General features: G+C 37.6%; 6 protein-coding genes across 12 annotated transcripts in view; 4 read left to right on the top strand and 2 right to left on the bottom strand.

Annotated features, from left to right (window-relative positions):
• Nucleotides 1–3768, top strand: part of LOC133874001 (PRA1 family protein A1-like) — a 4948-nt gene extending 1180 nt beyond the window's left edge. Inside the window, exons 4-9 of one of the 2 annotated variants that reach the window (XM_062311819.1) lie at nt 1244–1330; nt 1406–1494; nt 1615–1686; nt 1767–1891; nt 3402–3426; nt 3529–3768. In XM_062311819.1, coding sequence (XP_062167803.1) covers nt 1244–1330; nt 1406–1494; nt 1615–1686; nt 1767–1870 — 352 coding nt within the window. In that variant the 3' untranslated portion in view covers nt 1871–1891; nt 3402–3426; nt 3529–3768. Of the gene's footprint in view, nt 1–1243; nt 1331–1405; nt 1495–1614; nt 1687–1766; nt 1892–3401 lie in introns of both variants that reach the window. The other variant, XM_062311818.1, reaches the window with a different exon arrangement.
• A 20906-nt stretch (nt 3769–24674) lies between these two features.
• LOC133873376 (uncharacterized) lies at nt 24675–30768 on the bottom strand. The gene is made up of 2 exons (XM_062311089.1): nt 30738–30768; nt 24675–25456 (listed from the first exon to the last, which is right to left on the bottom strand). Exons 1-2 carry the CDS (start codon nt 30766–30768, stop codon nt 24675–24677), a joined length of 813 nt encoding a protein of 270 aa, XP_062167073.1.
• An 18351-nt stretch (nt 30769–49119) lies between these two features.
• On the top strand, nt 49120–49467 carry LOC133873374 (glycine-rich protein DOT1-like). Its single transcript, XM_062311088.1, has one exon. It carries the CDS (start codon nt 49120–49122, stop codon nt 49465–49467), a length of 348 nt encoding a protein of 115 aa, XP_062167072.1.
• Nucleotides 49468–51795: 2328 nt separating this feature from the next.
• Nucleotides 51796–52176, top strand: LOC133873373 (glycine-rich protein 23-like). The gene has a single exon (XM_062311087.1). It carries the CDS (start codon nt 51796–51798, stop codon nt 52174–52176), a length of 381 nt encoding a protein of 126 aa, XP_062167071.1.
• Nucleotides 52177–57921: 5745 nt separating this feature from the next.
• On the top strand, nt 57922–60311 carry LOC133872437 (uncharacterized). Of its 5 annotated transcripts, none has more exons than XR_009901028.1 (4): nt 57922–58355; nt 58526–58640; nt 59208–59315; nt 59851–60311. XR_009901028.1 is itself a non-coding variant. In XM_062309944.1 (4 exons), exons 1-4 carry the CDS (start codon nt 58385–58387, stop codon nt 59885–59887), a joined length of 228 nt encoding a protein of 75 aa, XP_062165928.1. In that variant the 5' UTR covers nt 57922–58384; the 3' UTR covers nt 59888–60311. The 5 variants fall into 5 exon arrangements, 2 of the variants coding, with proteins under 2 accessions (XP_062165928.1, XP_062165927.1); XR_009901026.1 differs by having other exon boundaries at nt 58866–59315; XM_062309944.1 differs by having other exon boundaries at nt 57922–58395; nt 59251–59315.
• A 2433-nt stretch (nt 60312–62744) lies between these two features.
• LOC133873943 (uracil phosphoribosyltransferase) lies at nt 62745–67952 on the bottom strand. 2 transcript variants are annotated; one of them, XM_062311749.1, is made up of 12 exons: nt 67722–67952; nt 67529–67621; nt 67227–67305; nt 66183–66241; nt 65401–65478; nt 65095–65176; nt 64789–64837; nt 64427–64488; nt 63973–64040; nt 63499–63554; nt 63368–63415; nt 62745–63097 (listed from the first exon to the last, which is right to left on the bottom strand). In XM_062311749.1, the coding sequence occupies exons 1-12, from the start codon at nt 67920–67922 to the stop codon at nt 63046–63048; spliced, it is 927 nt and encodes a 308-aa protein (XP_062167733.1). In that variant the 5' UTR covers nt 67923–67952; the 3' UTR covers nt 62745–63045. The 2 variants fall into 2 exon arrangements, 1 of the variants encoding a protein (XP_062167733.1); XR_009901187.1 differs by lacking the exon at nt 63973–64040.
• Between the last annotated feature and the right edge of the window lie 3349 nt (nt 67953–71301).

Below are 71301 nucleotides of genomic sequence, written 5' to 3'. Positions count from 1 at the left end.
TTGGCGGTGAAATTCGTTTAATATTTTGAATTTTTAGTTCATGGGTCACTTAAGCTAGGATTTACAAGTGTGAGTTTGAGCAAGTTAGTGAGTCTTGGCTTGATGATTTATGGCTTTTTCTTTGCCCAAATAGAGTCTGGGGCAGTCGATTTGTCCTTTTAGGAAACCAACTCATGAAAAGTATGTTATACGTCGCTCATTCATCTGAATTAGGTATTGGGAGTATACTTTATGCCTATGCACCCAGAATAAGTCGAAAAGTTTCTTCCCTATGGTTTTATAATGGTCAATATTACAACCACACACATGCAGGCACATACAGTTTTTAATAAGTAGGCTTAGAGTTGTACTTGGGTTTTAGATTGGGTAACTGTCCACCCATAATTGGAACGTGGTGGTAGTGGAAGTGTCTGTCATGGTATATGGTTCAGTAATGGGGTAATGCTACGGGTGATGTCATGGAGAAAACTAGACGGGTGGTGCATGGCCTTGTTGACCCTCTGTTCATGAGTACAGTTTTTTTTCTTCCTCCCATCTGATTTCTCAAAAAGCAGAAAGATGTGGATAGGGAGAAACTGACTGGGACTTTCAGAAAGCAATTATTAAGTATTGATTTTTGTTGAGTTCCTATATAAGTACTTCTGACAAGTGGGAAGTTATCGGCATGATATATAGTCCCATGTTACCAATCCAGTGAAATTTTTTTGTTGTGTTTGCATATGCATATATGTGTGGAGAGTATTAAAGATATAAAAAGATCTTAGTTATAAATTATGGAAATTCATTAGTTCAAGCTTGCACAGTGTGTACTTCAGAATATCACATGAGAAATTAGCTTGACTTGGTTGCGCCCATTGTCAACAGGACTCTTGACTGTCCCTAATCTATATTTTCTATTGTTGTTTCTGCCATTTGCTCTGTGTCTCTTTTCCTGAGGGTGGGGATCTGTTGCCAGTGATTCTGTGGGATCCGTCGTTATCTTTTGACTAGAAGAGAGGTTTATTCCTATGCATAAAATGATTCAAAATGCAGGGATGGGGTGAGGCTATATTATTGTTTTCTTCTTTACATTGGCTGCAATGACAGTAAAAATAAAAGGGCCATTTAGGAAGAGGAAAAAAAAGTCATACCAGGCAACTTTTTTCTCTTTATACAGTGGTATTGGTATGCAATAATATAATTCCTTATCAGTAACCATCATTTAGTTTGCATATCTGTTTTTTTAAAAGGATTATTGCTACAGCTTTGCAGGTACTTTTAATGAGAAGGTAACGAGAACAGTGAGGCAATTCTCTCCACACTTAGCTGCAAAGATGAGGCCTCCTCTTACGTAAGTGTCTTTGCTTATTATGTGCCTGCAAGTTGTCCAGTTATGTTGCTTTAATAATTATTTTGTTATTTACAGGCCCGTTATTCGTGGACGTCCATCAGCTAAAAGAGCAATATATATTTGTGGCAGGCCTCGTTGGGTGTTTGTTTTGATATTCTCTGCTGGTATTTGAATTCTGAAAGAAACGTTTTCTTTTCTGCATATGCTGAGAGTCGATAAACCATATCACTTTATGACTTTTATTAGTTATTTAAATGCTTACCCAATGTCCTCTTTTTCTGTAGGGAGTTTTATCCTGTGGTTTATTTCTTCTGGTCTCTTAACTGTCCTATGGGCTCTTGCCATTGGACTTCTTGGTATGTAATGTGCTGTAAATCTCTCGTATTTTTCCTTAGCATTTTGTGTATTTTGAGTTAATTCTCTCTCTCTCTCTCAGCCACTATCCTGCATGCAAGTCTTAGAACGCCTAATTTGAAAGCACGTTTGAACACATTCCGTGAAGAATTTCGTTCGGTTTGGCGCAATTATAGTGAGCTGTAGCTTACATGGAGTTTGCAGGACGTGAGTAAATGTTTCCATGAGCTTTACGTAGTTTCAATTTCTACCATTTACTGTGTTTTCAAATAATGAGGTTTGCTTTGTAAATTTTTGTTATGCCTATATGGTTTTCAGCTATGGCTGTCATTAAATTCAATATTTGGATTTTTTTGAAATCTAAATAATTTCTCCATTTACAAGTTATTCAGGAATTGACATATAGCATAAAAGATGTTAGGGCCCAATATTTTCTGAGGCACTATTGCAATCTCATTAGTAAAACCAGGGGTTGAATTTTGTATTACTGATAAGATTTTCTGTGTCTTTAATATTGAAAAAATTGGTCTTTTAATATTGAAAAAATTGGTCTTGCTTCTTGATTAAAAAAAAAGGGCATTAATTTGCCTCTATTGTTGCGATTAAGTCCTAAAAAGTTGCATTGCAATTTCCCTCTTTTACTTGTGTAGCGCATACTAATGCACAATTTTGGGTGTGCTCTTCTTTTCTTGGGGAAAGAAAGGGATGGGTGCTTCGGTTTTTGGTTTGGTTTAGTTTGATTGTGCATGCATGATTTTATGAGTGCAGGCGGAAGTGCTGGTGTTTTCTTCTTTCCTGAAGTATAGTCACTTTAAGCGGTCAAAGATGATTTAACCCTTAGTTAAAACATGGCATAATCCTGATGTAAAGTTAAATTTAATCTTGAGTAATCTCGGCAATGATTTCAGATCCCAGCAGTCACAGAAAATTGAGAACTAAAGGTACTGGCACCTGTAAGCAAGCAATGACCCAACAAAAGGGGAAAAGTGAAAAAGGAAATAGTAGTATGATTCTGCGAATATCTTTAAGAGCACATGATGATATTTATAGTTCATTCCACTTTTTCCTTGATTATGACTTGAATCACAACTAATTGGAAGAATTAGTTGTAACGTGTCTTAGCACTTTTTAGTGCTTCTAAATTGAAGTACTGTAATATGCATTTCATTGAATAATTATCTGTGTTTACATTTGAGAAAATATTGGGATTTAGTCCTTAGATGGAGACTTATGTTGCTTGTTATGGAAATGATTTCAGATTAGGAGTGTTAAGTCTGTTTTTGCTAAATTTGATTAAACAAACACAGTTTCTGGTTTGTCTTAGTTCCTAGCTATATGCAAGACCATCAGAGGTGTGAAATTGAATGGGATTATCTCCGTTTAAGACATTGTCTTACGGCTGATTGGATAAGACATCAATTGTCTGGGTGTTGCAATAGCATGCTTACATCACAATTACTACGTCACATTTTCCGGTATACATGGTACTTCCTTATCGTGATTGTGACACAATATAGGTTGTGGGATGGAGTGAATACAATCCCAACATAAGTTTATGCTTATGATTCCAATTTTTTTTTTCCCTTCTGTTATAATTTTTTTCTAACTTTACAATCTTCTACTGATAAAATTGGTCACCCATAAAATTGGTCACACAATTTAGGCATCTTTTGCCAGAAAATTTGGGTTTTAACACATTCTTTGCTATTCTTTTCAGGGATTGATCACTGAAGCTCATACAGGTTGTCATTCTAAATTTGGGATTAACTGATGCTACTTTTGGTATAAAATAATTTCTTTTGGCTGGACTGGAATTCTGAGGTGAAAGCTGCTAATCTATGCAGATCACCAAGTTGTAAATTTTCTGGGGCTCTTATCCGTGTAAAGCAAACTGTTACCATTTGTTATCCTCTGTAGAAGAAACGAAACCTTGGAGCATTTGTATCCAGTAAGCACAAACGTTCTCAGAGTATCTGGGCAAGCTTTAAATGCCCATTCTAGTTGTCATAGACTTCTACATTGCTTAACAGAAGTTGTTGAGTTTTATTTATTGGGTACAATGAATAGGTGTTGAATTGCCTGTATGGGATAGTCTGATCTTTTTTATTTTTATCTTTTCCAGTTTTCTTGATCGTTTTGTGAGATGGTTCACACTCCGTTAGATTTGGTTTCCATTTCATTATGAGCTCTGTTGATAGGTTGAGTTCTTTAGATCACAAAAGCTTCTCGTTTGATGTTTTTGGCCACGCATTTTTGTGGGGATTTTAATTCCTCGGTGGGTTGCAAAATTTTCGGTCTTCCAATTTCACTTTGTTATTTGTTAAATGTCCTCTGTTGAGCAGGTGCTGTTTAGCGGGTGTGGTGTAAATGAATGGGAATGTTTGGTGAGAATATAAGTTTGGTGAGATAACCTGGTCTCTCAACAGTAGGTCATTGAAGATGCATTCCCCTTAAAGTGGAGTCAAGATAGAATTGGGGTGATGGGAAGCGGCGACAGATTCCGTAGAAGCTTTTAGGGGTGGGGATTCCTCCTAAAGAGCTTTTGAGATTTTGTTGACGTGCAGGGAATAGAGGAATTCGCCTTTACACCAGCGCTTACGTAGAGCTATCCGCAAAGTATGTTGAGAAGATTTCGTGCCACCTTTAACAACCCAAGGGGATTTACTTCAAGACCCGGGAATCCCCCTCTGTGAAACTGTGTCGAGGGCGTTGACCTGATTATGGAAAAGCGAACACAAATGACTGAAAAATATCAGAACGTTATACCTCATGATCTATGATGATACGTGAGCTCAAGTGAAGAATTGCCACGTGCGAATCATTTGGTCTGGAATAAGCTACGTCAGCCAAATGATTTTAACTGAAAATATTTTTATTCATGCGTTTGGCTCATGTTAACCCATAAAGAAAAATCTGCTGCTATTAATCACTAAATCCAAGTAATGAGACAAGTGGTTTCATCCATTAATTTCAGAAAAAAAAAAAAAAAATTCCTAAAAAAGTGGTCAAAAGATCTTTCAAATTCATTAATTTTCCCTACAAAAAATCCTACACCCAGATTACATACAAATGAAAAAGAAGCAACTTGATTGACTAGAGGAAGCTAAGCCTTCTTTGGAGACTTGGGCTCCTTGGCAGCCTTGTTCGCCGTCTTCCTGAGCAAGAGGACATGGTTGATGTTGGGAAAGACACCACCATGAGCAATGGTAACACCTTCAAGTAACTTCCCAAGCTCTTCATCGTTCCTCCCAGCCAGCAAAACATCCCTGGGAATGATCCAATTCTTCTTGTTGTCATGAGCTGGAAATAACATTTTAAATAAGATTAAGGTCCTATAGTCTTATTACATAGGTATTTATGTAATAAAAGAATAAAGAGTTGAATAGGATAGTTTAAGATGAGAATGCCATAGAATTGTAAATAGCTCCAAATAACCTTAAGTCAATAAACATAAATAGACTTTGAATCCATTTGGAATACTAATTAAATAATGAATTCATTTATCCATACACAATAAAAGTAGCTAAGTGTGTTATTGAATTAGGCTTAGTTTAATAAGCATTGCATATATATATATATGGACCAAAGTATATATATATGGACCAAATATACTTTGTTAACTTAAGTAGATCAAGCTTACTTGTTAACTTAATTTGATGAAGCAATAAGTTGGGACCTTTATACACATTTATGCCCCCTTTTATGGGATAATACCTCTAAAATCAATTTTTTATCCCCCTTTTTTTTGCCCATCTCCCCTTGCCTAAAAGTGTAGTTCCGCACCTAGTTTTGACGATTGTATTTGTGTCGTTTATTTTAGCGAAAGGCAATTATCCTAAGACTCATTCTTCACTTCAACAGTACCACCTCTATTGACTATTGTCCACCGCACGAGGACACTACCAATTGGTCCAAAATTGGGGAAAAAATGGAAAAGAGCGAAAGTGTTTGTGAGAAAAGATGCACAAAAGGATAAGGCACTCTCGCCCTTAGACAAACGTACACCCATTTGCATGGTGGATTGCGTGATATAAAAGATGAGACATGATATTTTGTCACTTCATGATATAATTATTGACATTATTATTTTTTTTTTTTAATAAACAAAAATCCACAAAATCATGTAAATGGGTTGGAGTCTAATTTTGTGTTTTTCTTTAGAAAATAAATAAAAAAGTTCATAGTTATGTAAATATATAGTTGTATCTTTGAGTTGTAAAATATCATTTTTCAATCAAAGATAATACCTCTTTCTCACCATGATTGAATTCATGGTTGTTCAAAGTTGATTGACGAGCAATATTCACACTAATAGTCTTTAAATCAGCCTTTGTTAATATATATATATATATATAATAACTATTTGACTCCGTCACATTAACATAATAATCAGATAAAAGTGAAATATTAGTACAATGATTACTCTTTTGATTTTGGTATAATGTTAGTAAAGCAGTTGGACACTATATAGTACTGTGTTATGCCAATGTGGAAGCAAGCAAGGCCTTGTTTTTTACTTTTACTCTATTTTTTTTATTTAATATTTTAAGTATTTTCTTATTATATAGGGTTAAATATACCACATGCATTAAGCCACTTGATATATATATATCAAATTGCATTAGCAGATTGATATGTTTAAGCCTATAAGAGAGCATCCTAGTATTCTTATTTATGTTGGTAGGTTTTATTGTTCTCTTTTTAAATTTCTTCATTGGGTTATATAGTAATAGAAAGCTCAATGCTCAGGCTTTTATTCCTAAATTTTAGTAATTATTTAAAATGGTGGCATCATGGAATTCAATGTAATTGCGAAAATAGTGATATATATAGGATTAATTAATTATATAATTTCACAAAATGTCGCATTTTCAAATTTAATCATCATGAAAACAAAATTCTTTTTCCTTGGGTTGGAGGAAGGGGGAGCCCAATTGAGTGGCTACCACTACCACCCACCAGTTTTGAGAGAGACCCACACTGACACAGCGCCACTGAAGGATCGCTTTTGGTTTATTCATATTCATATCATGTGAGACTGAGTGGGTATATGGGTATCACAGGCTAACAATAGTGCAAGGGGTGCCATAATTATTCTTTGGAATTCTTTTGATGCTTTGTTTGGTGAATAAACATTTCTATGAGGAGAAATATTCGGAATTTCAAGACACATAGTTCAGTCCTGATATTTTTAATTGAAACTATGGCTCCGTTTATTTTGATACGACTAAAAATCATAGTTTAACAGAAAACTTTTTTTTGTTTTTCCATAAAATAATTTTTCTTTTTTAAAACTGTATACAATCTTTTAATTATTAAGCAAAGCAAGTTTAGAGAATTTAACCTCATTAATGTCTTTTTTTTTTTTTTTTACCTCGATCTTATTGTGAAGATAAATTGGCAGTAAAAAAAGAAAAAAAAAGGGGTTAAATATCTAATTGCTCCATATGGTTTCAAAACTTTACTTTTTGTCTTCTCATTTTTCATTTTTTTTTTCATATATAGTACATGTGCTATGCGAAAAGATGGAGACGAAACCTCCGTCAATTGTTTTGTTCAAAACTAACAGATTTCCACGTCAGCGACGTGGCACCATTGAAATTGCGACACGTGACTACCCAAATTTTTTCATTTTTTTTTTTAAATTAAGCCATTTTTCTTAAAAGTAAAAAAAAAAAAAAAAAAATTAGGGGTGGCTTTTTGGGCCACGTGGGGGTGGTTCAACCAACCCTATGGGCCAAAACCTATTTTATTTTATTTTTTATTTATTACTTTAGCCCTGGGTGGCCGAACCACCCCCGAGCCCACGGGGTCATGGAGATATTTATATGCATTAAGGAAAGGCATCATTAAACAACGGGTGAAGATCTTTTACAAATCCCGACAGTTATTCTGTTATCAAACTAAATGGTTGATATTTTTTGTCATATAATCAATATTTATTACTTTTCAAATGAAAAAAAAAAATTATAAATACTAATTTAATAAATATTTAATTGATCGTAGGATAAAAATTCAAGTGCAAGCATGATTGGGGCTATTTATATGCATTAAGGAAAGGCATCACGGATCAAGATCTTTTAAAAATCCCACCAGTTGTTATCAAACGAAATGGTTGATATTTTAGGTCATATAAACAATATTTATTACTTTTCAAATGAAGAAAATATAATAAATACTAATTAATTTAATAAATATCTAATTGATAGTAGGATAAAAATTCAAGTGCAAGCATGTAGGGGTGTAAATTTGGTTCCAATTCTCGGTTATTAGCTAAAATTGAAAACTGGAACCGGGGTCCCGGTTATTGAATTTCAATAACCTGGTCCGGAGCCGGGTACCCTGAGTAATCGAGAATTATCCGGTTGAAACCAATTATCCGGACCTGTTCATCAAGCATTTTCCAACAACCGAACGAAATCAAAAAGAAAAAATACAATCAGATTGAATCAAGCATGCAAACATATATTTGGATCTATAGAAAACACAAAAAAGAAAAAAAAGCATTAAAATATTTGTTGCCAATTACTGATTTTATCGATCGACTTTCTGAATACATTTGAAGATTTGTTGCCAGTTCCTGCTCAATCTACGACCATGTTCAATCTTTATAAATGGAATTATAGTTCAGAAACCCTAAGTACCAAATCAAGACGAACAGAAGAAAATCCGAGCAAAACAAATCAGACATACGAAAACTTGTTTAAATAGGCAAAAAAAAAGCAAAAAAAAAAAAAACTAATAGACCATTTTTTTTTTTTTTTTTAAATGCCTAATCGAAATGAGAGAACAATTTGGAAGCTCTAACCATAAAGCAATCTAATCTGCCATTAGATCTCCGTAATTTTACAAAAATACTAAGAGAGAAAAAAGTTAAGATCTAATTAAAGAAAGCAACACTTTATATCCAGATCTTCAACAATAAGTCGAACCAGGGAACCAAGAACGAATGAAGACGACGAGGAGAAGCGAGGCTTGTAGTTAGGGTTTCGAAATGAAACCCCCTGGCTCCAGCTCGCTGTCTGCAAGACACAAAGGAGGAGAAGAAGACCGTGTGGCCTACAAATTGTCTTCAGAAACCCTAGCTCGAGCTCATGTAATTTTTTCCTCAGATTAAGGCTTCCTCTGCTTCAGAAATCAGGGCGTGGGCGTGATTCGTTTGAAGAAGAAGGTTCAAGAAGAAGAAGGCAGGGCGTGAGCGTGAAGGCAGGTGGCGTATTTCTGAAAGAAAAGGGCTTTAGGGCAAAACTCAAAAGGTAGAAAATGGAAAGGACCGAAAGGTCCCCGTGTAGGCTGATGCTATTAAGGTGTAAAAGGGTAGGAGGTTTTTTTTTTTAATAAACTAATGGACCCGGTCCGGGTATAACTAGGTTTTTTGAAAACCAGTACCCGGGACCGGGTACCCTGGGTACTCGGTTTTAAATAACTGGGTATCTACCCAATTCCTGATTTCTTGGTTTTCAGAAGTCGGTTAGTACTCAGATCTGGTTCCGGTCTGGTTATAATCGGTTCGGATTTACACCCCTACAAGCATGATTGGGGCTATTTGCCTATTTATATGCATTAAAGAAGTGTTATAGGCTTAATTTCTCAAGTACATAACAGTTGAGTAACGATAATTTTTTACAAGACCCACGAATCTGACATGAACACGATACTAAGTTATATGGATTGGGTTTAGGATAAACGGGTTGACCCATCAATCCGTATAAAAAACACACACACACACACACACAAAATAAGGGAGAATTGCATCATTGGTCCCTAAGGTTTGCCTAAATTACGAATCACTATTTACTGTACAAAAAGTTCGTAAATGGTCATTGTGGTAAACTATAATTACGAATCACTCCCTAAACCCATTTTCTATCCACTAAGTTTATAGATTCCGTTAGTCAGTCACGGCATACCTAATAATAGATCGACAAGTGTAATTTTTTTTAAAAAATTATTTGAAGACATTTTTTTTGCTTTTCCATGTTGTTTTGGGGTTGGCCACATAGGACACACATGGCAGGGAGTAAACCACGTCAGTTGGGTAGAATAATTATTTAGGGTTAACTTTTTCCCCAACTTTTACCCCGAATTTTCTACATCATCCACCTCTCATCCATTCTCCCATACCTTCGTGGGTTCCTCAAACTCATCTTCTTCCTTAGCTCATCGCCATGAACTCAGCTTTGGGTTCTTGAAACTCATCTTGTTCGTAAAGTAACATATTCATAAAATGATTCCAGCTCTTTAATTGAATACAAATCAAAGAAAATTTCCTCTAGTATGAACAACTCTTCCAGTAATTTCACATCTTCAATATCCAATCTCTCCCTCAACAGTAGGTCATAGTAAAAGTTTCACAATATCCTTCGAACCTTGTTTAAAATTCTCTCGCATGATTCATCTTTATTTGGATAGACAACCTCATGCTTCTTAGCACATTTATCATCATTGCAGTTAACCGTGGTGATGACTTGATATGCTTTGCCCTGCCCCCAATATCCATTTCCATAAACATAACAATGATCATAAAATTCAACCAAAGAATGTCCATCTCCAAAACCCAAAGCTGAGTTCTTAGCAAAGATGATGAGCTAAGGAAGAAGATGAGTTTCAGGAACTCAGGAAGGTGTGTGAGAATGTATGAGATCGAGGCGGAAAATGTAGAAAAATCGGGGTAAAAGTTGAGGAAAAAATAAACCCTAGATAAATATTACTATACCCAACTGACGTGGATTACTCCCTACCATGTGTGTCCTACATGGCCAACCCCAAAACGACATGGAAAAGCAAAAAATTGTCTTCAAATAATTTTTTTTAAAAATTACATGTGTCAATATCGTATTGGGGAAGACGTGGTTGACTAACAAAATTTGTTAACTTGATGAATAGAAAACGGGTTCAGAGTGTGATTTATAATTATAATTTATTATAAGGACCCTCCATGAAATTTTTGTACCATAAGGAGTGATTCATAATTTAGGCAAACTCCAGGAACTAATGGTGTAATTATCCAAAAAAAAAAAAAAAAAATGAATGTGAAAAAATTGTAGCTGTTATAAACTCATTTTCACATTTCTTAGTTTTCTTTCACTCTAGGCGCTGCTCGACTCTCCACTCTCCTCTCCAACACCGCTCGCCACTTCTAACACGTTGTTGTGGTCACTCTTTCCCCCAATCTCTTCAACTCTCCACGACTGTTGTCTGTGGCTCCTCTTGACAAAGTTTGTATTCTCAGTTGTGGAATCTCCATAGGTAAGAACCATGAGAGACTTGTATATTTTCTGTTAATAAATAATTTGATAGAACTGATTTTGAGTTATTTGTTCTTGGAAATTTTGTGATACACATGTCATTTCTTTCCGGCGTTTGGTGAGTGATTATTTAAATATTTGAAAGGGGTAATTACCTTTTCCCCTACGAACTACCAACTTTTACACAAATTCCCCATGAACTACTAACTTGACCAAAATAGAACATTCAACTATCAAAGTTACCATTTTCTCCCCTTCCGTCAGTCAGAAGTGTTAAATTCGACGGTCAACCCATCATGTGACCAACACATGTGTTTTTATTATAATTTTTTCCAATTTTGCCTCAAATGAATGAGGGTCTTAAACTGTCCCCACATGGCCAGTTTCTCTTTCTCTCTCTCCTTCTCTTTATCTCTCTGTCTCTCCAGAATACTATCATCTTCTTCATCATTGGTCCTATTTCAAGCACACTTCTTCCTTCTTTAATGGCGTCAGAATCCAACCCAGCAAGTTCCTCACACAATCTAAGAATTTCCGTCGAAAGAAACCCAGTATACAGACACGTCATCACATACGTGCTTTTTTACCCTCTGTTTTTTTTTTTTTTTTTTTTTTTTTGGTGCCACAAACTCACGTTTCAATAATTAGGTCAAAAAAAATTACAGAGTTGAAGGTTGAAGACGAAGAGGGTTTTTTGTGTTTTTTTGTTTTGTCTTCAAAACGCACCATTTAACCAAGCAAATTAAGAAGAATATGTAGTAGGTAGGTGCGAGGAAAACGAATTGGCTCCCCCGGGCCCAGCTGGGAAGACATATTGCTGAAAGGGCTGTTTAACATGAACCATTATGATCGTGCCCACCTCTTCTGGCCGGTTCGTTTCTGGCGCTACACCAATAGACCCAAAGAGGTGATCAAGTACCCACTTCAGCACGTACAAACTCCCATCGCTCTCGTCATTCACAATAAAAACACGTCATGGAAGAGCCATAAAAACATGGCTCTTACCAGTAATCTCCACAAGAACATTTCCCATTTTTAAAATGGTGAAATCTACTAGTATCATGTACAATAATGTATCGGTTTATGATCTCTGATATGTACTTTATGGCAACATGGCCATCAATGCATACACGCAAGTTCTTCATCACCCTTATTGGCACACCTGCAGGAGTGTTCAGTAAAGCAAAAGCAATTGCCAACTTTTCACTATGGTACTATATTTAGCTCCATTTTCACTTTTAGGTACTATATTTAGCCTTCAAGTTGTAGTGCCATTGTTCCATTTGTTATCTCCTTTACTCTTTGTCTCAGCATCAAGATCCTGAACTGCATCGTACAGCTCCTGATGATTTTGTCAATGACTTCACAAATCTGGCGTCTACAACTTGGGAATCTTTTTGACACTTATAGTGTGACTTGCCCCTCTAGCACTTGTTTGATCGAAAGAAGCTCCATTTTTGCCAAACCATCCTCAGAATAATTTCCAGGAGCTTGTTTTTCTATAGCAAGTTATCGAAGCTTCCATACCATTCTAAAACCTTCCCTTGTCTCGCCATAAAAACACGTCGCCTCTGCAACTTTTCTCATATCAATATTCTCGTTTTACTTGTCTCCATGCCCATCCTCTTCTTTAACAATGGATGCAAGACGTGCAGAATTTGTTTGGTATGGTCTATCATTTTCTTCATGCTCTGTTTCTGTCATTTTTTTCATGAAGTTTTATGCTCTGTTATGCTATGTTTATCGAGCCTAAAACAGAGGAGGATAACAGTTCACTACCCTACCATGTCTCTCGTTTAACAATGTACAGAAGGGCTCTGTACATCAGCACTGACATTATAGGAGCATCTATCGGAGCAATTACTTCTGTTGCTGTGACCATCACCAAAGAGTTGTTTGGGACAAAGGGATTTTCTATGAATTATAATCTGTTAACTGCCAATATTCCACTTGGATCCTTCACTTTTGGTTATAGGGCTGCTAGTCTTTACCGCAAGGAAGGAAGGGGTGCATGCATGGGAATGGAGTGCCACAGAACCAGTTTCATCATTTGGGGTTCTCTTTGTGCCGTAGGAAAGTTGCTTTAATCCTTTTTGCTCAAACAAGAGAGTTTTATTTCAAGAAGTTGCAGAATGTAAATTTTGAGTAGCCAAATGGCCCGTTTGTCAAGTCCTTTTATTCATATTTGAGGTGATTTTTTATTTTTTATTCATAGACCTCACGCTGCAACACATCGTTGAGAAGACTTTCGAGCAATTTGCAGTCGTCGTCATTGCCTCACAAACAGACCAAGCAAGCAAGAGATAGTCACGAGTGCGTGAAGAATGAGAATCAGGTTGGGTGGGATCGCGTGAGTGGACTCGGGCATCGGTGGGTCGCCGGTGTACAATCTCTTTGTCTAGCCGGTGTCCTGTGGGTCGGAGCTGATGGTGGAGGAGGTGAAGACAGGGACTTATCTTCTTTGTTTCCTTTTTTTTTTTTTTTTTTTTTTTTTTTCAGAATCCTTTAACAAATGATGCTGAGGGCAAAAGTGGAAGAAAAATCATTAAAATGGCACGTGAGGCGCATGTGAGATGTTGACTGTCCAAAATAACATCTCTGACTAACGGAAGGGGGAAAAATGTGTAACGTTGATAGTTGGATGCTTTATTTTGGTCAAGTTGGTAGTTTATGGGGAATTTGTGCAAAAGTTGATAGTTCATGGGGAAAAAGTAATTACCCCTATTTAAAAATATGTGAAAATTTAATGGAAAGAGTTATGTGATTCAACATTGGGTTTTAAGTTATGAGCTCTTTTTTGGATTTTCGGATTAAGTTGAAATGCTGGGTTATTGTTTAGGTTGCATTTATTGATTAAAATTTGGGCTTATTTGGGTTACTTTTGAGTTATAATTTTTAGGATTCAACTTTTATAAAATTTGTTTAATGGAACCTAAATGAGGGATTTTGATTGGTGGGCATTTTGTTTGTAGAAGATCAGACATAGTTGAAGCAATTGCCCATGTTTGTAGTAATTCTAGATCAAAGAGAATGCACTACACACACACACACAAAAAAAAAAAAAAGGTTTTATGGTGTGTCTACAACAATATGCTTTTTGACACGTCATTAATTAGTGACGTGTCAAAAGTGACACGTCAAAATAATAGCAACGTGTCAAAATTTGCCATGTTGCTAAATTTAAATTCAATATAATTTTTTAAAAAATATATTGAAATTTAAATGGTTTGTGACATGGCGAAATTTAACACGTCAATAATTTCACGTCAATAATTATTGACGTGTTGTTTTGGCACGTAAATAATTTATTGACGTGTTAAATTTAGCCACATCATTAATTATTGACAGGTTATTATTTCACACGTCAAAAAGTAATTAATTAATAATACTAATTATGTGTTAAAAAAAATATTATGTAACAAAATTTAATTGGTATACCCTATATATATAGTGTATAATGCGGAGTGCCCCACATTGCTCTTATTTTTCTTTTCTTTCTTAATAGCACTAGTAGCAGATATTAAATTACCACTTATCCTAAAAGCTTAAGCTGATAGGAATAGGTAAATTCAGGGACGGAGGGAGGGGGGTCGAGAGTGGTCAAATGCCCCCCTTCAACGTCCATTTTTTTTTTTTTTTACTGCACTAGAAAATCTTTGGATGCCCTGGTTGCCCACCCTCAATTGCGAATCAAAGGCAAACGACCCACACTCATCAGACACCAGTTAAACTACTTAAGCAGCACCGAGGCGTCTGGTTTTTTGTTTTCTACAACATTTCAAGCTTTAGGTTTAGTTTAGATGAAAAGGGGAAGAAGACGATGACCCCTTTCGCTTTATTAAACACACCGTTTAAGTAAATTTTCTTTGTTTGACTTTTTGTGTTTGTGGACCACAAGCAGTGACACGCAGGAAGTAAGACTACAAAATCCTTCTTTCTTTTAACGTGTCAGTGGTGAGTGGGCCTAGAAAAAAGGTGTCAGTGGGTCAACGTTAAAAACAAAAGCCTATATATTGCTTTTGTCCAAACATTTTTTTTTAAAAAAAAAAAAAGAAAAAGAAAAAGGAAAAAAAAAAGATTAAAAAAAAAAGCAAGTATATAAAGTCTCAATTTAGAAGGAAAGGGCATTAACAGTGGAAAGTAAAATTACTTATAAATAAAACAATGGAAAGCAAAATTGATAGTTATTTTCATGTTGGAAATTTCTTTGTTGCCCTTGGGGAGTTTGCACATTTTGAGTGTTACTCCGTGAAAAATTGGGGTGGGTTCGCCACCCTGCATTGTAGGTGTTGGAGTATGGACTGTTCTTTGGAGGGTAATTATTCTGGTTCACATAATTTGCTTGCTCCTAATCTGTAAACGAAAACATGGGGCAAGTCTCAGTGGTGTGGTCAAAATAAGAACATATGGCACATACCTCCACTTGAGCAATTTGTTGAATGAGAGAGATGTTATGAGTAGTCATGACTTTCACTAGCATATCCAGTTTCCTCTCCATGGTAGCCATCTGAGTTTTAACTCCATTATTGCCATTCACTTCATAGACGCCTTTTTCTTTGAGTCTCTACCTCGAGAAATTAGATTGTTGGCTCCATGCCGGGTTATAGGGATCAGAGTAGAAATCATTACCCGGTCTAAAGAACGGTGTGTTCATATCCTCATAATGATAGTTAGAAAATTGTCTCATTTCAAGACAATCTCTAACATGATGATAAGGATTAAAGTAATATGAACATAGTCCATGGGGTATAGGAATATCTCCCCACATGAATAAAATAACAAAAAGAAATTAATAACAAAAGGAACACAAAAAAAAAATTAAAATTAAAGGAAAAAAAATCTTTTTTTTTTTTTTTAGATTATCATAAATAGAAATAACTAAAACAAAAGGAAAAACTTTAAAAACACAATTTAACACAATCCCCGGCAACGGCGCTAAAAATTTGTTGTGCAAATATCTACCTAAATAAATAGATAAATATTTGTACGTTTTACTCGCAAGTGCACAAGATCAAAACGATAGTATAGTAGGCAAATACGAGATCATTCCCACGAAGATTGGTAAATTATGCTTAAAAGATTTCCTAAATAATTAAGATGAATAAAAAGAAATAAAAATATTAATAAGATCTAATAAAAGAAAAGAGACAAAAATATTGAAGAAATATAATAGGAGATAAGGTAGGGCTTCAATATCCACCGCTAATCATACTCAAATAAGATTCACAATGCCAATACTACCATTATAACTTGATACTTAATGCTTACCAGCCACAAGGGAATGGTATATTCTCCTAAAGCTATTGATTTCCCTAAGCAACGAGTTAAGCATGATATCTACTCTAACTCTTTTCTTCATTGAATGATTTAGCATGGTATCTACTAAGTTGTTCTTCAAGAAAGCATAAATTTATGGAAATCGGTAAACACACTCAGATTGGAACATGGTATCTATTCCAGTTATCTTTATGTTGATTAATCCAAGAACCTGTGATGGGGTTCTTTTGTTACTTTATTATGCCCAGGACTCGGTCATCCAAATTGACATAAATAACAAATCCATACCACATGCATATGATGATCAAGCATAAACATGAGAGGAATTCAAGAAAATAGGAAATAATCAAGTTAAGCATCAATATATGAATTGTAGCAAAGGCGCCAATTGTAATAGTTTTTATGTTTTCAATTCAAATTAGTATGTTGAATTTAGTCATGAAAGGCTAAATATGAAACCTCGCCATTGATTACACTCACACTCACACTCACATTCTTGTTATTTTATTTTATACAATTCCGAAATTTACCAAAATCTTGTTCAAGTCCAATTCAATTAATTGATTTATTTCTTTTGATTGAATGTTGTAATGATTATTTGTTAAAAGTTGTATATTCAATGTGTTTCAACCGATGGATACATAGAATCATTCAACTGAAAGAGGATATCCATTGTGATTTGTTTATCAAATGGATACAGTCGATGATTTGATTTCAATTGGATATTTATTGTGATTTGTTACGGAGTTGGATTCATTGAATGATTTAATATGCATTTTTATGGAACTTTGAACAATGTATAAGGCTTATTTGTTTATCGGTTGTATGAGTAAATACAAGAATGTGTTGCTTGATTTGGCGAGGTGGATTCTAAAAACCTTAGTACTTTTTATCAATTGTTCTTAATCAGTTTAATTTAGTTTATTATGTTGTAAGAAAAAAATCCCAAAAATTCGAAACTAGGTTAAAATAATATTAGCTTAAATAGAAATTAATTTTTACAACACAATTTCTTGTGGATTCGACCTCGCACTTTCACACACACACTATATTGCATACGATTCGTGTGCTTGCGAGTACTTTAAAATTCACAACAAGTTTTTGGCGTCGTTGCAAGGGAGTTTGTTGATTGTGAAAATTGATTTTTGTTTAAATTGATTTTATTTTTCTACTAGTTTAGGTAGATTTTTGTTTTTTTTTTTTCTTCCAATTTTTGTTTATTTTGTTTTTATCTGTTTTTGTTTTATTGTCTAACAAAAAAAAATTATTTTACAATTTCTTTTTGGTTTATTTTTGTTAGTGTTTTTTCTGCTTTTATATTATCTTTTGTTTGTTTTTCTTTTTTCTTTTTAATATTTTTATTTTTGTTTAGTTATTTTATTTGAGTATTTGTTATTTGGTGTATGCTTGGTCAGAGATCCCTGAACTTAGAGTTGATACCTTTAGACCTCGAATTAGAAAGAACTCTTAGGAGAAATCAGAGAGCACCTATTGAGAGAGAGACTGTTGAGATGGGAGATAACATAGCCAAAAATCCATATCAACTTAAGAATGTGGGGTAGCCTAGGGGTGAGAATGAGCAGCCGAGAGCTGAAAACGTGGATTATACTAGATCACTTAGGGATTTGTTTGCACCCGTTGCGACGAACTCTCCTTCGTGTATAGTATTGCCACCTACCAATGTCACCCACTTTGATTTAAAACCTCATTTCATCCAACTCCTACCCTCATTTCATGGCTTAGATCTTGAAAATCCTTACAGCCATGCAAAGAAGTTCAAGGATATCTGTGCCACATTCAAGTTTCAGAACTTCTCTGAGGAGTCGATCCACCTTAGACTTTTCCCTTTTTCTCTTCATAATAGAGCCAAGGCATGGTTAGGTCTATTACATCTTAGGAAAGCTTGTTGAGTAAGTTCTATAATAAATTTTTTCCGATGTTTAAAGTGAATGAGTGCCGAAAGGATATTAATTCTTTTATTTAGGAGGAGGATGAGAAGTTTTCAGAAAGTTGGGAGAGATAAGATGCTCTCCACATGGATATGAGAAATGGAGATTCGTTCAGTTCTTCTACCAAGGATTGGCTAAATCCAACCATAGTATGATCGAGTCAATGAATTGGGAGAGCATTCTTGAGTTTGACGGGGGATGAAGCTTACAAGACTTTGGATAAGTTGTCCGACAACTTGCAACAATGGGATTTTTTGAATTGTCAGGATAAATCTGTCGGTATCCCAAAGAAAGGAGGCATCTATGAGGTTAAGGGAGACACTGATTTGAGGATGAAGATAGATGCCCTCACAAGGAAGGTTGATGCTCTCGCGTAGGCCAATCCATCAATTCTGCCAACACATTCCATGGTGATAGTTATTCCTTCTGTGCTAGTCCTATGCACTTAGCACAAAATAGTGCATCTTTACAGACTTTTGTCAAGTGCCTAATGGAACAAGTGAACGCTTTCAATAATTATAGGAAGCAAGCAAATGGATCATTCTTTGAGATCGTGTAGATGTTAATGCTTTGGTTGCAAGTACCACTGATGTCGACGACGACCTAGTGGCTAGGTATGACAGTCCATTTTTGTAGTTATTTTATATATGGCTTGAGTCGCATGTGACACGTATTTTGTTAGCCATTCTTTTGTCATATACATAACTTTGTGATTAACCTTTAAATAGATAGACAGTTTTATGGCTCTGATTGTTGTAATTAACAGTTGATGGTATATAGATATAATTTTTGCTGCATATATGTTTTATGTTGCATAGATGTATTATTCTAATATACCAGTTATATATTATGGGATGTGTACCATATGTTAGCTTTGTGACAAATCATCATGCCACGGTGATGATCAATTGTGTGTGTGTGTGTGTGTGTGTGTGTGTGTGTGTGTCTATATATATATATATATATAGATGTTAATGCTTTGGTTGCAGGTACCACTAATGTCGACAACGACCCAGTTGCTAGGTATGACAGTCCATTTTTGTAGTTATTTTATATATGGCTTGAGTCGCATGTGACACGTATTTTGTTAGCCATTCTTTTGTCATATACATAACTTTGTGATTAACCTTTAAATAGATAGACAGTTTTACGGCTCTGATTGTTGTAATTAACAGTTGATGGTATATAGATATAATTTTTGCTGCATATATGTTTTATGTTGCATAGATGTATTACTCTAATATACCAGGTATATATTATGGGATGTGTACCATATGTTAGCTTTGTGACAAATCGTTATTTTGTGACAAATCGTTATGCCACGGTGATGATCAATTTTGTGTGTGTGTGTGTGTGTCCATATATATATATATATATATATATTATTTATTTTTCACTTTTTCCATCAAATTATGGTATCAAAATCATATGATTCAAGAGAAGGGTAACACCGTGGCTTAGAACATTCACAACAGCTTCCTTATAAGGGGCTATGTTTCCTAAATTTAGGAAAAATCTAAAAACAAATCACAAAAACTCACCTAGAGCGACTTCTCTATATTATTCTATTCCTTGGGAATGTTACAGTGCACTGTAGCATTCCAAGATTTATTATAATCATAAAAAAAGTTCTCTCTCCTCTCACACTTCTAGAAAAAATGCAATCCCTTTATGTTGCTTCTTCTTTTTTTTCTACTTCTTTTTCATATGAGATTCCCGTTCGGCAACTCTGATAGGAATTACTCCTAAGCTCCAGAATCAAATAGGTGCAGTGAAGGAGGGAGGGAACTCTTAAGAAGAAGAAAAAAAATTATAAGGTTTTTTTGCCTATTGGCCCATAGCAAGAAATTTTTTTGGCTATTTCCCTTGTCCGTCTGAGAAGGGTAACAAGTTGAGAAATATATGATGTACCTTGAGTATCAAAATTTTTAATTTGCTTGGACAAACAGTTAAAGACACCCACGGTCCAACAGAAGTACTGAGTCACGGTGAGAAAGAGGGAGAGTTTCCTTGCGAGTTGCAATCAACTTTTCCCAGCTTACAGTAAAGGCAAAACTTTGTTTTTTTTTTTTTTTTTTTGGATGCTGAATTTTCAGTTTTGCTGCATTTGCATTATGCAAGAAGAAACTAAGAAAGAACAAAGACGAAGACTTGAAATGAAAGTGTAAAGGAGAAGACTGAAGAGTCAGAAACTAAGAAAGAACAAACACAAAGGATTGAAATGAAAGTCTAAAGGATAAGAGTCTTGGCTAGGCCGGAGACTGTGTAGTGACGTGCGTGAAACAAAGCTTGAGGTATCAGAGTTTCAGACTCATTGATATTTGATAGGCGTTATTGTGCGACGTCAACATGTGCGTAGCAAGCTCTAGCAACAGGCTACAGCCAAGTAGCCAATAGGTTCAGCCGTTATGAGCGTAAGCATAATATATAAAATAAAATGCTATAAAATAATAAGCAGCGGAATTATAAATACCTCCAGCCATATTTTGTTCAAGCTTGATGAAGAACGAAGAACGAATAAATTTTTTGCAATACTAAGTATTCTAAAAAAACAAAAATATTTAGATAGTTCTTGTGGCCTGTGCCTATAAGTGTGCCAATAGATAGATACACATGGCTCTTTATATAGGTAGGCTAGGGACCCTAGTCATCAATTAGATAACTGATTATTCTCCTCCCATCAAGGAGAATAAATCAGAAAATTTAATAAAAAAAACCGTTTTAAACTGTTATGATTTCATATAACTTAATGTGGAATAAATCATATTTAATCTTTATATTAAATAATTACCGTTATGATAATTATTTAAATTCCACCCGTTACAATAAATTAAATAATTATCGTTATGATAATTATTTAAATTCCAATCGTTACAACGAATTAAATGTGTCTGAGGGACACATATGTAATTTCTTACATTCTCCCACTTGGCCCTTATGACACATATAATTCCCTAGATGTCCGGTTCTTCAATATGATTATCACTTTATTTATTCCAACCATTTATGAAATCCTCCCACTCATATAAGGAATACTACACATGAATCATGGCGGTAAAACTTTATATAATAAGTCGTCCCTTCCATGTATTACATATAAAATATTCCTTAAATGAGCATTATATGGGCAATCAAACTTTATGAATAAACTTCCTATAAGTTATTCGGGTCCAACTTTAATTTTATCCCTATGGATAATATAACAAATGTGCACAAACTTTATTAAAAAATAACTTGGTGTCTATAGACAAATTAGAAAGAACAAGGTACAAAATGAATCAATGAGTCCCACATGCTCCACATGACTTTTAAACAGCTTTACCGGTAAACCTTTAGTCATAGGATCCGCAATCATCAATTCAGTACTGATATGCTCAATTAGCACTTCATTCCTTTTGATGTTCTCTCTCACACGAAGATACTTGATGTCGATATGCTTACTTCTGCTTCCACTTTTATTATTCTTAGAAAAGAATATGGCAGCACGATTATCGCAGAAGATCTTGATTGGTCTCGCTATAGAATCGACAATTTTGAGACCACCAACCAAATTTCTTAACCATAGCGCCTGTGTAGTGGCTTCATAGCACGCAATAAATTCTGCTTCTATTGTAGATGTAGCAAATATAGTTTGATTGTTACTTCTCCAGGATATAGCCCCTCCAGCCAAAAGAAAGATATACCCTGAAGTAGATTTTCTACTATCTACACATCCAGCAAAATCTGAATCTGAATACCCAACCACCTCCAAATGGTCAGTGTGTCTGAATGTCAAACCGTAGTCCTTTGTTCCTTGCAAATACCGCATGACTTTCTTTGCAGCTTTCCAATGTTCCATTCCTGGGTTACTTTGATATCGACCCAACATTCCAACTGCCATCGCAATGTCAGGTCTAGTGCAAACTTGTGCATACAATAGACTGCCAATTGCAGATGCATATGGAATGTTCTTCATCTGCTCCTGTTCCAATGCATTTCGGGGACATTGATCATTACTGAATTTGTCTCCTTTAATGATAGGTACTACAGAAGCCGAACAGTTCTTCATTCTGAATCTTTCCAAAACTTTTTCAATGTAGGCCTTTTGAGACAGTTTTAATATTTTCTGTTTTCTGTCTCTGTGAATCTCTATGCCAATGACATAAGAGGCTTCACCCAAATCCTTCATTTCAAAATTTTGAGAAAGAAACTGTTTGGTTTCATGCAGCAAACCTAAATCATTACTTGCAAGTAAAATATCATCTACATATAGGACTAAAAATATGACTTTACTCCCACTAACCTTAAGGTATATACATTGATCAACAAAGTTCTCAATAAAACCAAATGAGGTAATAACTTTGTGAAATTTAATATACCATTGACGGGAGGCTTGTTTTAGTCCATAAATAGATTTATTTAGTTTGCAAGCTTTCTGAGTGTTATCATCAAAACGTTCAGGTTGTTTCATGTAAACCTCTTCTTCAAGATCCCCATTCAAAAAAGCTGTTTTCACATCCATTTGATGTAGCTCTAAATCAAAATGAGCTACTAATGCCATGATTATCCTAAATGAATCCTTCTTGGATACTAGAGAGAAGGTTTCATGATAATCAATACCTTCCTTTTGTGTGAAACCCTTGGCCACAAGTCTAGCTTTATATCGTTCAACATTACCAGAAGCATCCCTTTTGGTTTTGTAAACCCATTTACAGCCTATGGCTACAACCTTCTCTGGTAAGTCAACAAGATCCCAGACTTGATTTTTAGCCATGGATTCCATTTCTTCCTTCATGGCATTTAACCATAATGTGGAGTGTTCCCCACTCATGGCTTGTGAAAATGAATTTGGATCATCCTTAGGCCCAACATCAAAATCGGACTCTTAGAGGTATACAATATAATCACTAGAGATTGCTGGTCTAATTATTCTAGAAGATCTTCTTAATCCTACTTCCTCCTCATTTTGAGGGGGTTGAGTAGGTTCAATATGAACTTGTTCCTCATGAGTTGACTGTTCTAAAATTGATTGTGGTTCAAGGCAATCTGTTTGGATTTCCTTAAACATAATCAAACGTCCTTTAGATAAAGGAGCATCAGTCAACTCTTGTACTTCCTCTAATTCAATCCTTTAAGGATAAGCACTCCCACTATGTTCAAGATCTTCTAAGAATTTTGTATTCATAGACTCAACAATTCTAGTATTATTAGAAGGACAATAAAACCTAAATCCTTTGGAGTTGACTGCATAGCCGATAAAACGACCGCCGGTTGTCCTTGGGTCTAATTTCTTTATATTTGGATTGTAAATCCTCACTTCAGCAGGACAACCCCATATGTGTAAGTGATTTAAACTTGGTTTCCATCCATTCCATAATTCAAAAGGTGTCTTAGGGATAGCCTTGGATGGTACCCGGTTTAATACATACACAACAGTTTTTAAGGCTTCACTCCATAGAAATAAAGGTAACTCAAAATTACTGAGCATGCTCCTTACCAAGTCCATAAGTGTGCGATTTCTTCTTTCTGCAACACCATTTTGTTGTAGTGTGCCAGACATTGTGTATTGAGCAACAATGCCTTCTTCTTCAAGAAATTGCGCAAATGGACCTATCATTTGTCTCTTTTCTGTGTACCTTCCATAGTACTCTCCGCCTCTATCAGATCTTACGATCTTGATTTTCTTTTCCTTTTGTTTCTCTACTTCTACCTTATAGGTCTTGAAAGCATTGAGTGCTTCAGCCTTATCATTTAGAAAGTAGAGATACATATACCGTGTATGGTCATCAATAAAAGATATAATATATCTTTGACCATTTAGGCAGGGAGTAGGAAAAGGTCCACAGATATCTGTATGTATGATTTCAAGAATCTCAGAACTCCTTCTGGCACCTTTAGTGGTCTTGTTGGTTTGCTTTCCCTTTATGCAATCCACACAAGTACCAAAATCAGTAAAATCAAGAGTTTTTAAGACTCCATCATTTACTAATCTTTTGATTCTCTCTATGGAGATATGTCCCAATCTCCTGTGCCATAACAAAGCGGAGTTTTCATTCACAAGGCTCCTTTTTATGCCAACACTAGAATGCAATGATAAATGATTGTTTTCAAAGTCGGGATCTAGATCAATTTTGAATAAACCATCAATTTTGGTTCCACCACCGATAAAATTTTCACCTTTAAAAATACTAAAGGTAGAGTTTATAAACCAAAAACTAAAATGAATAACATCCAGTTTAGAAACCGAAATTAAGTTTCTAGATAAACATGGAATAAAAAATACATTTTCCAAATCTAAAATATAACCAGTTTTCAAAATTAATCTAAAGGTCCTAACCGCTTCCACATGAGAAAACAACTTATTTCCGGATAGACCCGTTGCTCATTGCTTGCTGGTTTCCTTGTGTTGAGAAAACCCTGCATTATATTAACAATATGGATTGTAGAACCAGAATCAATCCACCATGTATTACAAGGAGCCTCAACAAAAAAAGATTCATAACATACTAGAGATATGATATTACCTTTCTTTTCAAGTTATCTCTTGTACTTTTGGCAATCCTTCTTCATATGCCTCCCTTTCTTGCAGAAGAAACAAGTATCCTTATTGTCATTTTTCTTGATTGACAGCTTGTTATCTTTCTTGAGATGCGGGGCACTTTTGCCTCTTTTACTCTTTCCCTTATCATGAGTAGCTACAAAGTGAACACTCTGTGGTTTCTCCTGCTTTAGCCTTTCCTCCTCCTGAACACAAATGGTCAGAAGTTCATTCACTGACCATTTATCCTTATGTGTGTTATAGGATATCTTGAAAGGAGTGTACTCAGTCGGGAGTGAGTTCAAGATGAAATGAACTAAGAAGGAATCAGAAATATCAACCTCTAGGGACTTCAGTTGAGTTGCCATGTCCCTCATTTCCATAATGTGCTCTCGCACACTTATGGATCTATCAAAGGTTTTACTTGAGAGTTTCTTCATTAGGGTGCTTGCCAATGCCTTATCGGAACTTACAAATTGTTCATCAACGGCCCGCATGAACTCTGTTGCCCTTTTGCATTCAGGGATAGAACCCCTAATGCCCTTAGTTACGTGAGACTTCATAAACATGAGACTTAGGCGATTAGATCGCTCCCACCTCTCATGCTTCGTACCTTCTAATGGCGTACTAGTATCCGTGAGGGCAGGTGGTTCGTCCTCACAGAGCGCCAAATCAAGTTCTAAGCACCCCAAATAGAAAAGTAAATTTTCTTTCCACTCAGAAAAATTATTCCCGTTAAGCATTAGAACAGTACTTTCTAGAATAGCAGTAGTAGAAATAGCTGCAATAATCAAGGAAAAAATTTTAATGCTATGAAACTTTATTTTAAATTAACCAATGCTAATTTAATAATAAATAGTAAATTTCAACCTACCTGTGGGCAAAGGTTGCATCACACATGAAATTTACTTTTTATTAATAAGACTAATAAATTTAAACATTAATAAATAAAATTCTCCGTACCTGTAGGCCTAAGAGAAATTTTATTTTTTAACATTAAATTTATTATCTTATTCTAATTAAGTCATAAAAATAAAAACTTCCCTGTGGTGATTAGCAATTAAATTTATGAATTAATTACATAATCGATGTTAATTTTTCTATATGAAGTTCATGTGTATAATCTTGATGTAATTATTATTCTAAAATTGGGATGCTATAGCTCTCCCAAAAATATTATAATAATTACTACTTCATTAACATCTATTAAGTATATAGATGCTCACAAAAGTCCCAAGAATATAACAAACCAATACCTAAATGAGGTAAACAGTAATTTTCCAAGGTACAACCAGGTGAGTTCCCAGGAAAGTGAGGGCGGTCACAACGGACACACTTAAATCCCAAGACTTTTCTTAGCCAGAACTTTTCTAGACATTGCATTCTTTGATATTACTGTAAACACTCCAGCATGTATGGTATTGTTAATTATTCTTAGGTCTAGGCATCAAACCAATTATATTTAAACAATATAATTAAAAATTAATTCTATTCCTAAGTTCAAGTATTAAATAAGCAATAATTTTGATATTGAATAATGGAAATATAAGACAAATAAAATTGCAATATAAAGACATAATAAAACTTATGACCCAATGGTCTTAGTAATCTTAGATCCTTTAGAGAGCCCAAGTTCTAAACCCCACAACAAATAAGCCCAATTTTTTTTTTTTTTTTAAAAAAACTGCAATTGTTAACCCGGCCCATATTAAAAATAGCAGCCCGACCCGGATTCCATTGATGGGTTAAAACCCTACCCGATAAGAACTTTCCTTACCCGACTCCTCTGCGCCTCCTTCTTCTTCCTCCCTTTTTTTTTCTCCGGCCACCCTTTACACTCCACGCTGCTACTGCTTAGCAGCATGGCGACCCAAATGGGTCATCGTTGGTTCAGGAAACAGGCGGCCCGTAAGGGCCACCAATCCCGGTGACAAGGAAAGGCCGCTAGAAGCGGCCTCTCCTTCTTCGATCGACGCTGGCCACCAGCGCCTACTGTATGCCGGTGATATTGAATAGATAAAATGGTGGAGATTTCATGGTAGTGGATCAGAACAGTGGAGGGCAGTGGGTTTCGATTTTGGATTGAGATTTTCGGGTAAGAGTTTGAAGTTATCTTCCAAAATTATCCAGAATATGTGAAGAAGCAAAATTTCTTTATTGCTAATTTTTAGTAGGCTTTACAGTGTTGATAAAACATGTTCTACGGTGTGCAATTATCCAGACAAATCAGTGTGGGTTCTGTTCATGTAAGGACTTGAATTTATCTTTTACTTCCAAAATTATTCAGAATATACAGTGTGTAATTATTCAAATAATTTCATGACAAAACAGGTTTCTGTGCATAAATAGTTTTACATGCTTTACAGATTTTATGCTTTACAAAAACATTTTAGGCACATATGTAAAACAGTAAATGAACATAACAATAAACAGAGATACAAAATTTTATGCATAGAAAATTTACACAATTGCAACCGATGAAAAAATTGCCAAAACTAAAAGCTGATGCTGTGGCTTATTAATAGGCCTGAAAGTTATGTGTATAACCTTGATGTAATTATTATTCTAAAATTGGGATGCTGTGGCTCTCCCAAAAATATTATAATAATTACTACTTTATTAACATCTATTAACAGCATAGATACTTACAAAAGTCCCAAGAATATAACAAACCAATACCTAAATGGGGTAAACAGTAATTTTTCAAGGTGCAACCAGGTGAGTTCCCAGGAAAGTGAGGGGGGTCACAACGGACACACTTAAATCCCAAGACTTTCTTTAGCCAGAACTTTTCTAGACATTGCATTCTTGGATATACACAGGGCTCTTTATATAGGTAGGCTAGGGACCCTCGTTATTAATTAGATGGCTAATTTTATGCACAGAAAATTTACATAATCCAAAACTAGAAGCTGAACAAATTGGCAAAGAGGCCGGCTCTGATACCACATGTAAGCATAATATATAAAATAAAAAGCTATAAAATAATAAGCAGCGGAATTATAAATACCTCCAGCCATATTTTGTTCAAGCTTGATGAAGAACGAAGAACGAATAAATTTTCTGCAATACTAAGTATTCTAACAAAAAAAAAAAAATTAGAGAGTTCTTCTGGCCTGTGCTTATAAGTGTGCCAATAGATGGATACACAGAGCTCTTTATATAGGTAGGCTAGGAATCCTCGTCATCAATTAGATAATTGATTATTCTCCTCTCATCAAGGAGAATAAATCAGAAAATTTAATATAAAAAACCGTTTTAAACCGTTATGATTTCATATAACTTAATGTGGAATAAATCATATTTAATCTTTATATTAAATAATTACCGTTATGATAATTATTTAAATTCCAACCGTTACAACGAATTAAATGTGTCTCAGGATACATGTAATTTCTTACAATGAGATGCAACGTTTGTAAATGCAAGCTGAAAAGTGAAAAAATCCAATTAAAAAGTGACGAAACATCAAAACTGGGTGAAAACTAAAACAGTAAAACTGAAAACTTGAAAGTAAATTTAGTAATTTATTGTGTATTTTATCATTTTATGTGTGTTACAAACTTAGTGCGTATATCTTGTGTTTTGACGATTTTGTGCGTAATGAAAATAGAAAACTGGGTTATGTTTAATTTATTTAAAATTTGGCTTTATATATATATATATATATATATATATATTAATCCTTATTTAAAAAATAAAAAATAAAATAAAATTATTTAGCTCTCTCCCATTAAATTGTGTGGCTCCGCCCTTGAACAGGGTTGGATCACTTGTTGATCTCCATTTTACCAGCAGTGAGTAGGAGGTGGCTTGCTCGCAGCAATTTCTTGGACGATTGTGTTCCCCTCAAAGTCCAGGAGTATGGGCCTGCCCGGTGAATCCACATGACTCAGCCTATCAGGATCGTTAATCTACGCAGCTTTTGTTCGTATCAGTTGGTAAACAGCAAGACAAGTGATCGGCCAAGTTCAGCTGAAGAGACAACAGTCCCGGTCGTCCCAGGAGACATCATAGTTCTTGGCACGGATGGGCTTTTAGACAACGTGTACCCAGTAGAAATCGAGGAGGTTCTAAAGCAGAAAACTTTAATTTAGAAGATGTAGACCCTTGGCTATTGCATTAGACTTGTCATTTTATAACTCGATGGACAAATGTAGTTACAGCCCATTCGCAAGAGTGGCTCAGTTGGCAGGGAAGAAATGCATCGGGGGAAAAGAGGAAGTAGAGAGTGTGTCGTTGAGGAGGGGAAGACGAAGGAGAAAATACGGGGAGAGAGGAAGTATTGTTTAAAGAATTAAATGAATAAATATATATATATATATATATATATATATATATATATATATATATATATATATATATATATATATATATATATATATATATATATATATATATATATATATATATATATATTAATAAAGGTCAGGAAATAATATTTAATTAATATAGGAAAATGTTAAAAGAAGTTACTGTGGTGTGTATTTTGATAGAGAAGCAAAAAATAGTTTTGTTCTCAATATTTTTTTTTTTAAAAAAAAATGGTTGGTAGCTGCTGGAATGCTCTTAAAAAAAAAAAAACATTTGGTTTATTCATCTAAAGAAAATGGATAATTGCATCACTGGTCCTTGGAGTTGGCTTAAATTACGAATCGCTCCCTGTGGTACTATAATTACAAATCACTTTCTGAACCAATTTTTCATCCACCAAGTAAACAAAGTCCGTCAGTAGATTACAATACAAATGATATTTAAAAGTTGTTTCACTATTTATATGACGTGGCAAACTAACGGATTTTGTTAACTTGGTGGACGAAAAATGGGTTAAGGGAGTTATTCGTAATTATAGTTTACCACAATGACACTTCATGAACTTTTTGTACCACAAAGAGTAATTCGTAATTTAGACCAACCCTAAGAACCAATAGTGTTGAGACAGATTCCGATAGGTGATGTGTCGATCAGGAATTCGTCAGGGTGTTCCTTCTTCACTCTGCAGACAAGAACAAACACTGCGTCGGGGGGATGCCGACAATCCCACTCCGATGCTTAAGTAAATGTATAGTTTAAGAGTAAATGTGTAGAGTAATGATAGAGAAATTAATCAGCGTACCCCTATATCTTGAAGGGTCTTTGGTATTTATAGAGATTGGAGAGCAGTTAACCGGTTCCCTATATATGCGGGAATCAGTAGTTGAAGATAACGTGGCCTCGGGCGCACGGATATTTCGGGCCCACGACCCTTTATCCCGGGTGCACGATCCTTTATGAGTGACGTCGTTGGTGAAGCTTTGGGCACATGATTTTAGTTGTGCTTCGTGCGTCGCGTCCCCTAAATCCCGGGTAATCCCGAGATTTAAGCGGGCGTAGGTGTCAAATAGCACTCGGGTCGGCTGTCCGGGTCGGATAGTTGGGTCGGTTGAATAGATTGGGCCCAAATGATCCTGGTGGGCTTGGATAGATTAATTCCTCTTGAACCGCTCTGGCCCGATCGGGTGGACCCAATGGGCCTTGTGCTCGGGTTGGGCCTGGCCACCAAGTTGACAACTATTTTCCCTAATAGCTACCCCTCAATTCTCTTATGCAGAATTTGTGCTTAAGGGAATTTAGGAACAATCAGACGATCTTAACTTGCTTTATATTTTAAAACAGGGCCGGATGCATACCACCGAGAATAATCGATCGGCCTTCACTCTGTATATTTCTAATTGAGTCGGTGGCATACCTGGAGGGTTTTACTTTATCGGTTGCTTCACTTCGCCCGAGTATATTCAACCCGAGAGCCTCTGCATGTCATTCTTAATAAAATCCCGCTCTTTCGCTTTTATTTGAAATTTAAATTTCAAATTCTCTTATCTCGAAAATCGCAAGCCTCCGGATTCGCTGACGTACGCAGGTAGCGCATTAAATGCGATTAGACGCCGGTTCACTTTTTGAGGCGCGCTGCGGCTGTCAGGCACGTGACCGGTGACTCTTCGGCTGCTAGTTTGGAAGAATGGAATTTGTGCGAGTCCCTCTAGCTCCCGGTTGCTTATAATCGGCTAATCCGGGTCACCTACCAGTATAAATATTCCTTCCGCATTTTGCCATTCTTACCCGAAATTTTCTTCGAACTTTCAAATCTCTCTTTATTTCTTCTGGAACTTGTCTGCACATCATCCTTTCATACAAAATGTCTAACGCGGAAGAGTTCGAAGCGGTCGACGTCCTGGAGCTTGAAGAAGAGGAAGCTTTATCCGACGATGAAGTAGTACCCGAGTTGGGTGATGAGCCGGTTCAGGGAGAGGCGACCCGAATGCCCCTTGTGCCTCTCGATCGTCGAGGGGTTTCGAAGATCCGTATCAGGGATGAGTTCCGTCTCTGAAACAATTACGATATTTTGCCATCGGTTCTTCTACACTTCCAGAACCCAGTCACCCGGGAGATTCGTGGTGGTGACATAGTTATGTATGAGCGGATGCTTTTGACCGGGCTGCGGTTTCCTTTTGCAGACACTACTCGGGAGTTGGTGTTATTGCTTGGGGTTTCCCCGAGTCAGATTGTGCCGAACGCGTGGAGATACCTCTTCGCATCTTTCATCTTATGGCGTACGGTGCTGGAGGCCCGAATGACGATTCCAGAGTTCTTTAACGTCTACCGGGCCACTTACAAAAGAGAGGGGGTCATCGAGTTCACTGTCAGGAACAACCCTATCTTTATCTACCTTTCTCCGAATTATTCCAACAACCGGGGGTGAAGATCTGAATTTTTTAAGGTCTCGGGTGAGTGGGAGTCGGTCGCATCCCTACCAGATAACCATAGGATGCCTCGAGACTGGAGACCTATCCAAGTTGATTTGAGGGAGGCTCTGACCTTGAATGCAACCGGAAGGAGGAGTGTTGCAACTATGTTGACGTTCTCCCAGTCCCCAGGGAATGACGCGAAGATAGATTATGATAACATTGTCACCAATGAGAACATGCGGAAGGTTCTCAAATACCAGTTTCCGGCCGACAAAGTTTGGTACGACCAAAAGGGGAAAACAATGGTAAGGAAGACGGGGAGCGAAGTAATCGCTACCCCCCGGGCCAAGACTACGGGGGTGGCTCCCGGACCGAGGAAGAGCGTTAAGCCGAAAACATACGCTCTTCAACCGAAAAGGGTTGGCAAGTCCACAATCCTAAAAGCAATGGTCGTTCCTCGGGATGACCGTACCCTAGCCGTCCTTGCCGAAGTAACTGAACCCGAAAACGGGCCAACTGGAGCTTCCGAAAAGGAGACTTCGACCGCTTCTGCCTCGTCCGCCCCACTTGAACCCGTTAAATTTGCAAAGGATCTAGAGGAAGCATTCGAGAAGGAGGCTCCAACTGCTTCGCCTTGGAATCATCCAGCTGGACTCACCCCTGCACTCGGCTCCAATGTGATAGAAATTGGAGACGAACCCAAAGAATCGGCGAAGGAGATTCCCTTGAGTCGGAGTGAGGTCAAGCGTAAAGGGAAGGAGAAAGTGTAGAGGTCACCGAAGAGGACCTACTTCGCCTTGGATCCTCGGGGGTATGCACTCATTCGGGCTAGTGAAGCTGAGCTTCTCTTCGGTCACCTGCGCTTCATTTTGCCAACCATGCCGGTTACACAGGAGGTTCCGGCAAAACCCGTTCTTCTAGACTCCTCTACTCCAGCGGCGCCGATTACGGCGGAGCCTTTAGGTCAATCATCCGTTGGAGATACCGAGGCTGGATTGGTATCCGGGGACCAACCACCGGCGGAGACCGAAGCCTCTCCAGAACTTGGGGATGGCTTGGAAACCGGGGACCGCACTATGATAGAACCCAAAGATCGTCTAGAGTTCGGGGCTGTGGATTTGTTGGAGCCGACCGGAGAAGGCTTAGACCCGAACTTGGTGATGGACCCCTCAAGAGCCGACCGGAGAAGGCTTGAGGAACCCCAACCCGAGGCTCAAACCCTTTGCCCGGCTGTGGGGAAGTAAGCACGTCCTGACAGGGAGCATTGATAGCTTCTCTGAGGAAGGGCTTACTGGCCTGTCCCTTAGAGGCCTTGCTGGAGATACTCCCGGAGGAGTCTTCATCTATGTCCGGGATCAAGTCCTCGGAGGAACTCGCGGAGGCACTTCTTCATGCCCAACTTCAAGTAAGCTTCATGAGGTGAAAATAACTTTTACACTTATTATTTTTCTTCTTACAAAGCCCCCGATTTTTTTTTTTTAGGGCATAATAAGGTCGATCGTTTTGTGGAGAGACCACCAAGTATCTTCCGAGAGTCAACTTTCTCTGAAGGCCAAGGTTACCGAGTTGCAGTTCCGGGTTCAGGAGCTAGAATTTGAGGTGTCCCGGATCGAAGATTTGGAGTCTCAAATTAAGGCATTAAAAGAGGACATTCAGATCCGTGATCGAACCATCGAGGCTCGAGACAAGGACCTGACTTCTGCTCAGAAGCAAGCGGAATAGGCTTGGGCCCAAGCGCTTGAAAGTGAAAAGACCCTTGATCGGGTCTTGACGAACCTAACCGAGGCCAACGAAGCAAAGGCAGCTCTTCCTTCCTGGATAGCAGAGATGCAGTTGGAGATGGACTCCCTGACAACCGAAAAGCAGGTTCTATCTGAAAAGCAAAAGGAGGCTCATGCCAGGAACAAGAAGCTTCGGAAGAAGAGTCATCATTACAAGTCCAAGTCCAAGCGTTTGAAGAAGCAACTCGCTTTGGTCCCTTGGCTCCAAGGTCTCAGCTGGGGCCGGGATCCAAATGGGGATTTGAAAGCTTGAGAACTATGCTTCTTCACCCGGAAGTTTTCGTGGTTTATCCCGAGACCGTGACTCCCAACCTTATCGGAATGCCAGAGGCTGCCACCGACGAGCTACAGACTTTGGGAGTGGTGTTTTTTCCGGATGTGGAGGACTGGACGGAAGATGCTCCTAATCCTTATCGAGACGACTTTACATCCGGGCCTTCTATCTCGGATTGCACTCTAGGGAATGAGGAAATCGAAGTCGGGGATGAAGGGGACTCGACTGGGAGCCCGGTTTTGTAAATTTATTTATTTATTTATTATTATTTTTTTTTGTATTTTGAACTAAGCCTTTTAAGTTTTGCAACCCAGTTAACTTGTAATCAAGTTTACTACTTTGCAATTTAAAATTACCGTTTAATTTGCATGTGTTGTATTGCTGTTTGTGCTGCCGAGTTAAGTATTTTTTATCTGGTCTGAGTCATTACCAAGGTACATGACCGGCACGTGTGTTCTGAGTCGGTTGTGTTTCAAACCGAGGGACACAACACTTTGATTTGAGCTGGTTTGATTTGATTCGATTTGAGCTGGTTTGATTCGAATTGAGTCACCCCCAATGACTTAGACAAACTTTGGATTTGTCTGAGTCATTATCGAGGTACATGACCGGCGCGTGTTCCGAGTCGGTTGTGTTTCAAACCGAGGGACACAACACTTTGATTTGAGCTGGTTTGATTTGATTTGATTTGAGCTATACAAATTCCGAAGCAATTGAATTTACTGGAAGCATAATTGGTTACATGTGATTCACATAAAGTACTTCTTCAAATGCTCAACATTCCATGCTCTCGGTAGTTCCCTGCCGGTCATATCGATCAGATGATAAGCCCCTTTGTCATGACATCGTACTACTTTGTAGGGGCCTTCCCATTGGGTCCCGAGTTTTCCTTCAGTTGGATCTTTAGTAATCGGGCTTACTTTCCTCAAGACCCAATCACCGAGTTTGAACTTCCGTGGGTTCACCTTTTTATTGAAGTAACAAGCGGCCCGGTCCTGGTAAGCTGCCCATGTGACCTGTGCTTCATCTCTTCTTTCTTGTAACAAGTCCAGATTGAGTTTGATTCGTTCATCATTGAGTCCCGGATTGTAGTGTGATTCCCGAAAGCTTGGTGATCCGACCTCAGCAGGGATGACTACCTCAGAATCATATGTTAAAGAGAATGGAGTTGCACTAGTAGGAGTGCGTGTCGTGGTACTTTAGGCCCAAAGAACCTCAGGGACATACTCGGCCCAAGCTCCCTTTTTCCTATCGAGCTTCTTCTTCAGGGTTTTGAGGAGTGTTTTGTTTGTGGCTTTGACTTGCCCATTTGCCGATGGGTGAATTGGAGTGGAATACTAGTTCCGAATCCGAAGTTCGGCACACCATTTGCGAAATGGTCCGCAGTCAAACTACTTTCCGTTGTTGATAACAAAGGCATGTGGGATGCCGAATCGACAGATGACCGAGTTCCAAAGGAATTTCGTTACGTTGTCGGTGGTGATGGTGACGAATGCCTCGGGTTCAGCCCACTTGGTGAAATAGTCCACTGCGACGAGAAAGAATTTCTACTTTCCCTTTCCCGATGGCATGGGACCGACTATGTCAACCCTCCATTTTGCAAATGGCCAAGGCGAGGTGATCGGGCTAAGTTCTTCAGTGGGTTCTTTATCACCCGAGCGAATCTTTGACACTTGTCGCATTGTTGAACCATCCTGACCAAGTCATTGTTCATTGTTGGTCAGTAATACCCGGCTCTTATTGCCTTGTGTGCCAGCATCCGAGAGCCTGAATGGTTCCCGCAAACCCCTTCATGTATTTCCTTGAGCACATATTCCGCCTCCGAGTTTGTGAGACACTTAAGAAGTGGTTCGGTATAACCTCTCCGGTAGAGTACTCCTCCGATAAGCACATACCGTGCTGAGTGCATTTTTACCCTACTAGACAACAGCTTGTCCATGGGTAAGGATCCGTTCCTGAGGTACTGAACAATGTTAGTGGCCCACTCGGGGTCGGTTGATCTTTCTTCGGTTTCCATTACGTCTAACTTCAGAGTAATTGATGGTTCATTTTGCACCACCACTTCATAAGCAGATGTTTGGACGTCGGGCCCGATACCCGAGCCCATTTTGGAGAGGGTATCAGCCTGGACATTTTCCTCCCGGGGAATTTTTGTCATAGCGGTCCTTTCAAAGTTTGACTGATATTTACGTACCTTGTTGAGGTACTGGATCATTTTTTCTCCTTGAGCCTCGGCATGTCCCTGCACATGGCTTACTACCACCTAGGAATCGCTTCTAATTTCTACGTTCTTTGCTCCCATTTCCCGAGCTATAGTGAGCCTGGCCAACACGGCCTCGTACTCCGCTTCGTTGTTGGTAGTAACAAAGTTCAACTTGATTGCATATTGAAATTTTTCTCAATCCGGGCTTGCAAGAACGACACCGACCACTTCTCTGGTTAGCTGAGGAACCATCTACATAAGCCACCCAGGTCTCTTTCTTCGGCAGTTCTTCACTTTCGGGTGTATTGCTGAACTCCAAAAAAAAGTCAGCTAGGACCTGACCCTTGATGGCAGTTCGAGGATAAAATTCTACGTCGAATTGTCCTAGTTCTACCGACCAGTTCACCAACCTGCCAGAAAGGTCTGGTTTTTGCAATATCTTCTTCGTTGGATACTCGGTTAACACTCGTATAGCATGTGTTTGAAAGTATGGCCTTAGTCTCCGTACCGAGACAATTAAGGCGAAGGCCAATTTTTCAATCCTGGGGTACCTCTCCTCGGCTCCATGGAGTGATTTGCTTGTAAAATACACCGGTTTTTGGATACCGGAGTCTTCTCAGACCAAAGCTGAGCTGACAGCCGATGGAGATACTGCTAGATAGAGATAGAGTATTTCCCCTTCATCCGGGCGACTCAAGAGTGGCGGATTGGTCAAATATTCTTTTAACTTACGGAAGGCTTCCTCTCACTCGTTATTCCATTCGAATGCTTTTTTCAAAATCTTGAAAAACGGGAGACATTTGTCTGTGGATCGAGAGATGAACCTGTTTAAGGCTGCTATTCTCCCGGTCAACTACTGTAGTTGCTTGGTGGTCTGAGGCGATTGTATACAAAGGACCGTGCTAACCTTTTCGAGATCTGCCTCGATTCCTCTCTGTGAGACCATAAATCCCAAGAACTTCCTGGAGGAGACGCCAAAAGAGCACTATGCGGGATTGAGCTTTATCTTCTGACTCCTCAGCATCTCGAAGGTCTCCTTCAGATCTGCTATGTGGTCGGCGGTTCGGATGCTCTTGACAAGCATATCGTCAACATAAACTTCTACATTCCGTCTGATTTGATCTCAGAACATCTTGTTGACCAACCTCTAGTACATGGCCCCAACATTTTTTAGACCGAACGACATCATCTTGTAGCAATAAAGGCCTCGGTCGGTGATGAAAGATGTCTTTTCTTGGTCGATTTCGTCCAAGATTATCTGGTTATACCCTGAGAAGGCGTTCATGAACGTGAGGAGTTCATGCTCGGATATAGAGTCTACAAGAAGGTCGATCCGAGGCAAGGGGAAGCTATCTTTGGGACACGCTCTGTTGAGGTCTGTGAAATCGACGCACATTCTCCACTTTCCGGTAGCTTTTTTAACTAGCACCATGTTGGCCAACCATTCCGGGTAATCTACTTCTCGGATAAACCCGGCCTCCAGGTGCTTCTGAACTTCTTCGGCTACGACCTAATTCCGCTCAGGAGCAAAACTTCTTCTTCGCTGCTTAATCGGTCGATGACTCAGGTCGACCATTAGCTTGTGAACTATCACAGATGGAAGTATTCCTGGCATGTCCTTGTGGCTCCATGCGAAAAAATATTCATTTTGCCTCAGGAATGCTACCAAGGCCTTCTTTATTTCAGGGGAAAGCTGCGAGCCTACCCGAATCTTCCTCTTCGAGTTACCGAGCTCGAAGTCTTCCAATTCCTTGACCAGCTCCCCCAACTGTGATTGCTACTTTCCATCGTCTTTGGTCTTCTCTCCGAGCCTCATAGCCTTAGGTAGCTTTTTCAAGCTTGTGTTGTAGCATTCTCGGGCCATCTGTTGATTTCCCTTTTCAACGCCGACCCCTTCTTCGGTGGGGAATTTCATGCTCAGGTGGGGGGTTGAGGTTACAACTTGGAGATCATTGAGCGCCGTTCTTCCAAGGATGGCATTATAAGCCGAAGGTCGATCTATTATTAGGAACCGGACCATTATAGTCCTTTGCCTCGGATATGCTCCTGCCATGACCGGGAGCTCGATTGATCCGAGCGGGAGCACCTGTTCTCCTGTGAATCCCACTAGCGAATGCCTAGCTAGGACCATTTTTCCTTGATCGATCTTCATAAGCTTGAAGGCTGACCTATAGAGGATGTCAGCCGACCTTCCTGTGTCGATCAGGATGCGGTGAATCTTGTGGTTGGCAATGGCTAAGCTTAATACCAAAGCGTCAGTATGCGGGAGAGATACCCTTGCATAATCATCATCCGAGAACCCTATCACCTGGGCGTCCCGTTTCCAGGACTTTGGAGGTTTTTGTACTGAGTATACCTCGAAATCCCTTATCTGCCTTGCATATGCCTTCCGGGCCGAGCTAGACTCTTCTCCTCCTCCAAAACCCCCCGAAATCGTCTGAATCTCCGGAAGGTTTTCCCGTGGTTCTAGTCGGGCTTGGCTTCTGCTTCTTTCTCGTGCAACCCGAGGATCTGGCCTGCGTTCTGGTTCCCTGCCTCTTTCCTGTTCTCTCCCTCGGTCATTCCAGGGATTATTTTGATTTTGGTGGAACCGATTGTAATTTTCCTAGGGGCGGTTATCGTGCCCTGGGTCCTGGAGAATTCTTTGATTTGTGAGGAATCGGACAAGCTTTCCATTCTCTATGAAACGCTCTATTAGAATTCTCAAGGAAATACAAGCTTTGGTGAGATGCCCGATGGTATCATGGAAAGCACAATACTGGTCTGCGTATGGTGAATTCGGGTTTACGAGTACTAGCCTGGGCTTTCGGTACATAGGGTCTCGCTTTATTTCCAGGAGAACATCCATTATAAGAGTATTGAGGGGAGTCCAGTGGTGACCCCTGAGCGACTCCCAGTCTCACTTTGGCCGGTGCTCCTCTTCTTCTGAAACACGCTTACGCTCCTCTTTCCGAGGATCCTTTTTCTTCTTTTTCTTCTCGGAGGTGGATGCATGAGTCTGTTCGGATCCTAGTAGGGCTCGGAGCGTTTCCTCCTGGTTGATATACTTCTCGGGTTTATTCATAAAGCCGTCTAGATTCTGCGGGGTCTTTCGGGCTATATCAGCCATGAGATCCCCATCCTTTCGGATTCCCTAAAAGAGGGCCCCGTATATAAAGTCATCGGTTGCTGCCTCAGCTTTAAGCCGCGCCTGGTTGAATCTCATGAAAAAATCTTTGAGAGACCAGATGGCTTTCTCTTGACCCTCCCGACCATGAACTGCGTTAGGAACACCCTTCCGAGGTTGTCGAAGTGACGGATGGAGTTCGATGGAAGCTTCCTGAACCAATCACGGGCATGGCTGGAGAGGGTGAGTGGAAAGGCTCGGCACGCTACCATCTCGGGTGTTCGGTGGAGGTCCATGTGGGCACGGAAATTATCTAGATGCTCGACGGGATCTTCAAGACCTGTATAGAATGGGATCTCCGGGATTTTGAACTTCTCGGGAAGGTGAATGTTGGCCACATCCTCGGTGAAGGGAGAGTTAGTAGTTTTTTGTAAAAGATTTTCGACTAGAGAAGCGTTTCCCTTGTCGTTTTGTTGGATAGCAGTAGTTAGAACGTTGCATCTCTGTTCTAACCGTGTGATCATGCCTTGCACCGCCCTTTCGGCCTCGGCTTGAGGAGGGGGAAGATTTCCGTGGATTTCTTCCTCACGGTCATTTCGCTCTCCGGACCCCTCAACTCGGCTGCCTTCGTTTCTTTCTTCCTCCCGACGCTCTCCGATGAGACTATCGTGGGCCTCGCGGTTTTCTGGATTGGTGACTGTCCGATGAAGCTCTGGGACCCGAGCCTGGAGGATGGCATTCATAGTAGCCAAATCCTCAATACTTTTGGCCATCTGTTCCATTCGTTAATTCAGGCGAGTAAGTTGGGGATCATTGGAGTTTCCTTCCTCCCGGGCATTTCGGTTATCCCAGGGTACTCTGTTCGCTTCTGATCTAGTGTTCACCATAGTGGATTTTTAGTAGAAAAACGACACAAGTCGGTTCCCACAGACGGCGCCAATCTATTGAGACAGATTCTGATAGGTGACGTGTCGATTAGGAATTCGTCAGGGTGTTCCTTCTTCACTCTGCAGACAAGAACAAACACTACATCGGGGGGATGCCGACAATCCCGCTCTGATGCTTAAGTAAATGTATAGTTTAAGAGTAAATGTGCAGAGTAATGATAGAGAAATTAATCAGCGTACCCCTATATCTTGAAGGGTCTTTGGTATTTATAGAGATTGGAGAGCAGTTAACTGATTCCCTGTATATGCGGGAATCAGTAGTTGAAGAGAACGTGGCCTCGGGCGCACGGATATTTCGGGCCCACGACCCCTTATCCCGGGTGCACGATCCTTTATGAGTGACGTCGTTGGTGAAGCTTTGGGCGCATGATTTTAGTTGTGCTTCGTGCGTCGCGTCCCCTAAATCCCGGGTAATCCCGAGATTTAAGCGGACGTAGGTGTCAAATGGCACCCGGGTCGGATAATTGGGTCGGTTGAACAGGTTGGGCCCAAATGATCTTGGTGGGCTTGGATAGATTAATTCCTCTTGAACCGCTCTGGCCCGGTCGGGTGGACCCAATGGGCGTTGTGCTCGGGTTGGGCCTGGCCACTGAGGAGACAACTATTTTCCCTAACAAATAGTGTAATTATCCCTAAAGAAAAAGCATAGAAATAAGATCAGAGGCTTGATCTTAGTTGATACTTCATGTAATTCCGATATTAAAGATTTAACCATTTGGGGTTGAGTTGGCAAGCAAGTGGCGTAGCTGGGGGTAGTTGATATTTTTAATTTAATGATAATTTTGAATGACCATTTATATTAGGGTCAAAAAAGTGTTCATGTGGGCCTTATGTGCGCTGGCCATGAGGCCCAGCACTTTGGAGTGGAAATGTAGGTTATGGGCTGATCTAAGAGGATGATCATGACAAAAATTTCTTACAAAAGATCTAAGAGTATTTTTAGTAGACTCATTAAAAATAATTTTTTGATTATTTTGGTGAGCTAATTTAGTGAAAATGTCCAAAATAGCTCTCCAGCCGACTAGTAGCCACACTAATTTGGTGAAAAAAATTTGATGAGTGAACAGTACTCACCTGTTCACTCACCAAATCTATAAAAAACTACTAAAACTTTCTCTCTAAATTTTTTAATTTCTCTCTCATGTATTACACACAACCTCTATTTTGAAAAATATTAATTAAATAGAATAGTGATAATGGATAGCTAAAATAGTAAAGCCTCTATTTTGAAAAATATTATTTAAATAGAATAGTGATAATGGATAGCTAAAATAGTAAAGTTGCTGGGAGTGCTTTAAAAAAGTAGATGACTAGAATAAAAAAATAAAATTTTTTTTTTGCTATTTTAGCTAGTAAAATTTGATGAAGTGACTAAGAATACTTTAGTAGGTTGCCAAAGGTAGATACCCCAGGCTCAACCCTACAGAGATTATGTAATAATTTTTGTCAAAATCTCCACTTATTCTTTTTTTTTCTTTTTTTTTCTTGTTCCATTGGAACCTTATTTATGTTTTCATCATAAATAAATGCCATAAATTATTTTTATTTTCCAAAAAATTGTAATTCTTTTGGGTATGTCCAAAAAAGCCAAATTGGACCTATCCTAATTAATAATTTCTTATGAGTTGGCCCCCAAAATAATACTAAATTGGATATTTGACTACTCTCTTCCTAATTAAAAGGCTCATTAACTTTAACACTAATTAGGACCATTTGTCTATGAGATTTGGATCAAAATACATTTTTGAAATGTTCTTGCAACCATTTTCCAGAACCTAGAAATTTTCTCATCAAATTTACTAAATTTTGAGCTATTTTCATAGAATCTTTCGTTAGTTAACTAGGAATTAACCTTATTAACTAATAACATACTATTAATCCGTTAGATTAATTATGTGTGATAGGGGGCGTTATTTGACCATTTTGACAACTGACCTAATTAATCACTTTCTAAGGGTGATATACATTAGTTTTTAAACACTCTTTCTATGGCTTAAGAAAAAAAAGGGAAAGAAAAAGATGAAGAGTTCCGAGTACTACTATGCATGTGTCTGTGAAATTCCCAGGCTGGATCCATGTTATTTTGGCCTCTTTCAAGCTCATCCCATGTGCTTTGCAGCGCTATTTTTCTCTCAAAGCTCTGATCTCTAGCTGATGCCATCATTCTCTCTCTCTCTAAAGAGAAGAAAGATACCATATATTTGTTCCTCGATTGGTCTCTTAGCCCTGTGATGACCATAAATAAACTTGCTTGTTGCAGCTTAATTAAGACGATGAGAAGTCAATTAAGAAAAAAAGGTTCACAAGTGGGAAAGATGGAGCAGTACTTGAACTGGGCACAAGCTTTAGCCTCAGCATGGGCCTTCATATTGCTTTTGGGTCTCATTTGTTGCTGCCTCACAACCAAACCTCGCCACCAACAAGGCAGCACAGGCAGCGCCACCGCCAGTTGCAGTTGTGATGCTGGCCTTCTTGCACTTTGATGATTAATGCGATCACTTGCTTCTACACAAATTTTGGATTCTTAATTACATTCTTTTCTTTCTTTATTTGACTTCTTTTATATATGTTTATCATGAGGCTGATGAAATCTGCCTGCTATTCCAACTCTATCTTATTACGTTGACATGGACAAAGGATTCAACTGTTAGTGAACCTCCTCCAACCATCAACTCCACGTCATCTTCAGTTTCTAAAGACTCCAACTTCACATGCAACTCTTCATCATGTATCACACTGCAAGACGACCAGCTCATCAACATCAACAATATACCACAAGACACGGTCATCAACAAATTGCCTGGAAAGATAGTGTCCTCAGATCATGGAACTCATTTGAATTCAATATTAGAGAAAGGATAGAAGCTTAGTTATCTTCATGTGTATTTTAAACTTAATTATCCTTGTGTGTAATCCTGTCAGGTGGTTTTACTTTCAAATGTACAGAATCATAGTTCAACATGAACTCTTGTAACATCTCTATATATACTACATCAACACTTAGGTTCTGATTAAGTTAACTAAACCTATTCCCTATCAAATCTTTCATGGTATCAGAGCCTATCTAGGCTAAACCCTTTATTTTTCGTATCCAAATGGCCTCTTCTACTGTGTTTAATTCTTCCGCTCTTCCAACTCCTACTCAGCTTATCAAGCTGACCGAAACCACCTATCTTCTATGGACTTCTCAACTGGTTCCAATTTTGAAAACACATGATCTTATGGGTATTGTGGACGGTTCTAACCCATGCCCCCCAGAATTCTTGACCGATGCTGAAGGCAAGCATGTTCCAAACCCGGCATATTCTGTCTGGGTCAAAACTGACCAATACATTTTGAGTTGGATCAATCCCAATCTCTCTGAATCAGTGTTGTCTACTGTTTATGGACTGCACACCTCTCGGCAAGTGTGGGTCTCTTTAGCCACTCAATATGCCTCTGAATCCAAGACGCGTGTCTCTCAATTGAAGCGTCAACTTCAGACTTTACAACAGGGTTCCAAAACCTAACTGTTTATCTTCAACTTGCCAAATCTTATGCAGATCAACTTGCTGCTATTGGCCAACCTGTTGCTGATGAGGAGTTCATATCCTATGTTATGAGTGGTTTAAACCATTCCTTCAACTTTTTTGTTACTATGATCATGATCTTGACTCGTCGAGCCCCAATAACAGTTGCTGATTTTAGTGATGAACTGCTGAATCATGAACTTCTGCTCAATCAGCAGACTGCTCCTTCTGTCAACAGTAGTTTTGCTATTCTTGCTCAGAAACCAGGTGGTGGCAATTCCTTTGGCCCCCGCCCATTTTGACGTCACTATCCTCAGAGGTATCTTCCTCCGTATAACAATGGGAGGCCACCTATGGGATTGTCTTCTTTTCCCCGGAATCACAACAGTTCACCTCGTCCTGCTGGTCATTCAAGCCCCAATGGTTCTTCTGGCCCTGCTCATGGTTCATCTGCTCCTAGTTTTTCTAGTCGACCACCCTGCCAAATCTGTGGAAAAATAAGTCATCAGGCCTTAGACTGTTTCCACATAATGGATTATGCATATCAGGGACGCCATCCTCCACCACAACTGGCTGCCATGGTTGCTCAGCATAACACAGCCCTTGAAGATCATCAATGGTTTGCTGACAGTGGAGCTAATGCTCACATTACAAACGAGCTTGAAAATCTGACCATTTAGCAGCCATTTCAGGGTCCTGATTCAGTAGCAGTGGAGAATGGAGATGGTCTAGTCATTGAAAATACTGGTTCATCTACTCTTCTTTCAACTACTTCTCCATATTCCACTCATCCTTTTAAACTTAAAGACATTTTACATTGTCCTTCTGCTTCTACCAATTTACTGTCTATTCAGAAATTTTGCAAAGATAATGCTTGTTTCTTTATCCTAACCGACTCTCATTTCTATGTGAAGGACAATCAGACTTGGGAGATTCTGCTGGAAGGCAGAAGTGAAAATGGCTTGTACCCTTTGCAGTTTCAGAAGTCTCTTTTCAAACTCAACCGATGTTTTACTGCTTTCTTAGGTTTAAAGACCACACCCTCCATGTGGCATTTCAGATTAGGTCACTCTTCATTTGTAACAGTGTCCAATGTAATCAAATCTCATCACTTACCTGTTCTAAGTGGTGATTTATCCAATAAAAAGTTCTTTTGTGATTCCTGTCAACTTGGTAAAAGAAAGTCATTATCTTTTTCATCTTCTAATCGTGTTTCCACTTCTCCTTTAGCACTCATACATTCGGATCTCTGGACATCTCCAGTGACCTCTCTCAGTGGTTGCAAATATTACGTCATCTTTGTTGATGATTTTTCCCGTTATACTTGGTTTTATCCTTTGCAAGCTAAGTCCGAAGCTTTTCAGTGTTTTGTTAAATTTAAGGTCTTAGTTGAGAATCAATTTTCCTGCAAAATCAAGAGTCTTCAATCTAATGGTGGGGGTGAATATACCTCCCATCAGTTTCAAACTTTTCTTTCTCAAAATGGTATTCTCCATCGAAAGTCATGTCCATACATATCCCAGCAAAATAGTCTCGCAAAAAGAAAACTAAGACACCTTCTAGAGACTGGTTTAACTCTCCTTGCTCATTTGGGTCTTTCCAACAAATTTTGGGTTGATTCCTTTCTTACTTCCACTTATATTATAAACCGGCTCCCTACTATGGTCTTACAAAATTTATCCCCTTTTCAGAAATTGTTCATCACTCCTCCAAATTATACATCTTTAAGGGTTTCTGGTTGTAAATGTTTCCCCTTACTTCATCCTTATACAACACATAAATTGGAATTTAGATCCAAACCTTGCATCTTTTTAGGTTACAGTCATGCTGGCTATAGGTGTCTAGACATCACTTCTGATAGAGTTTTTCTTTCTAGGAATGTTGTTTGATGAGAGCTTTTTTCCTACAAAAGATCATGCCAAGCAGCAACTGCCTTCCAAGCTCAATGCCTCTGCTGATGTGTTTTTTCCCCTGCCTCCAAGCATTACTCCAATACTGTCCAGTTCTACTCCTCCACAAGATGACCTCCTTTTGGTTTCTCCTGCACCAGTTTCAGCTCCAACTTCACATGCCTTCACAGATTCAATTCTGGACTCTACTGAGGTATATCCTCCTTCATGCATTACATCATCTATTTTACATGATTTCCCTTCTCCTGTCACTAATGACTCAGTAGTAGCATTACCTGAACCTATTCTTGCCAATATTGACTCAGCAGCAGCTTTACCTCAAACTGTGGTTGTTTCTCATTCTGACTCATTGCCTATATCTTATTCTACTTCTCATTCTTCACACCCACATCATAGTATGGTCACAGGATCCCAAACAGGATCCTTGAAACCAAAACCCTTTCCTGATTTTCAACTTTTCTACACATCTAAGCACCCACCTATTGCTCTTCATACTTCCTTATCTCTAGTTGGACCTACTTGTTACACAAAGGCTGCTACTGATTCACGTTGAAGATCTGCTATGGCTCTTGAATTTGATGCATTTATGGCCAATGTTACTTGGACTCTATGTCCTAGACCCTTGCATAACAATGTCATTCGGAATAAATGGGTTTATAAGGTCAAGCAACATGCCGATGGCTCCATTGAACGCTTCAAAGCACGCTTAGTTGCTAAGGGTTTTGATCAGAAGTGTGGTCTGGATTACACAGAAACTTTCAGCCCTGTAATCAAAACAACCACCATCCGAATTGTGTTGGCTCTTGCAGTCCAATTTAATTGGGAGATTCGACAATTGGATGTCTCCAATGCATTCTTACATGGCATCTTGTAGGAGGAAGTTTTCATGGAACAACCTCAGGGTTTTCAAGATAAAGATCAACCAAATTCGGTTTTCAAACTCCATAAGGCTATTTATGGTCTTAAACAAGCACCAAGATCATGGTTTACATGTCTCTCGGGTGCCCTGCTCAGTCATGGTTTTCATGCTTCTCTTGTGGATACATCTTTATTTATTTTTCTGCAAGGTGATGTTCAAATCTTCATTTTAATATATGTAGACGACATTATTATTACTGGGACTCACAGTAAGATTATTTCCTCTATAATCTCAAAGCTTCAATTGCAATTTCCTCTCAAAGATTTGGGTCCTTTTCATTTCTTCCTTGGTGTCCAGGCTACCCTCTCCTCACATGGACTTCATCTTTGCCCGACAAAGTATATTTCAGATCTTCTACACAGGGTTCGGATGCTAGGTGCAAAACCCTCTAAATCTCCATGTTCCTCAGGTGCTAAGCTATCCAAATTTGATGGTGAGCCTCTGCCAGATCCTTCTGAATATCGGCATGTGGTAGGTGCCCTACAGTATTGTACTCTCACAAGACCTGAGATAGCATACTCTGTGAATCAACTTTGTCAGCACATGCAGTCTCCAACTACTACACACTGGACTGCTGCTAAGCGAGTCCTTCGATATCTTAAAGCTACACCTTCACATGGCCTCTTTTACTCAAAAGGACCTCTACAACTGCAAGCATTTTGTGACTCTGATTGGGCTGGCAGCCCCGATGACCGCCATTCAACATCTGGTTTTTGTGTTTTTCTTGGTAATTGCTTAATCTCATGGTCCGCTAAGAAGCAACCGGTTGTGTCCCGTTCTAGTACAGAGGCGGAGTACCGTTCATTGGCCATAGCAACTGTGGAGCTTTACTGGTTAAGAATGCTTTTTAAAGATTTGTCAATCCCTCTTCCTCATGCTCCAATTCTCTGGTGTGATAATGCGAGTGCCTTGGCCTTGGCATCAAATCCGGTCCATCATGCTAGGACAAAGCATATCGAAGTCGATTATCATTTTGTCCGAGAAAAGGTCATCAATGGTGATATCTCGATTAAATACATCTCCACTCTTGATCAAATAGCTGACATTTTTACAAAGGGTCTCTCGACAGCTCGGTTCACCTTTCTCAAATCCAAGCTTCTGGTTGATTCTCCACCCATCAGCTTGCGGGAGACTGTTAGTGAACCTCCTCCAACCATCAACTCCACGTCATCTTCAGTTTCTAAAGACTCCAACTTCACATGCAACTCTTCATCATGTATGACACTGCAGGACGACTAGCTCATCAACATCAACAATATACCACAAGACACGGTCATCAACAAATTCCTTGGAAAGATAGTGTCCTCAGATCATGGAACTCATTTGAATTCAATATTAGAGAAAGGATAGAAGCTTAGTTATCTTCATGAGTATTTTAAACTTAATTATCCTTGTGTGTAATCCTTTAAGGTGGTTTTACTTTCAAATGTACAAAATCATAGTTCAACATGAACTCTTGTAACATCTCTATATATACTACATCAACACTTAGGTTCTGATTAAGTTAATCAAACCTATTCCCTATCAAATCTTTCATCAACATGGTGAAAAAAAAAATTTCAGACATATTGACCGTTAATTTTGGCTTTTAAGATCGTTATAACTACATTAGTTCCTAGTACTTTTAGTACTATGATTTTAAATTAATTAAATTATGATGTGAAAATGTAAAAAAATTTGTGTCTTCAAATTGTAAGCAAGAGAGTTAATTAAAGGTTAAAACACGATTTTAATAGCTAAATTACAATTTTAAAGATTAAATTAAAATTTTACCAAACGCTTAATTACTTTCTTTTCTTTTTTATTATTTTATAACATTAGAGAATTGAATTAAAATGGGGAGTCGTTAGTCGTAACATGCACAAGACTTCTTGTTGTATTCAAAATTTCAAATTCCTTCCTTCATTGAATAGTTGGATTTTATTATTATTATTCTTATTATTATAAAAATCAGAATTTCTCCGAAACTAATCTATAGTTTCGGACATTGACATCTGCATGCAGTCCAATCCTCGAACTTCCCTAGACGTTTCATTTTAACAAGACGACAATATTTCCCAGAAAAGCAAAAGAATTAGCAACGTACACGGAAGATGGTGATACATTAAACTCTCAGTTTCAATTATATTCTATCCGTAAGAAAAATTTATGTGATATATAGAACATTAATTAGAGAGTGCTTTAATTTTTCAAATTCCTCCTTGAGAAAAGGATTTTCAACTCCTTGAAATCAATTTGGGAGGTGGGGAATACTGTGGTAATCAATAAAATATATTTGGGCTTTAATCCAACTGGAATGGATTATAGATTGGAATATATATCACATGGGCCTTCGTCACATGAGATATTGAACCGTTCTTGTGATCAATCATTTATTGGTTTTTAAATATTGCTAAGGACCGAAATTCTCGCACATTTTATTTTTATATATAAACCGGCTGCATGGTGATGTATAAAACTGAAAAGCCAAGCATGATTTAAGCTGTAAAGAAGAAATTATAAGGAGATAATTAACAAATTAAGCCAACGAACTGCATATATAATTGCAAGACAAGCATATATAATTGTAGTAATTAATATATTGTTTCCCGATTATTAAATGGTGTCGGTAGATGCTGATGTTATTAATTTGGACAGGTTCAATAGTCATATTGGATGCACGTATCATCATCAATCATACTTGCTGATATCATGACTAGGTTTTCTCTACGTGACAAGCAAACTCTAGTTTGAGTCGTTTGACCAAATAATTAAGGAGAATAAATTAAATAACACAACGCATGTTCTCGGTTTATCCAATAAGCTAGAACCTCGTAGGATTCAATATTATTTAAAATTCGGCCCCCGATATTGATGGATCTTTTCATGTGGATGTTACCTTGTACATATCACGGAAATTACACGAATTTGAAGCATAAATATTACGTTATCCCAAATGTTGACCTTCGCTATATAATTAAGGAGAGGCAAAGAGAAATTTCTGCCTGTTTATAAGTACGTCGTTTGGTTTTTCCGGCCATAGTTGTATAGTCGACGAAAGATACGATATACGTACGTACACTTCAAAGTTATGGGGTGTCTTTGCTACCGAGGGCGTAAGAAGAAAGCAAAATCTCCAACAGCTGCTCTGCATAGAAGAGGTAATTATCATTCGAGAATCAAAGCTTCTCAAGGTGGGGCTGCTAATGGTGAGGCTGGCTCAAGAGACGGTGACATGGTTGTTATGACGACCGATTATGGTGCTGCTGTACTAGCAGCTACAGCCATTTCAGCCACAGCTGCTTCCGCAACATTTGCTAGTGACGGTGGGGGTGGAGGAGGAGGAGGTTGTAGTGGTGGTGGCGGTGGCGGTGGCGGAGGTTGTGGTGGCGGTGGCGGTGGTGGCGGAGGTTGTGGTGGCGGTGGTGGTGGAGGTTGAGGTGTCGGTGACTCTGGTGGACCGGTGGTTGTAGCATCTATGTATTCATATTACACCATGCCAATTACTTTGTAGAGTTGAAACTGCAGTTTCAAGAACTTATGCACTGGATTTTTTTTGTTTTTGTTTTTAGTCATGATGTATAGATGTGCGTTAATCTTCAATCAAATGATAGTCTTATTACGTTCTCAATTTGAATTTTATTTGATTTTGAATTAATGACCATTTATATGAGAGACTCAAAGAGAAAGAGGGGTGCCGGGGGAGGACCTACATGGGGCCAGCCCCCAAGCTTCAAAATTTTTCTTCAAATTTTACTCATAATTTTTATTTTTTTTAATTTTGCCTCCTCATTTTTTTTTTTTTTTTTTTTCAATTTGACGCTCCCATATTCAAAAGGCTGGGTCTGCCACTGAGCGGTGCTCCATAAATAAGGGACAGAATTTGGATGATGATCATATACGCTTTTTTACTATATATATGTGGATGAATCATTCTATATTTCATTGTTAAGAAATTACTGTTAGAACAAACACTACACTTCCAATTGATAAGTATCACCTAGAATACTACAAAAAAAAAAATAATGTTTCTTGCACAACTTTTACATAACTCTAAATACTTTATTTTTTTTTAATGATCAACCATTGAATTTGTTTTCTTACATGTGAGCCTTAAATATTAATGGTTGATTTTTTTTTAAAAAAAATGTTGTTAGAATTTTGCAAAAGTTATGTAAGAAACATTACTCTTAAAAAAAAGGGCATTTACCATTGTAAATTTTCTTAGCGGCCGAAATAATCACCGATGTATATGGAATTTTTTAGCACCTTAATTTTATGGATTCCAATAAATCTCATAAATAAGTGTCCTTAAAACAAAAGTATGAATAAATGTGAACTATTTATTGGTGTTTTGTGTTGTCAAAAGCTGACATAGCGTTAATTTTATTTTCAGGGTTAAATACCTTTTATGGGGGTGGCTCGACTACTTCCAAGAATCAAAGTGAACAATAAAAAAATAAAAAAATAAAAATTAGGTTTTGGCCTTTAGGGATGGTTCGGCCACCTCCAAAACTAGCATTGGGGGTGGCTAAGCCACCCCTACATTTTTTTTTTTATTTTTTTATTTTTAAAACAATTGTGCAGCCACGTGTCGCAATTTTAATGATGCAACGTGTCGCTGATGTGAAAATCTGTTAGTTTTAGACAGAAAAATGGACGGAAGTACCATCTCCGTCTTTTTCCGTAGCACAGTTACCGCTCGTGAAAAAAATGAAATCTGACCAGGCAAAAAATAACGATTTAACCACAAGAGGGCAAAAAGGTATTTAATATTTATTTTTATTTTATTTTTTGTAAAAAAAATCTGCACACAACCCCATCTGATTTGTCCAGATTTTTAAAAAAAATGAAAAAATAAAATAAAATAGAAACGTCTGTAAAAAGTGTATGAGAAGTAATTGGTGCAACTGTTGTGCACCACTCTAGAGATATGGGATAAGTCCCACGTAGAACCCATGTGATGAGTTACTACCTCATGTCTCTAAGACCTTGCACAACTGTTGTGCAAGAGTCATTTTTTAAAGTTGTATACATTTGTTTGAAGGGGCTTGTTATTTGCACTATAAGTGCACAACAGAAACACAACACCCTCTCATATGGGGTGGGTTCAAGTGTGGAGTAATGTTTCTTACACAACTCTCTCACAACTTTTGCACAACTCTAACTACTTTTTGTTATGATTAACCATTGGATTTGTTTTTCAACATGTGGGTCCTAAATATTCAATGGCTGATTTTAAAAGAAAGTTGTTAGAGTTGTGTAAAAGTTGTACAAAAATTGTGTAAGAAACATTACTCTCAAGTGTGTGGGGTTCACCCCCATGTGAGGGGGTGTTGTGCTCCTGTTGTACTCCTGTAGTGTAAATAACATTTTCCTTATTTGGAGCAAACATTAATCTTTAATCATGTCAAAAATAAAAATAAAATAAAAAACATTACCCTTTAATAAAACGGTCCCCGTGTACGACTTCAACCCTCAATTTTTATTTTATTTTTTTCTCATATGTCAACAAAAAGAAAAACCTGTTGGCCTCTTGAAATGAACTCTGAAAAATTCAACGCAAACAAGCTTCTTTGATGCTTCAAGCAACCCTAAAGCTTCTGTCTTCTGATCGATCTGTTGCACGTTGGTCAAATATTTCAACAGAGAATGTTTGAAGTTTTCAATAAAATTTCGTTTAAAAGTCAGACAATTCCTTACTATAAAAGGAAAGCTGTGAAGAACTTAATTATTTCATTGTCTTTGTATAAAACATTCGAGGGAGATGAATAAAGCCTTTATAATTATTCCCGTTCTCTGGGCATCAATAATCATTGTGATTGTGGTTTCGCGTCTCTTCTGTGGAGGACGTAGTAGGGTCGGAGTTGATGGTAGAAAGAATCATGGTGCTGGTCATATTGATGGAGGAGGCGGAGAAGGCATAGGCGGTGGTGATGATGGTGGGGGCGATATTGAAACTGGAGGGGGAGGAGGAGATTTTGCTGGAGGTGGAGGCTGGGACGGTGGTGGAGGAGGTGGAGGTTGGGATGGTGGCGGAGGAGGAGCTTTCAGTGGTGGTGGTGGTGGCGGAGGAGATTTTGGTGGTGGTGGTGGCGGTGGCGGTGGTGGTGGATGTGGTGGAGGGGGAGGAGGGGGAGGAATTTAGGTGGGATGGCTGTCGACATGCATGAAGATGTTTTGGGTATATATATATATGGGGAGCTTTTGCCCTGTTTGTTTTGGGCTTTGAGATTATCGGAAAATGAATTTCATTTTGTGCTCGAGTGAGACAACTACCATCGTGGGCAGATTATCAAAATTTAAAGTACCGTGAGTCCTTCCCATTATTGTATTTACTGTTCACAAAGAACGAGAAAGTCTTTTTTTTTTTTTTTTTTTTTTTTTTTTTTTTTTTTTTTTTTTTCGGTAAAATTCTCTATGATTCTTTTATTGTATTCATCATGGTTGCTTCTTCCTAGCGTCAAAAATTCGAAAGCTCTTAAAAGGTAAAACGAAAAAGAGAAACATTATTATTAGTGTTATTCGCGATTTATGTGGAAGCTTCTGCATGCGCGCAAAAGATCGAATTTGAAGCAGTTAATTGGTACAAATATAAATAGAAGTTTACACGATCGAGGATAGTTGGTTTGAGTTGAGTTCTGACCTACATAATTGTCACTATAGAGATGATGGGTATGTTACCTGAAGATTGAATTCCAAAGTTAATGGGATATGGATCTTTTTTTTTTTTCCTAAGCAATTGGATAAGGATAACCAATGCCGCATAAAGTTTGATTCAAAATAGTAGATTTAAAAGTTTGAATACAAGATAGACAGAGACAAAGATAACATAGTAGACAAGGGCAGAGCTACTCTTTGGCTCGGGCCCCCCCCCCAAGTCAAAGGGTTTCCCCCAAAAAAAATTCTAAAAATAAAAATAAAATAAAATTTTACCCCCTTTTTTCTTTCTTAGTTTTGGCCCCCAAAAGTTTTTTTTTTCTCAATTTGACCCCTCAAAGTTTAAAACTTGGCTCCGCTCTTGATGGTAGAGATTTGATATATATATATATATATATATATATATATATATATATATATATATATATGCAACTAAGAGGGGCTGAACCATGATTTGAAATAAGGGAGACGAAACTAAAAAATGAAGATCTTTAGGATAAGTTTTTAAAAATTTTGGAATGACTTTTGTTCCCCAAGCTGAAGGCAGTTCCGCCCCTCAATGCAAGGCAAAAATTGACATCTAATAAAAATTAAGACTATACAAGCTAATCTTCAATTTATTTATTTATTTATTTTTTTGCTACGATCCAATGCATGTGAAAGTATTGAATTGAGATGTACTATAATTATGGTGTGTTCGGATTTCAAACAAAAAAATTGATAGCTTAAGAGAAAGGAATTATGGGATTCACTTACTTGGAAAAGAATTGCAATGTGCAAGAATCAAGTGTTAAAATGTCCCACATCGTTAAGATTTTTTTCACTTGGACACTTTATAAATCATTGTGTCATCTATTCTCTCAAGGCATCTTTTGAGAATGAGTAAAGCACATGGACTTTTACATGGTATCAGAGCCATAGCTATCTTGCAATGATGGGTATTTTCCTCTTGTTGTTGTCCATGCGTTTGACCATTAGTTGCCACATGTGAGAGGGTATGTTAAAGTGCTTCACATCGCTAAGATTTTTTTCACTTGGACACTTATAAGCTATGATGACGTCTTTTGAGAGTGAGTAAGGCCCATAAACTTTTATATCAAGAAGCAGAAATTATAGAGAAAGAGAGTATGAAATTAATGTTGTGAATGAATGATTTCATTATTGTGTGTTATAATGTTACAAATTAAGAATTGTATATTTATACAAGTATGTAAGCAGATCGACTAAACAAACTATCAAACTTTACATCACGTGTTAGTATAGCTTATATAACCAATCTAACTTCCTTCCTAACTAATCTATCCAGCTGTCAAACAAAGTAGTTAACTTAAACTTGCATGTACTACTGAAAACTCCAGCCTATTTCGGCAATAAATGCAGTTAACATCACCATTATAGCCGGGAAAACCACACAAGGTGCCACCAATCCACAACATGATTTTTTTTTTCTTCTAAAAAAACTCCCACAAAACAAAAACTGTCTAGAAAACTTGTCTGAAATTTGGTTTTAAGCGGACATGATTTCGTTTAATCTGAACTATAAAAGGAAAGCCAGGAACACCTTATTTGCGTGTTGTGGGTACTAAGAAAGATGGAAGAAGAAACCTGGACTTTTGGTGCCATAGCGTCCCGTAATTTTGCTATTGGGTTTTTGGGTTTACTCTGTGCAGGACATATACAACTATCCTGTCACTTTAAGGTTGAAGACGATCTCGTGGAGATGGAGGCAGTGTTGGAGGACGAGATGTACGTGTAGATGTAGAACATTCCAACGGTTGTGGGGTTGACGGTGCAGCAGGTGTGGTGGTGGTGGAGGAGGAGGAGGGCCGGGGGTTGTGCCGGTGGTGGTTCACTTTGACATTAAGATCAACTTATCTCGGTTGCTTTTGTTCTCTCTCTCTCTCTCTCTCTATTTATATTAAAATATATTATATTATATTATTTTAGGATTATTTCATTCTTTATATTTTCTAGGGTTTAGTCTATGATTTTTTTTTTTTTTTTTTTTTTTCTCACTACTCATTATCTCTCAATAAATTGAGACTTATGTTACGGATCTGTTTGGTAAGTTGTGGGAAATGGATGTTTTATTTGAATAGTAGTAATAAATGATTGATGTGATATAGAATTTGAGAATGTTTTATAGAAAAGTGAAAAAATTTTGTTTTGTAGTGAGTTTTTTTATTTGAATAGTAATAAAAAATTATTGATGTGATGTAAAAAGTGTAAAAAAGTTGGAATGTTTTTGCGCTCTTTTTTCTCTTTTATATATTTATCCGATACATTTAACACGCTATTAAAGTCGTTTTTTTTGTGGCCTTCAATAATACGTCTTTGACGTATTCTGTCGTTCTCTTTGGTGATCTCCCAATTCCAGTTGTTCACAAGCCACCACGCTCTCCACAGCTCCACCTACGCAATCAGTCTCTTCCATGCCTTCATTGCAGCTCAATCTTAAAAAAATAATTCTAGAATCAAGCTTGCAAGGTACAAATATGTCAATCTGTGGAAGACCCATCTCCACCGGACACTACACGTGCTGCCACACGCCATCAATAGTAACTCTACACGCTTCACGCATGCACCACCACCGTGACTCTTTTCAGCCAAACAATCAGCAAAAGTGGTTTTTCGGCCCCAGATCAGTGGATCTGTGCAATTTCAGCCCATTCTAGTACTGTACGTGCCGCCCGAATCTACTGCCAAAGCTTCTATGCCCCTCCATGCGTTGGCACACGCTGACATGCGCCAGAGGTGTTCTCAATGTGTCAGTCACACGCTCCCACGCGCCTCATCTGGGTCAAACTGGACCGGTTCAGCCCAATCAAGTCCTTTTCTTGGCCGGTTCATCGTGTTTCTAATGATTTCCCCATCGGCTCAATGTCTTCATAGACAATTCACCACGGTGCAAATCTCTTCCATGCCGGTTCAAACAGGTTTAGGCCTCCAAAGACCCGATTCAGTGGGTTTCAGCTTCATTTTATAGCTTCCAAGGCCGATTTACCACCGGTTCAGTAGTTTTCAAACTGGTTCAAAGCCTTTTCAGTCTGGTTCATGCTCGTTTCAATCCGATTCAAATCAGTTCAAGCCCCTTTCAGTTTGGTTCCATCCAGTTCAGGCCTTTTTTCAGTCTGGTCCAACTTGGTTCATGGGGTTTTCGGTCAATCTTTAACCGGTTCAAGATGGTTTCAAGGTACCACCCAAGTTTCGGCTAGCTCAGCCGATTAGGCTAGTCGGTCCAACTTTTCACCCCGGCTCAGCAGAACAAGCCAGCCCAGCTCATTATCGAACCAATCCAGAAAGCTTTGCCAAATAGGCTAGCCTGTCAACCCATTCCGTCGGGTTAGACCCAGTTCCTTGGCCCAACTGTGCAATCCGACCAAAATAGGCCAAACACGGCCCAATCCTTCAACCTAGCTAATTAAGCCGAACAGGCTGACTAGGTCAGCCATACATTTGGGGCCTATCAATTGAGCCCAACAAGTTCAAAGAGGCCCAACTCCAACAGCCATCAGCCTCCTCAGGCTCATCTGATAGTTGCCATCGTCGCCTATAGCAATCTTACAATATCATTTCTCTTAATTTCTTTTTCCAAGCTCGAGCTTACATGCACTTTGAGTTTGAGGGGGATGTTAAGAATCTATTATATTATTTAGGGTTATTTCTTTACTTATATTCTCTAAGGTTTAGTCTAGGGTTTCTTGTTCACTACTCATCGTCTCTCAATAAATAGAGACCTATGTAATATTGCTTCAAATACTTCAATATAGTAAAAATATAGCTCATCCACCTCTTTATGCTTCTCTCTGTTTCCACTCTTTCTCTTTCATATATTTCTCCTTTAATTTCTTTCATTTTTCTGAGCTGTTGTGATCTCTATTTGGCTTGTCTTAAAGTTATTTAATGTCAGGAAACTTAGTGCATGCTATAATATCACAAATATCAGGGCATGTTGATGTTAATATCGTTTACGCAGAAAGTCGTCCCTCTTATTTTTTTTGTACTAAAAAAAAAAAAGGTTCCCTCTTATTTTTCATTTTTATCAGGGTAAGCACTGAATTTTGTAGTACTGTATTTATTTAGAGAAATGCTAAGGGTACTTAAAGTTTTACTAAGAGAACCTTACAAACTGATGTGGCAGTCTGATGTGGCATTTCTTTAATTGAAAAACTCATTTAAACCTCTCACGTCATTCCTCTCTTCTTTTTTTTCTTTTAAAAAAAAATAATAATAATTATCTGCATTTGTTCTTTCTCCGTTTCTCCAACGCACGCAGCTCTCTCTGTGCTTTTCATCTTCCTGCTTCATCTTCATGTTTATCTTCATGTTCATCTTCATGTTCATCTTCCATAAACTAACATGCTATGGGTCAATCTCTCTCCCTCTCCAAAAGATTTAGAAAAAAAAAAAAACAGAGAGGCCAATAGCAGATGATGCTATTATTATCACATATCAAAGACGACTGTTTCTTGCATGTACTGCAAACAATTCTCAACTTTTTTTTTTTTTTTTTTTTTGGATGAATTAAAACTTTTATAAAACCAAACTCAGCAATTTACAACATTCATGAAAAAACTGGAACTAAAATTCTCAACAAGAGAATAAACAACAGCCACCAGCCCACTACTACAAACAGCAACAGGAACCAACACAGAAACAAGCAACAAAAAATCAAGTCTGCAGACAACAAAGGACAGCACAAGCTGTGCCTCAAAACAAACAAAATACAAGTCTGCAGACAACAGAGGACAAAACAAACTGATCCTCAAATCAAACGCCAACTACAAGCAAGATTTTTTTTCTAAATCTTTTGGAGAGAAGAAGCAGTTTTTTTTGGAGAGAGAAGACCAGGGATAGAAGAAACAATTTTTTTTTTTTTTTTTCTAAATCTTTTGGAGAGGGAGAGAGACTGACCTGTAGCATGTTAGTTTATGGAAGATGAACATGAAGATAAACATGAAGATGAAGTAGGAAGATGAACAGATTTTTCAGGAAGATGAAGTAGGAAGATGAAAAGCACAGAGAGAGCTGTGTACGTTGGAGAAACCGAGAAAGAACAAAGGCAGCTAATTATTTTTTATTTTTTATTTTTTTAAAAAAAAGAAGAGAGGAATGACGTAGGAGGTTTAAATGAGTTTTTAAATTAAAGAAATGCCACGTCAAACTGCCACATCAGTTTGTAAGGTTCTCTTGGTAAAACTTTAAGTACCCCTAGCATTTCTCGTTCATGTATTTATAGTCCTATATATGTCTCATGTAATTAAAATTGTTTAAGAAAATCTGTTGTTGCCGAGTCGTTTACTCGTTAATATAGTTACTATTACACTGTTCCTGTCATTCTATACTGATTTTGCATTAGGACATGATGAAGTTATTCCTTCCAACATTTTCTTTTTCTTCCGCGGTGAAGCACAATAATAAAATGATATCTACAAAATCTGCAGTCTAAGAGCATTCGTAGTAAGCTCTTCAAATAAGCTTTTTCACCAAATTATGCTGAGTTTCCTCAAAATCACCTCCGCAGCAAGCTCCTCAGTGCTACAGTAAATTTGGTGATTGTCAGATCTGCTCGTTTGGTCTGCGGAGCCAAGCTTCGCTCGTCTCTTCATATTTTCTATTTCCTTATTCAGCCTTCCCGCGTTCTCGATCTCCTGAAGCCAAGAAAAGGTTGAGCTCCTTCCCTCTTGCAAGCTTATATGAATCTCAGGTTTGATTCGGTTTATGATTTTGGTTTGATTTGTTTTGTGGGTTTTGATTCTGAATCTCATATTTGATTTGGTTTATTTATGTGTTTTGATTTTGATATCAGATTTTGATTTTGGTTTGTGGGTTTATAGGTCTCATAGGATTTGTTCAGAGCAAATCGAAGAGGCTTGCATAGCCTGGTTTCTTGGCAAGCTCTTGTTCCAGCTTCTCCACGAGAACCATCTCTTTTGGCCCCTTTTCTTCTACGTGAGTTCTCTGCCGTACCCAAATCTCAAGTTTAGTTCTTTTGCTTTTGTTTTGATGTGCAAGATTGGTTCTTTTGATTTTGTTTTGATGTGGGTTGTATTTGATATGTTGGTTGGCGTGTCTTATATTGGTTTTAGGATTTTGGGTTTGTGAAATTTTGCAATTTGTGCTATTGGTTACATTTGGCTTGTGGGTTTCTGAGATTTGCAGTGTTTTATTTGCTAGTTTTGTGTTTGGAAGGTTGGGTTTATTATATCCCCACTGCTTAGAAATCCATGTACCTGTACTCTCTGCAACAAGCAGCAGAGGACCTTTCTTGTCATTCTCGTATTCGGGTTTTTAAGAAGCTTCAAGGCTGGTATTCTGGTTTTTAAGAAGCTTCAAGGCTGGTGTCAGAAAGCTCCATCCTAGCTTAGATTCAGACCTGCATTTTGCATCCGCAGAGAAAACCCAGATAGGAAATAAATTCATTTGAGCTATAAAGCTGGTTTTTCTGTGAACTGGGTTGATCTGGGTTTTACTACATGGGGTCTACTTGATTGTATTTTATTGGGTTTCTTTGGCCAGAGATGTGAGATTGTGGGTTTTGTTTCTTTGTCTGAGAATAAAGTATGGCGAAGTGGTTTCAGAGATCTGGAGTTTGAAAGTTGCCTTTGGAGATCCCATCATAGAAAGGTAAGAGGATGAAATGTTTTCAGAAACATAAAACAACTTGGGCTGCTTCTCATTCTCTCTGTAGTTGTTACTTTTAATGCGTCATTTTTGTTTTTCTATTTGTGATTGTATCCCCTGAAAAGTTTCGGTTTTTATGTTGGTGAAATAGTTATGTGATGTCAGAAGTGGTCTAATCTTTATCATATCTTCTGTTTGCATTGTATTCTATGATCTAAGTATTTGTTTCATTGAAATGCTTCTGTTCAGGTTCTTATTTTGTTGTTTACGCTTCATGGCCCGCTGTCTTTCTTATTTGGTTTTTGTGGTTGTGACATGTTCTCTTCTAGTTATTGCTAGTTTTTGTATAGAATAGTGAAGATGCTTAAAACTTCTACCAATGACCACAAAAATTACTAGCTTTTAATCGCCCTGTGGATGGTTGCCCAATAAGAGTAAAGGGCTTGAAGATGTTAATTGGATCATATAAATGGTGGACGAATGTCAATATTGATATGAGATTCTGGTATTGTTCATATCTCTTTGTTAAATTCTGTAGGCAGCTGGACATCTGGAAAAATGGCCACAAGTCTTAAAGCGAAATTGTCAAAGAAAACTGTCATTCTTGATCCAAAGGTCTGGGAAGTAATTGGAATTGCAGTCGGGTTATTTATCATAATTATCCTCTGTGTTGTCGTTGTGTCTTACATCACGGAAGAAATCAAGGAGAACTAGGGACAGGATTCCTCTTAGCCAAATCCCGACTGTTGAAGTCCGAGTGGAGCAAGTAACGACAGATGAATTTGTTCCTCGTGATGGAATTCTTCTCACCATTCATGACAAATCCAGTGACTAAGAATCAGATGAGGTTTTGGTTCATTCACAAGCTAGATGGGCGTTGGAGTTGTATGAGCATGAGATTTCTAATAAATTTTGGTTTCATGTGAGAGTTAAAAGTAGCTGACAGTGGTTGTTTTAAAACTAATAAAAAATAATATTTATTTGAAGTAGAGAATATTTAGAGAGTTTGATATTTGATGCCTTTAAAAAGTGTATCTCCAAAATAACAAAAGAGCACTTTTTCCCCAAAATTTGAGGAAACTTTGAGGAGCTCATTACAAATGCTCTAAGGCCATGTTTGAGGTTGTGTTAAATGGAGTTTAAAAAATACTTTTAGAAAGCTGTGCAATAAAAAATGAAATTGTTTAATAAAAAAACTCAAAAAGTACTTCTTTGACTTTTTTTCTCGGAAAATGCAAAAAACACACTTTTGAGAAAAGCTTGAAAATGAAGCTTTTAACTCTATTTCTCAACACAATCTCATACAGGTTCTAAATGCTCTACACTTTGAAAATGAGCAAGAGAATATTTTCACTTGGAGTAATGCTAAATGTCTCCAATGTATCTCGTGTCATTCCAAAATTAATGTGACATTCAAAATTATCATTGAATTTGTGATAGATCACTATTAAATTTTAATCCAATAATAAATTTAAAAGCATATTACGTGGATGAGATCCTCACCATTTGATTTTAGTATTTATTTTTATGATTCAAATTAAATTTAACTAATTTAATAGTGTATACGTTATCATATTGGTTATATATTAACATGTCAATTTAAATGGCGTGACACTATGAGTACCATTAAATGCAACCTAACAAAATATTGACATAAATCATCTCTATTTCACTTGACATGGATCATATCCTATTCTGAATCAACTAATTAATTAGGTAAGCAGTTAACATATTTGCTTAAAACCTCTTAATAAACAAGATTTTAATTCAACAGTTAAGATATTTGTCTAGCTCCGTCGTTGAGGCCAGAGAACCAATTATAATATGTCATGCATCACTAGTCATTCCCAGAGATTTTTTTTCACATTTCTAATAATGTATATATTTTCAAATACTAAATATGTTACCATTACTTTTCTCTCTCGATCTCTTGTAAAATCTCTTAGCAAAACCTCCCCCCGGTCACCTCTCACATCTGGGAGGAGGGAAGAGTTTCTTCCGTTCCCTCCCCTCCCCTCCCCAACACAACCCTCTTATTTTCCTCTTCAGCGTCTCTTCTATGTTAATTCCCTTTTTTTTTTTTCTTTTTCTTTTTTTTCCTTCTTCTCCTTCAGTTTTTCTAGTCTTTTATTTGGGTCATTAGAAGTTCTAATAGATCTACCACAAAACCCAATCTCCACCACCCATAGGCGCCTCCTCCATCGTCACCTGCTGCACAATTATCCACCGGCTTCATGCGCCACCACTCCTTTTGTTCTCCTACAGCAAATATCCTCCACCACATAACCTCTAGCTCTCCTTTGTAGAGCCATTTTTGTCCACCATAAATTATAGATCCAAATCTAGACCTCAAAAGCATCTAATCTTGGTGATTCTATGCCTCAACGCCGTAAATGAGACATCATTTACCACTATACAATTACCTCTTAGTCTCTCACAAAAGTCAAGTTCAAATGAGTTCTCTCTGTTAATACCCACAACGTCGACCATGAGCTGCTACAACCAACTTCATTGGCAGCATTTCCAATTGTCTTCTCTACCTTCTAGAGTTGTGAATGAATCGCTATCAATATTGGATTTTCTTTTTGGTGTTGGTATTTTTTTGTTTTTGTAATTGTAATGTTTGTTTGTACATGTTCTTACTCATCTAAAAAAAAAATTGCAATAAAGCAAAGGTAAAAACTACATACCCCTCAAACTACCACCCAATTGACAATGTCTCTCCCCTCCCAAACTTATAATTTGGACAACGCCCTCCTAAACTATCAAAAATTGTTAATGTTCTTCCCAATAACTAAAATACCCTTAATAAAATATAAAAAAAAAAATCAAAAAAAGAGAAACTAAAACTAAAAAATAAAATAAAAGTATGATACAAAAATAACCAAGGGTGGACAAATTTTAAAATTAAAAGTTTTGGTTTTTTTTAAAATTTTAATTTTAAAAAAAAAAAAAAAAAAAAAAAAAAAAAAAAAAAAAATCTATATAAAAACAAAATTTTCATTTTTTCTTAAATAAAAAAGTTTAGTCTTTTTTAAAATGAAAATTAAAATTTTTTTTACAAGAAAATCGTATTTTTTTAATTTTTTAATTTTTGGAATTTATAGGAGTATTTTTGTTTTATTGAAAAAAAAAAATTATAAAATCATTTTTATTTTTTGTTCTCTTTTTGGAAACAATGACAATTTTTTGGTAACTACGAAAGGACATTGTCTCAATTAAAAGTTTGGGAGAAACATTTGCCAATTGAGTGGTAATTTGAAGGGGTATGTGAACTTTTCCAAAAACAAAATCTAGACCATGAAATAATATTCCTCTATTTCAATAGAAATCTGGTTATGCTTTTTAATCTCTTGCCTTTAATTGCAATTGTCGGAATTGATAAAATAGAGCAAAATCCAAAATAAACGAGTCTACCGAACAGCTACGGGCAGTTTTGAAATAAGTTGGCATATATAAATCATTTTTCCCAAACACATGCTTGTAAGCATTAGAACCCCCAAGCTAATAACTAAGAATACCTGGCAGAATACAGGCTTCTTATACAAAATCCAGAGAGATTACTATATTTTTCCTTAGGGGGTCAGTAATTTGCATAATAATTAAGTTTGTAAAGCAAGTCCGTTGCCTTACCAGAAAAACTCCGCACGCTTTAGTGATTGATGAATGGTTGAACATGTCAAAATTGCAGGAGGTGACAACTGAGAACTGGGGGGATGAACTTTGGGTGAATTCATGTACCAAAGCTGCGGTCTCCAGCATCCCCAAGTCCAGGAATTATGAACCTGGAAAAGCCCAATCGAATACAAGACCAAAAGGAACATATTACTCACAAATCCATATCAGATTTGGGTGCTGTGAAAAAAAAAATTACAGCACATCTCTTGTAATTTTTTGAACAGTCCAAATGAAAAATTTGGAATTAAATCTGGACCATTTAAGAAATTACTGAAGATGTGTTGTAGTTTTTTTTCAGCAACTAAACCAAATCCATATCCATATATGCCTAGGCTAACTACCGATGGCGAGAGCTAATTAAAAAGGAAGGTCCGTACCCTTTGTCATTAACTGTGGGATCAATTATTCCTGTGTAGACATGAAGCCTGGAAAATAACAAAGCCAGAAAACTTAGAAGGAATGCTCATTTCATTTCTAGTTGTGAAATCTGATTTGATCATATTATTACCCAGGGAACTTCTCACTGAGCTTTTGAAGAGCTGGAGGGGCGGCCACAGCAGATATCTGCAACGCACCAGTTTCTTTAGTAATGCACTAACCAATGAGTGCAGCAAAAACAACTGTGTGAGTGTGAGTGTGTGGATGGATGGGTGGGTAGGTGGCTGTATTGTGAGCTTTGTCTATTATGAGAATTCATATAAAGCAAATAACTGAGTCCATAAGAACGTAGGCAAGACCACCAGCACAGCTCTGCCTACAAGACTCTTTCTTCATTTAACAAAAAAATTGGAATAAACTAGCGCCTCTACTACATAATTGCATCATTGCCTGAATTCACCCCCATTTAGAACAGAGATCTTTGCTAATTAGATATGCACAACTTCAACAGTAACATGTGAGGAAACTCAACTAAGCTTTAGTGTCAATTAGATTGGGTTGACTTTATGGCAACATAAACATGGAGAATGTCTAAATTATTTACCACTAAAATTTGATTGTTTTCAATTCCACGCTCCTTTAAGAGGTTGACAGCTGCCACTATCGTGCCACCTGATATTGATTATCGAGAAAACAAAGAAAAGAAAACTCAAGCTCACTTTCAGCTCAGATAGAATTTTTAGTATAAAAACACAATGCCGCACAAATGTACCAATTTGAGTTAGTGATGCTATTAACCATGAGAGTAGGAGTCAGTAGTAACAAACATCATAGAGGATTAGAAAAGGTTGATCAATAAAGTTCGACTGGAAACAACACAAGCCAGAACCTATGGTTAAGCCTCCAACAGATTGCAAAATAACGGAAGAACTAGATATACCATTGGATTAAACAACATCAAGAATCATTTTATGAGATGAGAGAAAAATGAACTCAAAAATTTTCGAATTAAAATATGCTGAACATGATACCAGGAGCTCCAGACATTAATACTATACCTGTTGCCAGCATTGGATCGACTACAAATACTCGAGACCCTTCAGGAAATTTGTCAGGTAACCTAGATTACAAGGAGTGTAAGAAAAGTCGCTTCAATGCCAGAATACATTCTAATATAACTCGAATATGAAATAAGGTAGAAAAGTATGCCAAAGCAGAAATGACTAAGAAAGAAATAAAAAGAATATATGTGAAACAAATGCAAAATAATAAACAAGAATGGAAGTTCAAAAGAGTGATTAATGGCACTCAAATATAACTCAAACAGAATCAAGATGAAAAGTTCCTCTTGACTCTTGTTTAAGCATTCAAAGGCATAAAAGAAAAAATATTCCTCATTTCCATGACAGGGAATTCGTACTTGTTCAGATATACTGTTGGCTGAAGTGTCTCTTCGTCTCTACGTATCCCTTTATTTGCAAAACAGAAAGAAAACCACCAAAACAGTCAATCACATTGAAAACCTGGAGAGACATGAACTCCACTCTTAAAGAATAATTGATAGATAAAAGTTAACATCAAATGTGGTTAAACTAAGCGAGTAAAGGAACCAGCTATCATGGTTATCAGGGGACTATTTGAAAAACAGTAAGCTTAACAAAATTTCAAAAAACCCTCGCCCCAACTTCCCACTCTACTTTGACTCCAGGCATGAACCTTTACTCACCCAGATGGTATGTTTTTGTTGCTGGCAAGATTGAAGATGCGTGTTCTGCAAGAGCTAGACCAGCTCTTAGAATTGGAACTACCTGCAGTAAGTAAAGGAATAATATAGATAACGAGCAACAATCTTAAAAAACTATTTACAGCCAGGCCTAGGAACCATGTCTTGGAAAAAATTGTGAACAAAAATAATAAATGTCAGGCTTATAATCGATTCCATAGAACAACTTATAATCACTCCAAGAGAGTAACAATAACACCGTAAGACACATGAACAAATACATAAGTGAAATTGCTACCATACACTCACCGCCATAGGCTCCCTCGGATCTATGAACTCAACTGAGGCGACACCCATTGGTGACTGAATCTCCCCCGTAACAGTAGGCTAATAGCGACAAAACCATAGAAATGTAAAATAAAAATATCAGTGCAAACACTCTAAAAAAAAAACAAAAATACAAACATAAAGAATATCACCAGTGCTAAACAAATATTGCTATATGTTCCACAGTCAACTCAAAGGGAAACTCAAACAAACAATGGTTTTAGCTAAAAACGAACAAAGAATCCAAATTGGCATATAGTGAAAATCCAGGTGCAAGAGGCATAGAAATTTGCATTAGTATAGAAAAACATCATATTTTTTACCCCAAAAAAAATCAACTTGTGCACTACAGATAGCTTAGTCTAATTTAATACTCGGTGACAAAATATAATTTTTTTTGAAGTCTTATGAGTTTCTGCAGGGAGAGAGAGAGAGAGAGAGAGAGAGAGAGAGAGAGAGAGAGAGAGAGAGAGAGAGTAAAATACAAGAATAGTGAATGTAGTAAAAATATTCAATCGGACAAAAAACTCAAAAAGCATAGTGGACAACCCAGTTAGCAGGAAAGCATTACGCATTACTTTTTCATTCACAAAAAAAAATGCCATCACTTAAATTTATTTGCATCACAAAATAGAGCCAAAATAGCTGCATTGCTTATTAAAATTTAAATTGGTATCACAAAATATTTAGAAAGGAAAAAGGAAAAGATAAAACATTAGAATGTTCATTATTGACAATTTGCATGTGCAAATGCAACTACTAACCAACCAATCCCTCGAAGCTTCATACATAAGTAGCCTCCCCAACTCAGCCATTGCATTCCCTACAATATTTGAAGTTTAAAATGCCAAACACGACTCAGAATTATGTGCAGAGACAAGAGGACAAAAAAGTAAGATAATAAAAAATTAAAAAAAATATTGAAAATAAAGGAATGTTATTTATGTCCTGTTAAGGGTAATAATGTCTATGACCAACAATAAGATTGCGTCCTAATGATGGAACTCCAAGTTCTTGGTCCTATGCCATTTATATTAGTGTCTACCATTAGCTGCTAGTTGGCCTATATGTATAAGTGGACAAGCATTTGGATTAGACTCATCATGCAGGACAGGAACCTTTGTGTGTCTCAATAGCTAAATGACTAAAACAGTTTGGCAGTTCCAAAGGCACCAATGGACATAAAAAAACAATGTTAACTGTTGAATATAACGTATGGGTATCAGTATTCAGTAATTTTGCAGCAGTAAGAATTATACGATTGGGCTTAGGCATGTGAAGAATGTAAAAACCTAGTACTTTGAAGGATCTACAAAGTAGATAACCGTTAACTAAAGATCTTTCACTTTCTAATTGGGTGTCTCTCTTGTATTCTCCATGTATACTTGGGTTGCGCCCCTTTGCGCTTTCTAATAAGACTGAATTATTTATTAAAAAAAAAATTCCTTCACTAATTTATTGAATTGCAGCCAACATACTACTAAGATCTGCAAGATGAAAAATTTATAAATAAGAATGTCCTATATTATTTAAGAACACAATAGGCATGATAACAACAAATCTGAACTACATTTGCAACAACTACTTCATTTCCACACAAAAATCACTTCATTGGCTTCAACTGAAGAAGTAAATATTATGTGCAACCACAATCACATAAAGCAATATAACACATAACCTCCCAAAAGTATCTGTAAAAACATAAACTTTACTATGGAAATCAAAATCAACATCCTAATTATTCAGCAGAAAAATCATCAATCAGTCTTTACAAACACAAACACACACAAATTTGAACTATAACTTACTGAATATGGGACAAGGAGTTTGTTCATTCCTTAGAACTGAAACCCAATGCTTGATCAATGGATGCGGAGGCACAAAGACCTGACAGTCCATACAAAAAATTGGTTTACTTAGCTACTAATACTAATACAGCCAAAGTCAAATAATGTTGAGACATTTTCCAAATAAATAATAACTAATTTTAGAAGCTAGCACATTGTTCGGCAGCATTTTCAAAAGATACCATTCAGTACTTCAAAATTTATCCTTTCTAACATATTCTCTAAGTAACCAAACAGAGCAAACAGCAAAAGCGCGAACTGACCAGCATTCTGTCCTGTGAGATCGATTTCTTCTCAGTGGCCATTTGAGCCCTCACAGCAACAGAGCTACGGCGCGGAGCACTGGAGCACGAGATCTGCAGCAACAAGAGACATGTGTTTGTTACGGTGAGTAACGACTAGGGGTTTTGAGAGAATCGAAATTCTTAGTGAGAATGAGAATATTGAATATATTACCCTTTTGAGATTGGGCGGCGAAGAGGAGAGAGTCGTGTTAATAAATAGGAGAGGAGCACGCGGGTCGTGAGGGCGACATGTGGACGAAAAACGCGGCGCACCGGACGGGCACCGAAGCGTAGAGTTGATGCGGCACGAGGCCATGGATTCAACCGAGAGAAACGCGTCTCTTCCACCCAAAAGCACAACTTTGATAGCCATCTTGCTGACGTGGCAAGTAATTTTTTTTTTTTTTTTTTTTTTTTTTTTTTTTTTTTTTAAAAGAAAACACTATACGTTCCCCCAAATTTTCTTCCCCCCCAAATCGTCGCCCCTCTCTCTCTTTCACTCTCACTCTCTCTCTCCCTCCCTCTCGCTCAAAGTTCCCCAAATTTTTTTCCTCCCCCCAATCCACCGCCCCTCTCTCTCTCTCTCTCTCTCTCTCTCTCTCTCTCTCTCTCTCAAATTTCCTCCCCCCACCGAAACCGCCGCCCCCCTCTCTATCTCTCTCCCTTTCGCTCGTCGCCTCCGGTCATCCCCGTCCCTCTCGTCGTTTAACTGGCGGCGTTGGTTCTCTCTCGGCGGTCGGCCACCCTCCACCGGGCCATCCTTCACCGGCGCTCTGTTTTTACTCTCTCTCTCTCTCTCTCTCTCTCTCTCTCTCTCTCAGTGCATTTTTATGGGATTTGTCTGGGCTAGATTAAGCTTTTGAGATTGTGGGTGTTATGTGCAGCTTGCGAGTGAAGGTAATGGCTTGTCTGAAAGGTTTGTGTTGGACAGTGTTGTCTAAAGAAGAATGTTCGTGTAAAAGTGAACGTGGGTGAAGTGGGTGGTGTGGTTTAGAGGCAACCACGTGTCCCACTTGGCAGATGGTGTGTGCGTTTCTCTAGTCTCTAGTCTCTAGATAATGTGTTAGTGGGTTAGTGGGTATCTCTAGAGATTGCTTGATTTTCTTTTTGCTTTTTCTACTTTTACTTAACAATATGGGTACCATTGGTTTGCTTTGATTTTTTTTTTTTTGGTGTGATTTTGGGTGTGTCGATTCAAAGATCTTAATTAGTGGTAGTAAGATCATAATTTAGTGACAATCTGTTTGGTTCTCAGGAAATTAGACTTTCATACTCATTGGTAAATATATATTTTGAAGTTCCGCATGATTTATGTATCTCTAAACTTCTTGCAAAGTGGACGTATACAGCACCCGATTGGTGGATTAGGGGCAAGGGATGTGGTAAACGTCCAGGAAGCCAAATCTTCAAGATATTTGAAGAGGAAGAAGAATGACAAAGACATAAAACATTCTTGTTGTCATGCCTCCGGTCGTTATGTTTTTTATGTGTCATACTTTGTGTTGTATTAGCTTTTGGAGCTGTGATGCTTTTGAAATGGTTTGAGTTTGTAATGTTTGAAGTCTGATCATGTATGGCTGTATTATGGATTGCAAAAATGTAATGGTGTGCTTTGAACAACTTATTTGATATATGAAATTATGATATTGTTTATTGCGGTTGTATATCTATTGGAATTTTTTTCATGGACTATTTTGTTATTATAGAGCTTGAAGGACCTTCCTGGCTTCCTTCATCACATACACATAATTTGTTGTGGGGTAAACAAATCTGTTAAATGTTCAATCAAAGCTGCCAATGGTGTGCTCTCATTCCAAATGCCTTAATATTCCACCACAAGTCAGATGAACATTATTATACATCAAGGCTAGAATTCTTACAATCTATAAGTACACTCTTGTAGTTTATTGACCATTTAACATAATGTTTCATCACAATTTATTATTACATTCTGCTAGCATAACCTTAATCCCTCATATTTATACAAACAACCTGCACAGCATTTCATTTATCAAACCATAACAGAATGTTTCGTCACAATCTGTTATTGTTGTTGTACGTCCATAATTTCTAGAGAGCCAAACTATAACATTATATTGTAAAAAATATGCCTACATTACATTGTTAGCTTCTTTAATGTAACCTTTGCTGGTAAACGCTCCTCAGGACATCCAACCTCCTCTAGTTTTCCTAAAAAATTTGATACATGTAATATGGAGAAAGTGCTCGATACACATGATGATTCCACCAAACTTCTAAATCTGTAAAAATTCTATATCTACAACTGAAACTTCTATATTTGCAAAAATTATCAAGCTTTCAGGAGGAGGAAATATTGATACAATGGCATGTCTTTCAAAGTAAAGGAGACCAAGCAAGAGCTGAAAAACTTAACCGGTAATGCAACCCGTTTCCTAAGAAATCATGCAAGTTAGAAACCAACAATGAAGCAAAAACACAAAGGGACCTAAATGTCCACAAAATCAATTATTACATTGTATCATAACAAAGGGATCCAAAAAGTAAATATCCATGACATAGCTTGGTTCCATAACAATGGAACCTAAATGTCCACAAAATCAACTATTAGATTGTTCCATAACAAAGAGATCCTAAAAGAGAGATCCATAACAATGGAACCTAAATGTCCAAAAAATCAAACTATTACATTGTTCCATAACAAAGAGATCCAAAAAGAGAGATCCGTAACAATGGAACCTAAATGTCAACAAAATCAACTATTACATTGTTCCATAAAAATCATACATGATTTCCCAACGTGGAAGTAATGACCTGCATCAAAAGACGGGAACTTTCGAGCTTTGCACCAATAATTATGGGCAAGTTACGTGGATTGTTGAGTATGGCATGTACTTCATTATAGTGGGCCGTACATACACTACAATTGATGGGTCAGTTGGAATTATGGCATTAGCAACATCTGTCATCCAAACAAATTTTTGGGCTGAGTTGATATTTATACAATAGGTTAATTGCCACAACAAGTGGAGCAACACTACTTGGCTCAAAGGGAAATGATCTATAGTCAAGACCCACTGCAGATTAGCCTGAAAATATCAACTCCAATAAATGAATTTCAATAACCAACATAATACAATATAGAAAACTTCACCTTATAGCATAGCCAACTCAAAATTGACATATTACCTCTATGTATGGTTGTAGTGAAAGCATCTTCATATTTTTGTTGGCTTACCAATATGGATAACTCATTTATTAGATCAATCGACAAAGGAGCCTAATGCACACATAAGAAACCACATAAATGGAAAGCCTACACAAAGAACTAAAAAAATACATGTAAACTATACCTGAAAAAGAACAGTTTCATGGTGACCATCCAAGGGTTGAGCCATTGTCGATGCTAAGCGATGGAATCATACATAAATACATGAAATAACAAATAATTATAAAACTCATAAATCACATTTCAATTCAACCACTTCTATCAAATAAATACAATTAAGTACATTAAATATTAAATAATCATCTAAGTATGAATCATATGACCGCACGACAATGCACTTTGACATGCAGTGTCTTGATTTTTTGTTGCTTTAGAGGTCTATAATTAAAAAATAAAATAAAAATAAAAAATGGTTGTTTGATTGTGTTTTGAATGAAATGCAATAGAAATCTATATTTGGGGCAGTGCACATGTTTTTAAGTATTAGGGGGAAAAAATGTATCAATCTGATTTTTTCGTCTTTTCTATTTCGCATTGTCACCCA

The sequence above is a fragment of the Alnus glutinosa genome, chromosome 7 (assembly GCF_958979055.1).
Source record: "Alnus glutinosa chromosome 7, dhAlnGlut1.1, whole genome shotgun sequence".
Lineage (NCBI taxonomy): Eukaryota > Viridiplantae > Streptophyta > Magnoliopsida > Fagales > Betulaceae > Alnus > Alnus glutinosa.
This window is presented reverse-complemented; position numbering and strand designations above follow the sequence as displayed.

Coding starts and splice junctions, on each gene's coding strand:
- LOC133873376 (XM_062311089.1), bottom strand. CDS start 30,768: ATGGCAAAATGCGGAAGGAATATTTATACTG. Junction 25,457..30,737: donor CGGAAGGAATATTTATACTG/GTAGGTGACCCG, acceptor TGATTATTGCAG/CTATTTCTACTACTGCTATT.
- LOC133873374 (XM_062311088.1), top strand. CDS start 49,120: ATGGGGTGTCTTTGCTACCGAGGGCGTAAGAAGAAAGCAAAATCTCCA.
- LOC133872437 (XM_062309943.1), top strand. Junction 58,641..59,207: donor TTTGGCCCCTTTTCTTCTAC/GTGAGTTCTCTG, acceptor TTCTTTGGCCAG/AGATGTGAGATTGTGGGTTT. Junction 59,316..59,850: donor GGAGATCCCATCATAGAAAG/GTAAGAGGATGA, acceptor TAAATTCTGTAG/GCAGCTGGACATCTGGAAAA.
- LOC133873943 (XM_062311749.1), bottom strand. CDS start 67,922: ATGGCTATCAAAGTTGTGCTTTTGGGTGGAAGAGACGCGTTTCTCTCG. Junction 67,306..67,528: donor TCTCACAGGACAGAATGCTG/GTCAGTTCGCGC, acceptor ATGGACTGTCAG/GTCTTTGTGCCTCCGCATCC. Junction 64,041..64,426: donor CGATCCAATGCTGGCAACAG/GTATAGTATTAA, acceptor AATCAATATCAG/GTGGCACGATAGTGGCAGCT.
- LOC133873373 (XM_062311087.1), top strand. CDS start 51,796: ATGAATAAAGCCTTTATAATTATTCCCGTTCTCTGGGCATCAATAATC.